Below are 72,089 nucleotides of genomic sequence, written 5' to 3' on the forward strand. Positions count from 1 at the left end.
AGCTGGATGGCCCGGACACAGTGTTTTTACTGGGAAAAACCAACTTTATGTGGTTGGTGTAGGAATTAAATAAAAAATATAAATAAAATAGCTATTGCAGTTGCTGATTCAAAAAGTACTCATTATACAGAAGATGATAAAATAAATAAGTATATTAGAAACATTGACCAAAAAAAAACAGGGAAAAGAAGAATAGGGATGGTTAGGGAACTAGAAACACTATCAACTGAAAAATGGTAGTTTAGTTTGGAGAAGAAAAGAATTATGGGGACATGAGAGCTGTCTTGAAATATGTGATGAACTTTCATGTGAAAGGGGAAGTAGATTTATTTTAATGTTCTCCCATAAAACCAAACTAAAACCTAAGGGTGGAAATTACATGGTGATAAAATCTGTCTAAAAAAAAAAAGGCTTTAAGAAAGAAAGAGAAAGATCTAATAATTAGAGTGATCCACCAATGAAAAGGGCTGCCTCTGAATTTTGTAAGCTTTTAGTCCGTTGGAATGTTCAAGCACAAGCTAAATGACTCTCTATAGTATATAAAAAATGGAAAAGGTTTCAACAATGAGCGGGACATTAAAATACATTCATGCATTTATTCAGCAAATATTGACTGACCACCTTATGTGTGCAACGCTTGCAAGGCCCCTTACAACTCTAAAAATAATAGAATCTACTATTCTATGAATGAGCAAATAAGAACACATGTCACATAAATGGACATAATTTCAGGCTGATTCTCATTGGAAAGGCCTACTAATTCTTTAACTCCAAGACTATCTGGCTGGTCTAGTGTAATCTGCAATAAGCCTTTATTTTCACAATCATTTATCACCAGTCACAGGAAGAGTTTTCCTACAAGAAAGCGTCAGTTTTTAATAGGAAAAAAAAAATCAACCAGTTTTACATTCTAAGAGGAAGGGTTTTCTTAAAAGAAGAGAAACGAATTCTACCCCACAAGCTTAGGTGTTTTTCTTTTTGGCCTATGCAAACAAATATAATAACAATCAACATCTTTTAACCAAGAGAAAGAGAAAAGATGGAACTCTCGTTATTTAATCTGGACCATGTGCCACTTTGGGCAGAGTCTGTGCTTTGCCATCGTCTCCAGCAAAGGTATTCAGAAACTTCACCCATTCCTTTGAGCTCACAAATTTATTGTGGTAGAAATCTATCAAGCCTGGTTTGTCCTAGGAATTATTAAGATGCCATCTACCTACCCCTTACCGAATCCTCCTGGCTATGGGAGATTATTTTTAGAGAATTATCTGAATTACACAGGCAATCCAAGAAAGGCTCCAACAACTGGGTGGAATGTGTCCGGTATCTACCACCCAAGCGACACATCACCACACGCTTATTACACAGCTGTTAGTATGTGTCAGAATTAACCAGATAATTGGATAGCCCTCTAATTTTGCTGTTTTTAATATTTTCTCTGCAGAAGATACAGAGCAGGGACAAGAATAACCCTACTGACTTTTAACGATCTCTTGCTATGTGATGGTTACATCATATGAACCATCCTGAGCAATCTTTTCAATATCTGGCTGGACAGGTACCACCATTACCTTCTCTAAAGAATGGAATTATTGTAAGATTAAAAAATAGATATTTAAGATAGACATTATAAGATTAAAAAATAATTAAATAAGATTAAAAACCAAGGGACATGGAGCTCCTGAGCTCCCAATGACTGACACAATTTGCCATCACAACCTTCTTAACAGAGACATATAAGTTAGAAGAAATATTGGAAAGTAATGATAAGTCTATATTTAGGAATCTTTTACAGGAAGTAAACAGTGAGCCAAAGATGGGCTTAGAACACAGTTTTCCAGATAACCCATGTTCCAAATGGTTATGATTAATTTAAATATAAAAAGCACTGCAAACCCCTGAGGGCTAGCCACATCACTGAGTTATTAAATATCATGCGAGAGCCTGTATAGGTGAGAACACTTTTTAAAATATGGTAAATTTTCTTCTCTTCCCCTTCAGAAATGCCCCCAGGCACTCGTATACATTATGGACACCACTGGCCTAAAAATTCTCAGTTGAGGGAAAAAGAAATCCAAAATCCTTGAATTATAAGAGCACTAAAAGCATCTAAAATGATAATTATTTTGCCCCTTTAACACCAAAAGATCAACTGATTTTTATTTTTTACTTGGAGTTGACCTTTATTTAACCCATGGCATGCCAAAGTAATGGCCTAAAGCGATTTTTTCAGTGAATGCCTTGACTTGGGACAAGAATAGACATTTCACTCACCCTGTCTCTAAATCATCATTTCATACCACTGCTGATGGTCAGTCTAACAAAGAAAAAATATTTCTCAGCATTTACAAAACACTAAAACTTTCTATTCAATTATTTATCTCCTCCATTTCAAATACATTCACAACTGTAAAATGTTTGCAAGTTCCAAAATAATCTGCCTTATTATTCAGAGTTACTATTAAGCTCTTCACTAAAATGTTTGTGCTCAATTATGTATTAAAAATAACCAGCTGATTGTGTCTGCATAACAAGTTTAAACAGTTTCTTTTGATCAATTGACTGCCTGCTGGAATCTTTTCCTAATGGGGAAATTAACTTTAAGGCGTTCTGGTGCCTCTTTTGCCCCCTAGATAAATCCTGCACCTATATACAATTGTTCGGGGCTATCCCATTATTTTTGAATATAATAAATGAGGTATATTTAAAGGATTTAGACATGATTAGTATAGTCTAACAGTCTTTCTCTAACAAAAACAAACTCAACAGCTGCATGTTATGAAAGATTACTATACTAAAGAGAAAAGTCCAAAAGTACAGTAGGAAGTATCTAATTTGGAGATTAAGAATTTATGGCTTTAGGGCTGTGAGGCACCTCTGTGAGTTATCCAAGGGAGAGTGCAGATTCTCTGGAGATTTTTAAAAATATAAACAGCTATATTCCTGAGCTGGCATAAATGGGACCCTTGTTACAGGTAGGCACTATAATAAAATAGAATAACTATATGTAGAAAAGGCAGAGACGGTCTGGTTCAAGGGTGTCTAGAAGATATCGTTCAACAATAACTATATTTATATGAACATAATTTAATAGTAGCACTAGTCTTCTTTTGTGTATTATTGTCACATGGTTTTATTTCCTGTGCAGCATTGATCTTTAGAAATTCATGAAAAAGGAATCAATATCACCATATATGAAACACTTGGTTAAGCACCTTATATCTGTTATCTCCTTCAACATTTTCAATAAGCCTATTTATGAATGCTCCTTATTGTTATCAAATGGAGAAACTGAAACTCAACAATCACAAGTAATTTGCCCCACACTAGGCATTTAATAAGTGGAATATTAAATCCAGATCAGTTTGACTTTCCAAATTCCTATGTTATACAGCAAAATAGTCTTATCAGTAATTGAGAAAAGTATGGATACAGCCAATGAAATAGGTCAGGAAAGAGAAGGGAGTTAAAACTAATAGAAATAATACATGATTATTATCTGTAATGATCCAAATAACTATATAGAAAACCTAAGAGGAAAAACAACAAAAAGCAATTGTAAATAACAAGACTTTAAACACAATAAATTTAACAAAATTTTTAAAATTACATGCACAAGGGGCACCTGGGTGGCTCAGTCGGTTAAGCATCTGACTTGTGATTTCAGCTCAGGTCATGACTCAGGGTCTTGAGATCAAGCCCTGTGTTGGGCTCCACGCTCAGCAGGGAGTCTGCTTGAGATTCTCTCTCTCTCTCCCTCTGCCCCTCCTGCCCTTGCTCACATATGTGCACACACTCTCTCTCTCAAATAAATAAATCTTAAAAATAAAATAAAATTGCATGCACAATCTTATGAATATATATTTAAAAAACCACTGAATTGTACACTCTAAGAGAATGAGTTTTATGATATGTAAATTGTATCTCAATAAAAAGTAAAAGAAATGATTATTCTGTCAGTTAATATGGGGGAAAAGGAGGTGAAATAAGGACTATTTGCTGACAGTATGAATATAAATTAGAACATTTTTTCTGGAGGGTAATTAAGCTTTGTTTATCAAAAGTCCAGTTATTACATTTTTAAAAATTTGTTCTAAGAAACTAATTGGAGATACACATTGGATTTATAAGCAATAATATTTATCATAGTCTTGTTTATAATAGTTCCCCCAAAAAAGAATTAAAACCAACAAAAACTACAAAACTCCAGGAACTTCTAAATATACCTTGATATATCCATGTAAAATCATGTTTCAGAATAGTTTATCTCATTGGACATGCTCACAACGTAAAATGAAAAGGGCAAGATACAAAAAAGAAAAAGAAAAAAGAAACCAAAGTTAGAAGGAAATTAGAGCTGCTGTAAGTGGTATGCGAGAAGAAGATATTTTTGCAAAAATAGATTGGACAAGATAAAGGAAGCTGATTCAAAGGTGCACTTGGATCTAAGAATGAATTCATTCGTTGGTTGTTGGGGAAGAGGCTGTAACTGGTGTAAGGGGTCAAGGAGTTCTGGCTTGTTCTGTTTGTCGAACCAACCATGTGTCAGGGAGGGACTGCTACTCTACAGTGCTTTCCCTCAGATATGCCAAGCCTACTCCCTCAATGGAGCCTTTGCAAAAGCTGCTTCCTCTCCCCGGAATTTTCTCTCCCACATTTTGACTAAGTTGGCTCTTGATGCATACTCCATATTCATGTCCCTGCTGAAAAGTCATTGAACACTAAGGCCTTCTCTGTCTGGCCCATAGCAGCATGGACATCACCTGGGAATACGTTGGAAAGACAGAATCTCACACTTCACCCAAGATCCACTGGATTCAAATCTGTAGTTCAACAATATCCCAAGATGTTCTCAAGCACCCTAAAATTTGAGAAGCACTAATTTTATAGTCTAGGATAGAAACTTCATACCAATTCCCTACATAATTGTCTTCATAGCTCTTATCCATATCTAAAATTCTCTCTCCCTTCTTACATTCTTACATCCTTACAACCCTGTTCCATGAGGGTGAAAATTTTTTGTCTTTTTGTCTGTATCCCAAGTTCCTAAAATCATTCTTGATGCACAGTTGGAATACAGTGAATGTTTACTGAATGAAAGCAGAGGATGGGGAGAGGGATGCCTCAGTGATTTTGATTGAAGACATACCATTTCATGTTTCCTTAACCCAAAATTACTCTGTCTTTGAAGTTTTACTATTGAATATGGAGACAACAATTAGTAGATCAACAGATTAATATTACAGCCCAAGACATCATGTGTAAATAATATCTGTGGTTGCAATAAAACCTAACCTTCTGAAGAATAACCAATATTGCATATATAAAAATAAAAGTATGTTCCTAAAAAAGTTAAACATATAATTACCACATGATCCAGTAATTCCACTCCTAGGTATATACTCAAGAGAACTGAAAACAGGTGTTCAAACAAAAATCTAGACATGAATATTAATAGTAGCATTGTTCATTATAGCCAATAAAGTGGAAATAGCCCAGATGGATAAACAAATGTGTTGCATAAATACAGTGGAATACTATCAGCCATAAAAAGGAATGAAGTAATGATACATATTATGACATGGATGAACCTCGAAAATATGTTAATTAGAAGAAGCCAGACACAAAAAAAGCCACATACTGCTTAATTCCATTTATGTGAAATGTCCAGAATAGGCAAATCCATACAGAGAAAAAGCAGATTAGTGGTGGTCAGGGGCTACAGGGAAGGAGGAATGGGGAATGCCTGCTTAATGGGTATGGGTTTATTTTAGGGGTGATGAAAATGTTCTGGAATTAGATAGTGGTAATGGTTGCACATTACTGTAAATGTACTGGAAGTCACTGAATTGTACACTTCAAAGTGGTTAAAATGGTGAATTTTATGCTATGTGAATTTCACCTCAAAAAGTAAATAAAAAGTAAATGACTATTTTAAAAGTAGCACCATTTAAATATATCGACTTGCTATCAAGAAATTTTGTGTTACAGATTCACTATTCCCACGTCAGAGTTCTAAATCATTAATATTACGTGGTGATTATCTCTGTCAGACAGAGATAAGGCAGGGAAATCAGGTATAAGAAATGAGTCTGGGATTTGCCTAAGCCAGGACCCAGATTTCTTTGATTCTTGGCTAAAAGCCCTGATTGGTCCAAAAGGTCAAATGGAAAGGAAAAAGCAGTCAAGACTAAATCAGTGAAATAAAAAATTCATTAAAATTTAGCTATTGGGAGGAAAGAAAATAACCTTCCTTTCTTCCACCACAGATAAAATTGACAACCTAATTTTCAGAACAGGTAACAGATGTACAGCTGTAACTAGGTGCCCAGAATTTCTTCTCTACAGGGAGATGTTGGAAATAAATTTAGGAAGAGCCTTCAGACTTACTGAAGCTGTTGAAGTTGTAATTGTTGTTACATTTGCAAGGGTTTATTAAAGACCATAGGAAACTCGGCATTAAAAAAGTGTTTGCACTTTAAGCCTTTACTGTTAATTACATGTTGCTGTGACTAAGCAAGTCACTTCAAAAGTGACTTTTATGAACTGTGCTATTATTTAATTTAATAAGAACTTCTTATAAAGTCACAGGTTAACAAAAGTTCATTAGTAAGTTAAATGTTTGGAACTCAGGAAGCATTTCCCCACAGAACAATGCTAACCATGGAGGTCGGGCTCTCTGCGATACTACCACACGAGTAGTCTAAAGAGCAAACACATAGGTAAAAAGATTTCCGTGGAAACATTCATTTCAGCATTCTGGGACCGCCCCTTCCCTCCACGGTATCACTGATGCTCATTCATTCCTTCACCATTTGATCACTCATTCAACAAATACTGGCTATGCCTGCTATATGCCAGGCCCTTGGACAAGTTCTCTCCCTTTCCCCCTGCCAGGTAGCAGGCTCTCCACAACTTGGCATAAGTACCCGGTGGTTTAGCTTATAAACTCCATCATGGCGGGGTCCCTATAGGGGCAGAAGATGGGGTTCTATGGAAAGTAAACATAATGAGGGTTGGGGACCAGTAAACAGGCGATGGCGCGGGAATTATGTGTCAGGCAAACCACCTAGCCACCTCTCCCCATTCGCCACACCATAGCCAACACTGGCTTTACCCTAGAGAACCCCTGGCAGAGGATCCTGATAAGGCCAACAAGAGAAATGATGCCTTTTCCTGCTCCCCTGTGACCAGGATTGGGAAATGCCAGGAGCAATGTTAAAACCAAACAGGTATGAGGACGGAGATCTCATATTTACTTCCTTCCCATCTCCCTTATCTTACCTGACAGCACAGACTAAAAAGAATAAAGGAGGAGGAAAAACATTTATGGATGTATATCCATAGGTGTGAATGCTATATATCAGGAATCGTACGAAACAAAAACATGGGTTTTCTTGCAATTGCTGAGCTCTTTAAAGAATAATGTTAGTGACTAACAAAGATCACCACCTAGTGGCCCCAGCAGGATAACTGCACTTGAATAAAGTGCAGTGAAATTCAAAAATACTGGGGTTTGTTACAAGAACGTAGGGAAACATTGAAGCTTCTCTTTTCGTCCCTTGGATTTCAACCTCCCATTTTCCTTTCATTCTGGCCTCAGTTCCTCCTAGTTTATAATTCAAAATTGTCTCTAAAATATTTTATTTACAGTTACCATTATTTTAATCTTTACAATGAGCTATCTACTTTGTCATATTTTGAGTTCCTCACCTTTTATTAAATGCCATAAGCCCCTATGCATCTTAACTGAAGCCAATCTCTCTAAACATCACTTTTGTCATCCCACTTCCCTATTACAAGCTTGAATGCTTAAGTGGACCCTGATGTGATCTTTCACAAGCCTGGTCTAACCTGCATAACCCCACACTCCGCCCAGCACACATATTCCCTCTGCATTAGGCTACTTTCCTCACTGTTGCTTCACCACTTCCAGATCTCAAACACCACCACCCTTTAACCCATCTCCGAGTCCTCTGAGCCAATCCAAATTCCACTACTCCTGCCAACCTCACTTCTTTTTTCTCTACTTTCTGACATTCATGGTCATTACCATGGAGTTTACTATTTTAATTGTTTTATAATTGTTTTACATGCATTATTCTGCAAAGGAAGTTTCATGGCTTCAATACCCCTCCCACAATTCTTAGCATGGTAGTAAACATAATATGAGAGTGCAAAAAATTAAATGGCTGACTTAGAAAGGGACAGTGGTCTGGCGGTGGGGGACAAGGGAAGAAGAGGGAGTGTAGAATGGGGTAAGATTGCTGGAATCATAGTCTATGAATGGAAAAAATGAATTCTATCCACCATTATCATGTAAAATAGCAGTGACAAATTAGATAGAAAAGTACCATCCCCCCCAAACGCGAAGATACATTTAAATATATTTCAAAATATGGGCGCCTGGGTGGCTCAGTTGGTTAAGCGACTGCCTTCGGCTCAGGTCATGATCCTGGAGTCCCGGGATCGAGTCCCACATCGGCCTCCCTGCTCGGCAGGGAGTCTGCTTCTCCCTCTGACCCTCCTCCCTCTCATGCTCTCTGTCTCTCATTCTCTCTCTCGCAAATAAATTAAAAAATAATAATAATAAAATAAATAAATAAATATATTTCAAAATATATAGTACAATTTAATCAGAAAAGTTTGCTGCAGAATATAGTTGGTTTGGGTGCAGACAGTAAGAGAAGCTCACTTCACAGATGAAAAGCAGGGAAACACAGGGGGAAAAGGAAGTTGTTGTGAAGCAGGTAAGGAAACGTTAACTTGCATTCTCGGGTAAGACAAAGTTTTGCTTCTCAGACAGCAGCAGCAAACCCGCTCCAGGGAGAAGAATTCCAGATACACGAGACAGTGGCACACTTGGAAATAACAGGACCAAGAGAAAGTTCTCTGCACTCAAACTCTGGCAGACAATTCAACCAACTTCGAATGGAAATATTTTACCCCCAAAATGTGAATAATAAAACAAATAAAATATTAAACAATCTACTCAAATGAAGAGGTCTGCAGAATAAGTAATGTGAACTTGAAAAATCTCATTAAGTGACACCAGAATTCTATTTCTAGTGCAACTGCAAGTAGTTTTATAACTAGGCCTCCAGTAAAATAATTAGACTATTTTAAGGGGTAGCAGCTGATTCTATCTTGAGGAGAGAAAAAAAAATGCTTCTCCTATGTAAATTCCCCCCCCCCATTCCTCAAACTGACATTTCAAAGGCATCACAGAAGGACAATTACTTATATGCTGTATATATTTGCTATTTTACCACAAAGGAGGAACACATATGCAAGGCATCATGCAAGACACGGTAGAGGGAAACAAAGAAAATGCCAGAGACCTTGTCCTCAAGTGTCTTCCTGGGATAAGAAGGCCAACATATATTCAATAGATAGTAAATAATTTCACGGTAGCTTTTAAGTATGTATACCACATATTATGCATAAAGTCTATATTTTCATGCCTCAACAGATACTAAAGGTCCACAGTTGGCAAGATGCTATGCTAGGCATTTGGGGAGTAAAAAGCAAAAGAGCTACTCAATTGACCCTCAAGAGTAGTATGTCTAATAAGAAAGGTATGGGAGGTCCAGGAAAATAAGGACAAGAGATTACTTGATAGAAGAGGTAGACTTAATGATTTGTCTTAACTCACATGTATAGTTCAAATATGCAGGGTTGGGGGATATTAAAGAAAGCATTTCAGGCAGAGGTTTTATCATGTGCAAAGGCACAGAGCTGGTAAAGCTAGGATGGATATGAGAACATTAATTTCTTTTACTGGGATATATAGAAAATGTGACATTAAACAATGAGAAATGAAATTGGAAAGCTAGATAGGAACTAGAATATGGAAGCCACTCAATTCTAGGCTGAGGAATTTGGCTTTACTCTAGCAAAAAAGAAGTCATTGAAATTTTGAGCAGCTGAATGACATAATTAATCACTGTTGTGCTTTGGGGCAATTAACCAGATGACAATGCATGTAATGGCCTTGAATGGGGAAGCATGGGGGATCCACTTAGAGGCTATACTACATTAGTTCAGGGAAAAAGTAAAGCTAGTGGTATGTACTGTAGTGACCAGGACAAAATGGGAAAAAATAACTCCAAGACATCCTACAGACACAAAATTGACTGAGATTTGGTTGAATCCATTAAATATGAAGGGTAAGTGAGGGAATGGACTCAAAGATGATGCCACTTAAAGAAACTAAGAATAAAAGAGGAGTAAGGGTGCTATCTATGGAGAGTTGATTACTTCATTAAGACATATTTTTCAGCTTGAAATGCCTTTCAAAAGGAAATATCTGGTTGTGAATTATAATATAGGACAATTGAGATCAGAGCTAAAGTTGTAGATTTGGAAACCATCTAGAGTGAGTGTATAAGAACTGAGCAAACTGAAATCTCAAAGCTTGTACAGATGGCAGCAAGGGAAACCAGTTTGATGACTTAGGACCAGTTAGCTCTCCATGTCCTCACCCTACATTTAGTCCTCTTCCAACATGTTGGAAGGTGGGAGATTTATACATTAGAGAAATTAAAACAAGCAGTACAAAAAATTTTCCCAAAAAGATCATTATAGGAAAGAAACTTAAAGAAAAATGAGACAATGAGGGGCACCTGGGCAGCTCAGTCAGTTAAGCATCTGCCTTCAGCTCAAGTCATGATCTCAGGGTTCTGGGATCAAACCCTGCATTAGGTTCCCTGCTCAGCAGGGAGTCTGCTTGTCCCTCTCCTTCTGCCCCTCGCCCCCGCCGTGCTCTCTCTTGCTATGCTCTCTCTCTCAAATAAATAAAGCTTTTTTTAAAAAAAAATGAGACAATGAGAAAAAAATGAAGCTTAAAGTTAATATTCTCAGAATGACAAAAGAATGTATCTTATGAAATAAAAATCGGGATGCACTAAAAATGGAAAAAAATCAATTTTGATTAACTAAATAAACATAAGAGACTATCCAAAGAGGCAGAAACAAAAACATGATGGAAATAGATAGGACAAAAATAGGAAATAAGTAATTAAGTAAACAACCAAGGGATCCATAAAGAAAAAAAGAGGGGGGGAATGAAATGATCAAAGAATTAATGAATTGATAAATAAAATTTCCTAGATCATTAACTTCCAGATTGAAAAGGCCATTAAGCAACTAGCCTAAGGAATGACAAAAATCACACTATCAAGAAATTTTAGTGAGAAAGGAACCTAGGATCAGAACTTGAGATGGAATTGACATCAGTAATGGGGAAGCTAGAACACAATGGAGATAAGCCTTCAAAATCTGAGGGAAAATGATTTTTGGTCTAGAATTCTTTACCAACCTAATTATTAGGCCGGTGTGAGGGTGGGGGAAAAAAAATCTCACAAACATGTGAATTCTGAAATTTCATTTCCTTTGCATATTCATTTGATCCACTACTGAATAATGTATGTTAGTCATTTGTGAAAGTAAACAAAAAAAGAAAGGGAGTGGAATTCAAAAAACTAAAAACTGGGACTCCAACAGAAAAGAAGACAAAGGACACCTAAAGGATCACTATGTCCTGGGTCTACACAGCAACCAGTCCAGAGTGGAGCAAGAGAACAAAGGACTCCTGAAAGGAGAACTCTTGAGACAGTGGGGAAGCGGGAGAGTTTCTCTGTAGAGAAATGGTAATTTTAGGAGTTTGGAACAGGTCAGATGGAAAGTTTTATCTGTTTCAAATATTGCTATGGATTTTTTTTACGTTAGGTTCCTGGCTTATTGTTCTTTGTTTTAATATCAACCTTTCTGAGAGATTTTGTTTTAGATGGAGCTCTTAAAAATGGTTCATGTCTGGAGTTTGTTTTTTTTATCCAATGTAATAATCTCTGCTTTTAGCAGGTGAGAGTAATCTTCCCAATCGATAATGTTGAGGCACAAATGTCTAAAAAAGTTTCAAGCAATTTTTCTCAATTCTTGTACTTACTGTAGATCAATAACAAGTAATTCATGCACAAGCACAGATCTGATGACCATACTTTGAGTAGTACTGGCCTATAGCTTTAGTTTAGCTTTGATTTAATAAAAATTAGAGGGGTGCCTGGGTGACACAGTCAGTTGAGCAACAGACTTTTGGTTTTGACTCAGGTTGTGATCTCAGGGTCATGAGGTGGAGCCCCACATCAGGCTCTGTGCTCAGCACAAAGTCTGCTTGAAACTCTTTCTCCCTCTCCCTTTGCCCTCCTCCCACTTACTCACTCCCTCCCTTTCTCTGTCTCTAAATAAATAAAATAAAAATAGAAATTAGTTTTTTCATACAGCCAATAGTTAAATAGATATATAACATATATATACATATATATAGATATATAGATTGACATTTTTTATCATTTCTCTGCTCATCATTGTTTCCTGTAATGGCACCAGTTTTACTCTTAGCACTAATTTTACTCTTGATGGATAGTTCTTTTCTAAAAATAATTATATTTCTGAAAATAGACTTATTTTGCCCTGACCCTAGAGTAATAGTTTAGCTAGGTATAAAATTTTAGATTATAATTATTTCCCTTCACTACTCCATTATCTTCTGGCCTCTGTTGTTGCTGATGAGAAATTTTCAATTAACTAATTCTCACCCCTTTTAAGATAATCATTCTTTTTTCTCTACTAGCTTTAAAAATTCCTGCTTCATATATGATGTTCTGTTTGATATGGATTTAAATTGGTTTATCTTTCTAGATATGAAGAAACATAAACTAGTATGCTCACAGTGTCAGTTCTATTGACTGTTTTGAATTTTGCTTCAGAGTATGTTTAGTTTTTGCTTTAGAGAAACTATATATCCTTTGGCTTACTTCTTTTTTAGTAGTTCATCTATCATTCTTTTTTGAGGAGGTTTCTGGCTTTGGTTTTAAATTTAGAAAAGCCTTATAGACCCAAAGACTATACAAATATTCAGATCAGTAAAAAAAAAAAAAAAAATACAAAGTAACCTGACAAAGTGTTATTTAAAGGCAAGTAGGTGAAGAGTAATATAGCAGCCATGTGTGAGTGTGACTGGGCTAGAGAAGGCAACGTAGATAAGCTGCAACATGATAAGGATGTATAATGTAAAGGAAGAATTGTTACTGAGAGACAAAGGGAAACACAAATTTGTATTTTCTTTTTCATATGTTGCTTTACGTTGGCACACCATATTTCAATAAGCATATGGAAAACATTAAATATCACTTGTGTAGTAAAGGTAATATGATTGATTTCTAAGACTCACCAACAAAGTGGTAAAAGAACAAGATCTAGAATAGTAACCTTTTTATACGGTGTTTCTCTTGTTATCTTTCTGGTTCCTAATATTCTTACATTTTAATAATTTCTAAAGCTAGTTCTTAGCCAAATTGTGAAGGAGAAGCTACTGTCATTCCCCCAGATGTCTTTCCCTGTGGCACTTTTTCCTCTTTGATGGTGGTTCTCTGCCAACTTCAACACCCAGTGTCCTCCTTGGCCTCACACTATAATGTTAATGACTCAATATTTTTGTCTGCATTCTTGTCTATATTACCATATTCCTGCCACCATAAATGCAAGAACACACATACATGAGCACATGCACACACACACACACACACACACTTTGCTTGGCAAACTCCTTTCTGTTCACTTACAAATCTGAAGCCCTATTCACTAGAAATCTCCTCAGACGAATCAAGTGCAGGTTAGGTGTATTGTTTTCTTCTGTTAGTTCACTACGTTTTCACTACCATTGCTCTTATCACAGAGTGCTAGCAGTTTGTTTCCTTATCCATTCATGAGCTAGACTATGAAGTCCATGAAGGCTAACTAATCTGTCTTTTTCACTGTTGCCAATCTAGGACAGCATGATAAATATGTAAGTAAATGAAGGGAATTCTATCAAATGCAGAGAGAAGGGAATGAAAGTGATAATATGGTGACCCGTAAGAAAAACTGATACTATACGTTTAAGACTTGGAGAAAGTCCAGTGAAGAGACTGACAAGGCATATGTTGTCTGAATACTGAGTTTAAAAGATACGTAAACTTCCAGGTAACTGTTCTAAATTTATCTCATATTATTATTTAATTTCCTGTCTAAGATACTAAATGATAAAAAAGAAATTAAGAAGTGGTAAATCCCCAAATATAGGAGAGTAGGACAGGAAACATTAGTTGGTAGAGCTTTTATCAAACTTGTACAAGATAGAAGCGAATAGAAGGATTGTAAAAATCTTTGCTATGAAAAGTGTGTATAGTCTATATTTTAATTCACAGAAAAACACACTAATTTAGAAGAAAGGATTGGAAAACCATGCAGAAGTAATAAGACATTTGACTCCCAGAATAGAATCATAAATTTTTATGTTATCCATCCAATATTCTGTTAGAAAGGACCTTTGTTGTCCATCTCATGATTTATACAATAAATAATTTCCCCCAAATGCTTGAAAACTGTCAGCACTGGGCAACCTTATCTAGTCTCACACAGCTCTCAGACCAATCAAGTCTCTATCACTTCACAATTCTTCATAATCATAAAACAATCACCAAGTCTTCTCTAAGTCTTCATTTCTTCATGCAAAGTGTACTGAAATTCCACTACATAAGAATTATTCAAGTGCCAGAAACGGAATATAATACTCCAGACATAAGATGACCAATCTAATTGTGGTGGAAATGGACCTCTCCTCATTCTGTGTACCACATCTATTAATATAACCACTATTAGTGTTTTGTCATTACTCTCTCTCCCTCTCTCTTTCTCTTTCTTTTTCTCGCTCTCCCCCGTCTCTCTCTTCTGTGACATGATATGATTGATTTATAATGAGTTCTATTTAGAAAAGAAAAGATCAAAGACTTGAGATTTAAAATGAATAACAAACCAGGTTTAAGTATGGACTCTACTACTTACTAGCTTAGGTTAGTTAATCTGTCTTTAAATTTCTCTTTTTTTTTTTTCCCCTCATCCTAGAATGGAAGTTTCTCGAAGGCAGGGGCTTTTGCATGTTTGTTAATTGTTACATCCCACTACTTAAAAATAGTTATTGGCAGAGGTAGGCATTAATAAATATTAGCTGCATAAATCAGAGAGTGAATGAATATTTATAAAATGAGAATGGTAACTGAGTCACAAGTTTGCTGTGAATGTCAAATGAAGTAATATATGCAATTTATAGTTTTCAAACCAGTGATAACTGTGACTCCATTAAGCCATATTTCCAAACAACTCATGGGCAGCTCCACCTATGAATTACAGACACATCAGGCTTAACCTTTGTGAAACTGTTCATTGAGAGCTAACCTCCAGTCCAGTCCTGCTGTTTCTCATTATTTCTCAAAGAGGTCCTTTCATCTTCTTTTCTTTTGCAAAGACTCTGCCTAAATTAAAATTACCCAAAGTGTAGTATAAACACTAATTTAACTATATGACATGATTATATGGTTGAATTTTCCTTTTACATTAATAAAATTTATATTAATGCGGATTAATAAAAAATTGTATCCAGGAAATTAAGAGCCACAATCTCATTTATAGCATTGCTTATGTGCAGCAAATTTTTTAAATAAGTTTATTTATAAGTAGGTTTACTTATTAAATATGCAATATCAATGGTAAATATGGCCATGCTTTTATACCATCTGAAATTGGGTCAATATGCTATCAATAAGTCTTCTGCATCCTCATGCAAATAATTAATAAATATCTTGAGCAGGATAAAAACAAAAAAAAAGCACAAAGATCAGCCAATATAGACTTCCTTCTGGGGTAACATGGACCCACTAATCAAGGCTGGTCTGCTAATCAGTTATAATTAATTAATGATATTATCATCCAGAACATAGATCTTTCCTGTGGTCACAAAAATATCATGAAAATATGTATCTAGAATAGATTCCTCACTTGCCAGTCTAGTAACTTTATACTTATTGTAAAAACAAGTGTAATTATATTATTTTATATTATTCTTACTAATTGCAGACAAAACACTGCCTCATAGAAAGAGTCTTCAAAAATAAATGGGGGGAAAAGGAAAGATTTTAATTAGCAATGATTTTTTTTTATATTTAAGCATATTTTTCTAGAGAACATGAGAGTACTTTAAAAAATTGTTTCCTTAAATATCTTGTTTCCCTCTATCTTTTATATCATTTCCACCATCCATAAAGAAAGAGTTTGCTAAAGAAGATGTGGTCCATATATACAATGGAATATTACCCAGCCATCAGAAAGGATGAATACCCAATTTTTACATCAGCATGGATGGGACTGGAGGAGATTATGCTAAGTGAAATAAATCAAGCAGAGAAAGTCAATTATCATATGGTTTCACTTATTTGTGGAACATAAGGAATAGCATGGAGGACATTAGGAGAAGGAAGGGAAAAAGGAAGGTGGGGGAATCAGAGGGGGAGATGAACCATGAGAGACTGTGGACCCTGAGAAACAAACAGGGTTTTAGAGGGGAGCGGGGTGGGGGGATGGGTTAGCCCAGTGATGGGTATTAAAGAGGGCACGTATTGAATGGAGCACTGGGTGTTATACAAAAACAATGAATTGTGGATCACTACATGAAATACTATTGAGGTAATGTATGGTGACTAACATCACATAATAAAATAAAATTTAAAAAAAAATTTAAAAACTATTTTGAAATGTTTACTGGGGGAAAAAAAAAGAGTTTGCTAAACAAGGGTAAAAATTAAGAGGAGACTCTGCTCCAGAAGGACCCACAGCAAATGATAATTTACAGTATTTAGTACCCTTGAGATGTTAACACATATTGAATGTAAAATGACTTCAGAAGAGCTTTCTTTACATAGCAATAAATGGTAGATTCCAGGTACTTCATTATTGTTGCCTGTAATCATATTGGATTATTATACTTCAGTTTATGCTCCAAAGTAGAGATTATTTGATGGAAAGATGGGAATGATTGCTTTTTTTAATCAGAAAATAGTGCTGTTCCGTCCGGATCTGGATGATGTTCCATCACCACATGAATACCAGGTGATGAGATGTACCGCAGAGCATTTGGCAGCATTGTTTGGAAAAGTTAGTGCCTACAGTTGACCTAGGAGTCCCCAAAAATGTACATAATCAAAATTGCTCATGGAAATCCCTTCAATATCCTTTAGTGTATCCTTTAGTGTTGTTCATACAACACTGTTTAAAATACCATTTCTTGATGTTTTCTTAAGGATTTGAACAAATTGCTGCTTCTTTGGTTGTGTATCAGATGAAGTGTTTGACCATTTAGGTATATGCTGAATAAAAAATACAAATGCAAAAAAGATCAAAGCTCCATATTCAGGAGATGCTTAGAATATCAGCAATTAAGTACAGCTTTTGAAAAACTGAATGTGCTTAAGGGTCAAAATTTAACAAGTTAATATTTACTGCCTGATCCAGGGTATTTTTAAGTAAAACTGGCATCTTTTGTCTCTACCCATGGGTACATGGTCGAAAAGAACACACCAAGTACCACGAGCAGCTTGGTGTCACTGTCCTGAGGCCCTGAGGCATGAAAAGGCACTAGGAATTTTACTCACCATTGTTTTTGCACCATCAGTACAAATATCAAAACTGTGAAAATGGCAAACAACATCTCACAGTTAATCTGAAAATAATTTTGACATTGCGGGCCTCCTGAAAGGGTCTTGGAGATGCCCTGGGGATTGTGGAATACTCTCTGAGAACTATAACATTTAGTCAACATTTAAACAGACCGTAGAATATCAGTAGCTGAAAAAAAGATGAGAATTCTTTTCTCAAAATGGCAAAATATCTCTAAATTTTACTGAGGATATTTATATAGTGAATATTTATATCAAAATTTAACCAATGTAATATGTGCCAATTTTAAGTCACTTTTATTTTTGCCTTTTATCTCATTCCTTATTCGTCCCTTTTCCAGAACAATGTCAACTTTATAGCTTTGCCCGGTTACTTTTTAAATTTTTCTCCACAATAGCTTTCTCCTAGATTAGGAGATAAAGAAATCCATTAACACAGTATCTTAAAGAGAAATAAATTTATGCAATAACAGCTATCATAAACTTTTAAGGACTTACAGTCTTTTTAAGTTTTTGTTGATTTTCAAAAATTATACAGTGATTTATATAGTGATTAATAGTGATTTAATTTTTGTTTACGTCACAATGTCTTATGTTTAGATTTCTGCTAACAAAAAGTGCAAACATATCTTATTTAGCAAGAAAAAAAAATCCTTCCTTTATCAGAAAATTTCCTTTGCTAAAAAATGTTTTGTGGGATATATAACATACTTTAATTACTTAAAGATTTTCATGCCATTCTTTTTGATGTCCCCAAAATTCACCTTTTTCTTTCCTGACTGAATTATATTTGAAGTAATTGGGAGAAAATTATAGATTTTTATCTATTTCTCATTTTTTTGTGTTATTTTCCAGGGCTTCGCCTAAGTTACCATAATAAATGCTCACTAAAACTTCATGAACAGCAGCTTATTAGATGCCTAATAAGATTTAAGATTTAAAAACAATGTTTATGAAGTAGAATATTGTTGAATTCATAGCGCAGATAAAGGAGAATAGGTCCGGAAAGCTAATAATGCAAAAAATAACCAAAAAAATAGATTGACACGAGCTCCTAATATGTAAATCATTGACAGGAATAGCCTACAAATCAACCAAAAGAGAGCAGGCCAGACAAACCAGACTGAGGGCTTAGGCTAAAAATAACTACCATACTAGATCTCTGTAGAAAATTCTACATGCTAAGGATGTCAACATAAATGTGTCTGGCTTATGAATAAGAACATTTGAGAACAAAGGCTGCATACATTAAAAGAAATAAAATTAATATAAAAGACTAAGTCCAGTAAATGATCTATGTAAGTTAAGAAACTTTTCGATGAAATAGTTGAAAAGCTATAAAACTAGAACGACAGTTTTATTCTTTATCATATGTAAAGCAGAGAGTCTACATTTGACTTTTGTTCTGTGCTGAAAATGAAAAAGAAAATAAGATAAAAAAGGAAGAGGGAAGGAAAAAATGCTACCTCCAAATCAATTAATTGAACACAAATTGAATCACCTCTTACAAGTTAATCAGAAACATTGCTATGTGCAGAAATGACCTGTCTTCCATCTCAACTCAAGTTCAAAACTGTTCCTGTAGGTCTGACATTATTTTCCGCATTTGACAATTAATTTTACACATCAAGAGGAAATGTGATTATTTGTGAATCCCTTATTTTGGAAGAAAAAAATATTATGAGAACACTTGGAGATTAATAAGATTGTGAGCATTACCACATAAAAGATGAGTCATCTTTTTTGGTCTCATATTTTTGATAACTATATTAAATATATGGACATAAATATTTTCTTTATCTATACACAGCTTACAAATGTGCTCATGTCCATGGGAAACAAAAGGAAGGTTGTAGCTTCATGATGGAGTGGCAAAATGCACCAACCCATACTTGAAGTATTAAATAATATTATAATACTGGTCTTTGAAACCAAAATAAATGTCTTATTTATTAAGCATCAGGAAAACCTCTTCAGCTTCTGTTCAAATTTGAATAATGCCAGTCTCTGTAGGATTGATATTGCACTATGAATATTTGACCTAGAATGTCATTAACAACTTATACATTTTAAAATCACGTTTTGAAATGCGGCAAAACTAAGATTGTAGTGAATTTAATTTCAAAGTCATACTATCCCTCCTTTTATGCTGTATGTGGTAATCCTTGATTTTTTGCACTGATGCTAAATGTTAATGAACAGAGCCACCGTGTACCATTTCACCTGGAGCAATGAAAACATTAAAATCTCTTTAGAAGCCTGAATAAAACTTTATTTTATAAATATAATCCATGTTAAAGCTCCACCGTTTCACTGTACTTTTGAAATAAGGGCACATGGAAAATATGGAAGCGTTTCCTTTGAGATGGCTAACTAAAGCTACAAAATGAGCACTGTACGGCATTTCCAAGGAACACGGTTCAAAAGTTGTACGATTACTACTAAGGTTGTTTTATTCTCTACCACATTTGGAACAGGAAGTCTGTGTTGTTCTTGAAGAATTCTGAAAAGCAATGTCACAGTCTGATGACCTCTTCTCCTCATTAAAACGTTCCCAAAGACAGCGCTCTGCATGATGTTTTGTAGCTTCAGCAGCCATGAACTAATTTGTACCTCTTATTTTGATCATGCACTGGTGAAAGCACCAAACAATATTTTTCTTTAAACACAGAGAGGTCTTTCAACAGCTCAGCATGCACTTCTACCCTCTTTTTAATCTTGGAGCACCTATTTATTTGCTCTTTTCACCACTAAATCTTCTTTGCTCCTTTCTGCCCCCTGCAAAGCGGCTAGTTAAAAATCTTCAGTGTTTTTTCTTCATAGGCTTAAACCATTAAAAGGGTATTACCATAAAAACAGAGATGAGGGCTTATAGACATAGTACAAGGAGAATTTGCATTTCTAATTTTTAATCCAATTAAACTAAAATAATATTTATTTAGTTACTACCTTCCTATAACGTGCACGATCACTACAACTAACATGAAAAAATTGCTTTAGAAAATTAGTTTTTAGGGTTCTCTGCAAGGACTGATTGGTTCCTCACAGTAAATGAAAGAGGGCTTTACTTAAAGCTTATTAGTATGTATGTGACTTGTTTGTTTATTTTGCATACCCGTACACTTTTTTTTGGTTCAGTTACACCAATTTTCTGTATGTTTCTCTATATATACCGATAAGGTGTTGCGATTACTATATGCATCGTGTAGGAAATTGGTTTTAAGCTGTGCATTTAATTTACTCAGGAAAAAAAAAGCAGGGGTGGGGGGACCAAAATCAAATGATATTGTTAACGGATATAAATTTGTAAGCAGTAATATTTTGAGGTTTATTAATGAAAGCAAGTCCAGATACCTTAATAATTCAAAGCATTGTTTTAAAAGTATATTAATTTGAGTTACATAAAACTCAAATATGGATAAATGCTAACAACTGAATAAATTATGGCAGAGTTCATCAAGCCAGTGGTTTCGCTGTAAATAGGGCGTGCTGCTAGGATTACAGATCTAGTTGAGGCAAAATCTACAGTTACATACTAATAAATGGATTCTTTTTCGTCATGAAAGATTTATTCTTTCAAAACGTAATTACTGAACACACTGGATTTCTCGTAAACATATCAAAGATAATAAAGTAAATGTTTCACCATTAATGAATCATAGCATATTTCCAAACTCAGTAGAAATTTGAATATTAATATTAAGTTATTTAAAATGTTGACTCATTGACTTTTCATGTTTTCAAATATCAATTTATTCCTGAGTACTGTTTTACATAACTATGCAATTCATCCAAATAGGTTTTCAAATTGTTTCTAAAACTAAACATTTTATGAAAATAAATGAAATATTAAAAAAGTGTTGTTTCTAATGATACAGTCAGCATTTAATTTTAGTGACATTTTAAAAATAATTTTCTCCAACTAAAATTAATCAGGTTAATGTTATCAGAATAAATTATGTGAGTTTTTAAGTCACCACATCTAATTAATTGATCCCTCTCTCTATTCCAAAAAGCTTCTTAATGAATATTTTTCAATGCATTATCCATACCAATGGCAAACTAGAATGTGTGAATTGTTAATTCCATGTACTATTTCTCCAAATTTAATCAATTTTGCTGTTTAGAATTCTTCTATACATTTGTTTTTGGCTAATTTAATCTTAAAACTTACATGTCCTATTGTATCTCTGCTGTGTCTTAAACATTTTTTCAAAAAAATATATCTCATAGTGACCAGCGATTGTCATACATTTACTTGATGATCTTCTCCCCCCAAGATAAAAGACTCACCAAGTTGTTTTAATTTGTCTTTTAAAATAATTTTTAAGAGATCTTCTGAGATATTCAATGTATAGTTGTATTTATGTTTCCGGGTTTTTATGTTTAAGAGGTCCAGTTTGAGAATTTGGGAACACCTACCCACCGGCTTCTCAATACTCAGGGGAAATAAACACACAGAGTACCAGCTTTCAGAGGTTCCCTTGGTTGGTCAAGGGATGCTCTTCAGCTTTGTGTAATAAAGTCAGAGACCTGAGTATCCACATAGGTCCTGTCACAGACCCTCTGGTGAGCTTGAGTCTTGTTTGAGTCTTAACTTTCTCAACTTTAAATTGGGTTTAATAATCCTTTTCTGCAGGGTTACTAAGATGATTAGAAATAATGTACGATATGACAACTGTAGATGCTAGCTGGTGGTTACTAGCTGTTGACAGTTAGGCTGAGTTCCCCCAAACATTAAGAAATTTACTCAAACTGCATCAACAGTGGGATCTACTAGGAGTGTGTCAGAATGAATGTCAAGGAACTTGGACTCTTTCTTCAGGTCACAAGTCCCCTCACCTTCCTGAGCATCACTGAACAAACTTTGAACTAAATAGCTAGGACACTTTTATTAAGAGTCAGTTTAGATGATAGTTGTGAAAACCCTCTCAAAAGTGTCAAAGAGTATGAAAAACAAAAATAATGCTATACAAATAGGATTTTAGATTTCCAAACCAGAAAAAAACCATTTGTTTAACCCCACACTTTATATGTGAAAGAAGAGGTTCACACAGGTTTTCCCAAGATTACACAACTAGCCAAATACAACATTCCTTTGTTCCATGTAAATCTACCTCTCCAAGGTTGGTAGTGAGATATCTCCCTCTACGTCCTGGATATATTAAATTAAAATCGGACACTGCCACAGATAACTGTACCAAGTTAAGCAAGATAGGCCATTATATTCATAATGAATTCAAAACAACAAAGTTAAAATCAGATTTAAAACGTACAGGACAATTTATTTTCAGAGAAAGTATACTGATTTTCTTACAGGAGGGAAATACCTTCCGATTTTTTTAAAGCCTCATGTTATCTCAAAGTTAGTATCCCGCCTGGATGCAGTTTTATGTTCCATTCTGACTTTTGTCCACTAGATGTCTCCAGTACGTCATACAGAAGCTCTGATCTCAGATGGGGCCTTGTTAGAATCTGCATCTACTGTTTCTTTTTGAAGTGAGCTCCTGAGATACCTGGTCAAATGATTTTTATTCCTGCATTCATTTCATCCTCAAAATTAACAAGCTACTAATCTACAGAGAAATGCAATCATTTAAAGTTTTTGGTCTGAGACAGAATATAACTTTGCCAATTTAAGAAGCAATTAAAGAACATGTATACCTTCTTTCTGAAATGCACTTAAGAAATCAAAGACCTGAAACAAGTTCAAAATCCTTAGAGAAAAAGTTCACAGCCTTGACAATGAGGATTCTTAACATAACTTTTAATTGTATTGATTTCAAAGAGTGAATAACATTTACACAAAATAGTTCAGAAAACTTTGGTAACAGCAGGAACCTTGTTTAATTTGAACTTTAATAAATTAAAGAAAAAAAGTAAAAGCCTGAACAGTCACCCAAAGCGTCCCCTCCTAACTCACACAAAAACCTCCGTAACAAAGGCTACAAGACTGAAATACAATAATAATTGCAACGTGGGGATGTTCAATTAGAACTAGGCTTGCAAAATGCTCTTTTTTCCCCCAAAAGCCCAGTGAGCCCATATTACAGGAGGCTTCTGCCTCTGACTGAAACATAACACCCTCTGGGGTTGCTGTGGCAGATTGTTGCACTAGAGGGCTGAGAATCTACTCTTCTAAAGCAATTCAATAAGGATTCCTACAAGGTGTCTCAAAATGGAAGCACTCAGGCAGCATGTTTCTGCCTCGCAGGGCAAGAGGTAAAAAGTTCAGCCTGTGAAGTAGAGCAGTTTCTGCCCCGGAGCAAGAGACAAAAAAAAGTACAAGAGCGTTCTGATGAATTATCTCTTACTCTGAGCTAACACGGGCTTCCCAGGAACAATGGCCAAGTCTAACCAGAGTTGACAGCCTCCATTCTCTGCCCAGCACTACATCCTGCACCGCGTCGGAACAATGGGCCATTCTCACTGCTTCCCAACCCGTCCCCAGCCTTTCAACAAACCTTCTCCATTCAAGAGCCACTTCTTGATCGTGATTTCTTTGATGAAAGCTCACCTTTCATCTCTTTAGTATTTTATTGTTATTATTTATGGAGTATGCCAAGAATGGAGGTAATGTCAAAAAAAGTTAAAACCATCAAGACTTGAATTTATTTAGTTTATGATCAAGGTTAGGAAAGTCAACCAAATCATAAGAAACAACTAGAAAACAACTTAGTGATAAACTATGGGATCCTGGGAAGAATTACTATGGTAGTTCACAGAAGATTATATTTGTGTCCTGGAAAAACAGTTTTATAGAGGAGTGGGAGCTTGAACTAAATCTGAAGAATTCAGGGAACTGGGAGAAAGAAGGGAAGAAAAGGAGAGACCAGAGGAGAAATCACCAAGTGAAAGAACACAGATACAAAAAAGACCATCACATAAGCAGAAGACAGAGAAGCCAGCTAGACTGGGCACCCAGAGACACTTGAACAGAAATAGACATAATGTCCAGTAGGCTGGATTGTAGAGGTTCAGGAGAGACAGGTCCACAGGTTTAAAAAGCAAAGGGGACCCATTATAGTGTCTTATGCTGGGACATGAGGCAATAGAAGGAATGTTCTAGAAATACAGTCAGCAGATTAGATTAAGACAGGAGTGAGAAAGCTTACCAAGAGAGGTGAAGGACTGTCAGGAAACACATTGAAACAATCTGGACTTTTGGTAATAAGGGCCAAGACCAAGGGATGGGTTGTTGAATATAGGAAAAAAAAAAAAGGCAAATCTGAGAAATAAAGCTTGGTGAAAAATGAGATAAATGATAGGTAGGAAGAAAACCTACTCTTTGTTTAAATCCTACAATTTAACATTCTTCACCAAAGAGCTGAGCCAATTGAATCTGTATTTTCTGTTTAGTAATGCAGAAAATGAGTAACATATTTCAATATATGTGCCTTTTTTTTAGTAATTAAAATCTCACAAGGAGACATTTTATGTCCCAAAACACTATCTCAGCATCTTTGAGAGAGGCTAGAATAAGTAGTAGATCCCCCAAAATAACCTGAATTTCTGTAGAAGACAACTTTTATAAAATTTCAAGGTATTATATCATTTAAAAAATAATAACAAAAAATATATATACAATACAAATGAAAGCAATGATATGTTGGCAGTGTTCTATGACAGCATACAACATATGAATATCAATTACTATTTTATTTTATTTTACTTTATTTTATTTTTGTCAGTTACTATTTTAAATGTATTGCCCAAAGAGATATGGGAGTCCACAGAGCCAGGCTTAGAGGCAAAATGATATTTCAGGTGAAAGCCATCTTCAATTTCTCTCTTCCCACTTGTGACCTTCACCAGACTCTCTACACTCTGGAGGCCATAGCATTACAGTCTTTTCATCTTTCAACAAATATTTATAGGACAGCCATAATGTGCTAGCACTGTACTATCCACTAGAGACATAATGTTGAATATGACACAATCTATGTCCTCAAAGTACTTGAATCTAGTGTCCTTTCTGGGCTGTCACCAAATTTCCCCCACCACCCAGGTATCAGCCACTTATTTATAAAACAATTATTCTGAATAAAGTACCAAGTCCTGTTGGACACTTGGAAAAAACAAGCAAACAAACACACACCTCCATTACATGGTCAACACCCTCTGGAAATTTATAATCAATAAATTACAGACATACCTTAAGAGAAGCATTTATATTACATGCTAATTAAGGAAGTGCTGTAGGAGTTGTTCAGGAGTTCACCGGAAGGATATGTCGGTTAGGCAGGAGGTGACCAAAAAAATAAAAATTAAAAGACTAATTAAAAGACTAATTTCCAAACTTAAATTATTTGAGTAGTTTTAAATATCTGGAACTGTAAAAAGGAGCTGGAGCAGTTCAAACTACTCTATTTTCATCCTTATGTTAATGTAATGAATAATAAATAAACTTTCGCAGGGATTTTTCCATATTTTAATAAGTTTTAAGAGCTAAGTTAAAAAAAATTAACTAATTAATTAACATTCCCTTGCAACAAGCTATTGAGCTCCTCAAGTTATAACAAGTATCTTTTCATCATCTTCTAGATGAACCAGTTCACTAGCCTAAAAACACGCTCAGTACAACTGGACAAAAGATACAAGGGACAAAGTCTCTGTGTGTATGCACATGTGTATTTAGAGTGTTTTGTTTTGTCGATTTTGCTTTGTTTTTCTTTCAGTCCGATCCCTCAGAGAAGTACCATCATCCAAGGACTATAGATGCACCACGGAAGTCAAACAAAGTTGGGTTGATTACTTGCCACAGCCAGGGAGACCATATCCCATGAGGAACTACGGAGCACCTCAGTTCAAGGGTGCTGCAGGGAGCTGGATATAGGAGTTGGGCTTCTATTAGGTAAATTTTAGGGAGGGTACAAAGAACCAGCCCAGCACTAGATTGGATAATATCAGAAAATACAGGTAATTCAGTAGTTGGGTATCAATTTTCTCGGCATCAGGAAAAACACAATGAGTCTAAAGCTGTAACTGGTAAACAGGCAGCAGTCACTCAAGTTAGCCAGGAGAGGAAGGTGCTGAGTCGTTTGTGTGGTTTGTGCAGGGTTTTGTCCTTGTCTTTCTATTGTGATCAGAGGTGACCTCATGAGATGCTGGTGCTATTTAGGAAAAGCAGAACACCATGCCTTGTCGGTGTCTGGCCAGCTACCAGCTGACAGCTGTCCGAGTTGCTGTTTCTCTCTCTCAAGTACAATCTTCTGTGATGAAGATTGTCCATACTGTAGGAAAAACGTAAATCTTCAGAAGGAATTCTTCACAATTCAAAATCAATGAGAATCTGCTATGAATTCTGTTGGTCTCTAGGAATGTTTGCTCTAGCAGTAAACTGGAAAAGCTGGACACAAAAGGTCAGGATCATATCTGAAGTGGTGGATTTCTAAGAATACTGAGAAGGTTGGAGGTAGTGACACCTTGTAGGGAACCCTTCCCATTTTTCTGAATGCACTCCTACACATTGTTGGGCCCTACAAGCTATAATTATACTACCTGGCCCTGTGCCACAAGTAAGTGGACAAAAGTAGACACTTGATCCTAGCTGGACCAATCAGATTTCCCCACCCAGGAACTTGGAATTGGGATTCAGAGAAGCCAAGCAAATTCTGCATGCAGCTTGAGTTCTCTCAGGTTAGCTCAGGAGCTCTATAGATGTTGTTTTTCTTAGGTGGCCTGGATCGCAGAAAGCCAGGCAATGGAGAGAGAATGAATCAGAACTGCAGAGAGAAGCAGAGATGCAAACAGAAGGAGGGTCCTCATAATTTTCAGTTCCTGTTTCTAGTCTCTTCCTGAGGTCCAGCTGCATTCCCACCCTCAAGTTCCCTGTGTCTTTATAATGCATTCTCTATTTTCATTAAAGTCAGTTCAGAGATGTCTATTATTTATATTAACAAAAACAAAAACCCCTCTTAACTAAGAATAGCAAACAATTTAATGCCAAGTGTAAGTGTAGCACAGACCACTGATTGTCATCCAGTGTTTATTCTTCTCCTCTTTTTTCTTTTATAAAACCCTTTGGGTTTTAGCTGGGTACATGGCTATCAAGCTAAAGACTAAATTTCCCAGCTTCCTTTGCAGCTAGCTGTAGCCATAGGACTGAGTTCAGCCAAACAGGAGATGAGTGAATGTGACGCATGCCACTTTATGGCTCTCTCTTTTAGATAAGCAGCCTGCACTGAACTGGCTTCTTTTCTCACTGGTTGGAATATGGTGACCACTGGAACAACTGCCTTGGACCAGAAACAGAAATAAATTTCTGATGACAAAGCCAACCTACCAACCAAGGTACCTCGTTGAACTTTAGGAGGAAACATTCTACCATTATCTTCTGACCACCTGTCTAACTAACTTTGGACTATTAACATGTCAGAGAAATAAACTTCTATCTCATTTATACCTCTGTCTCATAAGCTGTTTTTGCTACAGAAGACCAGATGAATACAGAGAGTTTGCCATAACAGACCTTCAGAGAAAATGCAGAACTAGCTGAGCAGAAGATATATGGGGTAGTAATTCTCATTTCAGAATGAAAAGCTGACTGTCCATGTTATGTGGTACTGAAGCCGTTGTTGGTTACATTCCTACCTGTAGGCTCTGGGAATTCAAATGACATTCTCACCAAAGGTGATGATCTTTTAGGAGAATTCTTTGTTGAGTGTGAGAATTTCAAAACCCAAAGGCTACTCTTTATGATAATCAATGAAGTACAACATGAAAAAGAAAAACATCAGTCTAGAGTTTGCCAGTTGGAAGCAGACACAGAAAACATGTTTAATGAACTGAAATCACTGAAGTCTAAATCAAGAAATGATTTGATGTCTTGCCAAATTGAATCATGTATATCACCCCTTGCTGTGTATGTTATTGACGTTTCTGTTAGGGAATTGTGCAATCTTGACCATTGAAATGAGATCTGGGAGTAGTCAGAGGAGTGGGGAAACCCACCTTCCACATTCTTCCAACATATTATCTCTGTCTCTACCTTTTCTACAAACATATCACAATGCCTCTAATTATAAACTTTAGCACAGGATTATGGAGAAGGAAGAGGCCCAGAGAAAACTGGAGATGAAGGACTCTGAGACACTCTTCCCTAGCCTGGGTATTTTGCAAACATTTCCTGATTCACTAATAAAGTCACCACCTCAGCACAAAAACTCCACGAAGATCACTCATGTGGGTATCTGGATTACTAAATTTGGGTATACAAAAGGCATGATGCAAAAGTTATGAGGCATTAGCAAATGTAATCATGTTAAATGAAATTGGCAGGCAGTCCACTAAAATTTTATAGGATTATGTGATGATTAATTTTTGTGTCAAGTTGGCTAGGCCATGCTGCTCAGTCATTTGGTCAAACACTAGTCTAGATGTTGCTACAAAGGTATATTTTAGATGTGATTAGTATTTAAATCAGTAGACTTTGAGTAAAGCAGATTGCCTTCATAATGTAGGTGGGCCTTGTCTAGTCAGTAAAAGCCCTAAAGAGAAAAGATAGGCTTCCCTAAAGAAGATTCAATTCTGTCTTAAAATTACAACATAGGAACCCTGCCTGAGTTTCCCATCTGCTGGCGTACTCTGCAGAATTTAGACTCAGGACTGCAACATCAACTCTTAACTTAATGTCCAGCCTGCTAGCACACCCTACTGATTTCAGACTTGCCCGCCACCACAGTCATGTAAGCCAATTGTTTAAAAATCAATCTCCTCTCTCTTTCTCTGGAGAAATCTGACTAATAGGGATTGTATGCAATCCTGGCTAACTGTAGCAAAAAAGTAAAAATAAATACAAATAAAACTATATTCTAATAATAATCACCCCGGGGGCGCCTGGGTGGCTCAGTCAGTTAAGCATCCAACTCTTGGTTTCGGCTCCGGTCATGATCTCAGGGTCATGAGATTTTGCCCCACATCAGACTCCACCCCTCAGCGGGGACTCTGCTTGGGATTCTTCCTCTCTCCCTCTCTTTCGGCCCTCCCCTCACTTGTGCTCACTTTCTCTCTTTCAAATAATTATATAAATCTTAAAAATAATAATAATCACCCCAACTTTTTTCCCCTGATCTTAGGAAAGTCTTGATGCTTATTCTTTCACAACAGTAAATTGTCCAAATAACTTCAGACTGATTCCTCTTCTTTCCTTGGAAATTTATCAGTCCTAAATGTCTTCTCTCTAGGCTCTTAACCTTCCAAAATGACATTCATCTTCTCTTATAATCAAATCTATACTAAGGAGAAAGCAGTCGGAGAAGTAGGGTATCTATTAAGTCCCACTCTTCCCCTGAGCTATCTGAAGACTGACTCCTGCTTTTGCTGTCTGATTATGAAATGGCTAAAACAGTCATCTCTGAGCCACAGCTAAAGAGAGGAGGAAATCATTTGGTCAAAAGGGGCTTGGGAGCACCCATCAAATCACACCACAGAGGCCACTTCCTTTTCTGCACCCATGTAGAGGATCAGAATTACTAGACTTATATCCAGCAAATGCCCTGAGCTCAAGGAAATACAGGCAATTCTTAGAAACCAAAATATTTCCAATCAGAGTACCAAGATTCAGAATCCAAAAATGAATTTTTTATTTGTTAAAGGACCCAGGAGCTCAAATTAAGTATCATATAGTTTCAGTTCCAGAAACACTCTCAGGAAACAAAGTTACTTTGGATTAATTTAGATCTGGATGATAGGTTGAATCCATACCCAAATAATGAAGGATAGTCAGAAAAAAAGGCAGGCAGCCACAAGCCCCCTTCCCCTTTCCCCCTCCCCCCCCACTCTAAAAGGAAATTACCCTTAAAAGGATTTTTAACCACCCTGGAAGGAACCTTCCACCCTTTCCCACCTGAACAACTACCTGATAGGTAGATGAGCACGTACAAAAACCTGATTGGATGATAGGCTCATGGAGGGTTAATCAGATTAAAACAGCCGGCCAAGAGTCTCAAAAAAACCTCTAGACTTAGAAACTCCTGCAGCATGTCCACAATAGCCAAACTGTGGAAAGAGGGTTCTAGAGGGGAGGGGGGTAGGAGGATGGGTTAGCCTGGTGGTGGGTATTGAGGAGGGCACATTCTGCATGGAGCACTGGGTGTTATGCACAAACAATGAATCATGGAACACTTCATCTAAAACTCATGATGTAATGTATGGGGATTAACATAAGAATAAAAAAAAATTAAAAAAAAAAAAAAAGAAACTCCTGCAGCAACCCTCACTGGTCTCCTCCCTCTTCGTGAGCTTTATACTATTGCTCAATAAACTTAACTATCATTCAATAAACTTTGCTTTGCTGCCCACTACTCTTCATCTGGTCTACCTCTTCATTCTTCAAAGCAGCATGACCAACAACTGTGGGCACATTAGGAAAAGAAATCCTGAAACACAAATAGACCTGAATTCCTTATTCACATTGTCTCAGAAATACCCACAACAACTTACTAAAACAAGGTAATACTAGAGCAGGCAAAATTTCTCAGGTCATTTAAAAATTAAAATGTAGATTAAAGTGATCCAAAGTTGGTAGTAAACATATGTTTCTGACAAAAGTGAGACAAATTCATCTTAACATATTCCTCAAAAAAGTATCAGTTAATGCTTCAAAACTGACTCACAGTGAAAAATCATCAAACACTGAAGGATCAAGCAACTAGAGATGAGAATCAAGATATAAATCAGGAAACTGCCAAGTAACATTATCAGATGGTCACTCTTTTAATAATTACAAGAAGCCTGCAAAATGAGTTTCCTTGATAGATTTAAATAACTGAAAAAGGCTATTGTGAAGTATAATGGTGGAAAAAGAGATTATGGAAAATGACCAGAGAGATTTGAAAAAGAAAAAATTAAAAATTTTTAAAATGAAGGAATATAGTAACTAGAATTAAGGATGCAAAGTTTGGATTAAACAACAGATAAGACAAAAGTGAAGAGAAATTTGTGAATTCTGAGACATATATGGATAAATTACTCAAAATGGAGCTCAGAGAATCAAGAGTGAAAATCATTAGTTAAGAGACATGAAAATAGAGAGTCTAACATATGTCTATTAATTGGAGTTCCAGAAATGAATGAGAGAAAGGATGTAGAAGAAATATTTGATGTGACAATGGTTGTGCTCTTTCCTGATATGATGAGACACAGAGCTTCGAATTGAGGAACATCAATAAGTCTCAATCAGAATTAATGAAAAAAATCCATACTCAGACATATCATAATGAAACTGTAAAACATCAGAGAGAAAAAGAGGTTCTTAAAACATCCAGAGGAAAAAGACAGATTTGCTAAAAGGAACAATCTGCCTGGTGGCTAATTTCTTAATGACAATAATGGAAGCCAAAAGATTGGTAAATGGTAACTCCAAAGTACTAAGAAAAAATAGCTGTCAATGTAGAATTCTATACCCCATGAAATTATGTCCTATTCAATCATTCATTCAACAAAAATGTGCATACACTGTGTTAGAGAGTGATTAGAATCAATCAGTGAATAAAAGGGACAAAAAAAAAAAATCCTACTTTCCTGGAATTTATATTCCAATGGAGAGAAACAGTCAAAAAATAATAACCATAATAAATAAGAAAAGTATGCTGTGAAAACAGTGGACCAGGGTAAGGTGATTGGGACTGAAAAGGCAGAGGTTTATAAATTCAAATGGGCGGTCAGAATAGAATTCATTAAAAAGGTGAGATTTAAGCAGACTTGAAGGAGGTAAGGGATTTGGGGCAGGAGAGAGTTTCAGAGAAAGAGAAACAGACTGTATAAAACCCTATGCTAGGAGAATTCCAGAAATAGGAAGCCAATGTGGTTGGAACCCAGTGAGTGAGGGACACCTTAAGAACTTTGATTTTCTGGGAATGCAAGCTGGTGCAGCCATTTTGGAAAACAGTATGGAAGTTCCTCAAAAAGTTGAAAATAGAGCTACCCTACAACCCAGCAATTGCACTACTGGGCATTAACCACAAAGATACAAATGTAGTGATCCAAAGGGGCACCTGCACCCCAATGTTTATAGCAGCAATGTCTACAACAGCCAAACTATGGAAAGAGCTCAGATGTGCATCAACAGATGAATGGATAAAGGAGATGTGGTATATATATACGATGGAATATTATGCAGTCATCAGAAAAATGAAATCTTGCCATTTGCAAAGATGTGGATGGAACTACAGGGTATTACAGTAAGTGAAATAAATCAATCAGAGAAGTCTTTCTCTGATTATCATATGATCTCACTGATATGTGAAATTAAAGAAAAAAGGCAGAAGATCATAGGGGAAGAGAGGAAAAAATGAAACAAGATGAAACCAGAGAGGGAGACAAATCATAAGAGACTATTAATCTTAGGAAACAAACTGAGGGTTGCTGGAGAGGAGAGGGGTGGGGGGATAGAGTAACTGGGTGATGGGCAATGGGGAGGGTATGTGTTGTAATGAGCACTGGGTATAATATAAGACTGATGAGTCACAAACCTGTACCCCTGAAATAAATAATACATTATATGTTAATTTAAAAAAAGAACTTTGATTTTTACTCAGTGAAATAGGGAATGGAGGTCAAGGAATGTGTGAAGAGTGGCACGCTGGATTTTTTTAACAGGATCACACTGACTACTGACTACTATGTGAGAATGTACTGTGGTGGGAGGTGGGGATAGGGGTGGGGGTGGTGGCAAAGGAGAAAATCAGTTAGGAGACTTTGAAGTAATCCAGGCTCAAGATAAAGATGATTCAGACTAGAGTAAGAGCAGGTGAGTGGTAAGAAGTGGCTAGACTCTGGATTTATTGTGACTATAGAATCAACAGAATTTCCTGTTGGATTGGGTAAGAGGAATCAAGATGACTAAAACATTCTATCTGAGCTACTAAAAAAAAAGGGGGTCATGAACCTGCATTGTGACTCTGGTTGAGATAGCTTGACAGAAAGAGGGAGGATATTGGAAATTAGGTTTGGACATGTTGAGTTCAAAACACCTATTAATATCAATGTGGAGCTGTTGAATAGGAAGTTAGATAATTTCATCCAGAGTTCAGGAGAAAGGTCTTCACTAGAGATGCAAACTTGGGAGTCATTGGCATATGCATGGCAATTAAAGGCAAAACACTGGACGAGATGACCAAGACATGGAGTGTGAATATAAAAAAGAAATGGACTAAGGGCTGACCAGGGAAATTTCAACTGGTTAGGGAAATGAAGGAAAATGGGCACAAAATACTGAAAAAGGGTAATCCGATCCATGTGAGAAGGAAAACCAAAAGAGGTATTGTATGCTCAGGTCAAGAAAATATATTAAAGGAGTGACTGTGGCCAATGCTGCTGATAGTGGAGTGTGATGGAAACTGAGAATTCAGTGTTGGATTTAGCCACTGAACCTTGAAAAAAGTGATTTGGTGGATTGGTGGTACACAAACCTAATTTGATAGTTGAGTAGAATAATTGAGAGAAGTGGAAATGGGCTTTAAATAATAATTATTTCAAGGAGGTTTGCTGCAAATGGAAGCAGAGAAATACTGTGGTAGCTGACCATGCAAATAAGGACAAAAACTTTTTAGAAATACATGTGAGAAAAAAGAAGATGCTGTATGCTGATGAGAATGTCCACTAAAAGAGAAACAGTGATCGTGCAGAAGAGAGAGGAGAGAATTGCTGGAGGAGATGACAAAAGGTATGGGGACCAGCACATACTGGAAAACTTGATTTCAGGTGGGACATGGAGAGTTCATCTCAAGTTTCAGTCAGGACAGCAGAGTGTAGATGCAGAGGGTGCTGGGAGTCTCTGCATGTTCTCTTCTAATGACTTCAATTTTTTCATTGGAATAGAAAGCAAGATCATCAGCTGAGAGTTAAACTGGAAAAAAGAGTGTAGGAGGTTGGAAAAGAGAGTGTAGGAGGTTGGAAAAGAGAAGGCCAAAAAAATGCTTTCAAGAATTTTTCCAGAATGAGGATGAAATAAACACATTTTTCAGACAAACACATAAAATTGAAAGTTTGCTATCAACATACTCTCACTAAAGGGATTAGGAAGAAAATGATCTGAGAAGCAAGGTCTGAAGGGCTAAAAATGAATGGTGAGCACAGAAGTAGTTAACAAGCAGTTAAATCTAAACAAGCATCTAAAGAAATCAAAAACAATAGTTCTAACTTGGGGGATTACAAATAATGTCTAATTATAATCCTGTGTAAGATTAGCATACAAGGGAGGAATGGGCATGTGTGTGTGTGTGTGTGTGTGTGTTAAAAGTTTGAGCATCATTTCTCAAATTGCAGTGGTCAACATAGACTTTTAGAATTATTCCTAAATAATATTTCATTTGATATATTTGGTGATACCTTCAAATTTCAACAGAAAAAATGCACTTTTTTCTCTAATGATCCCAATCCTTGCATTCTATATACCACTAAATGAAATAATAATTCAGACAACTTTTCAGCCTGTAGACAATAGAGAACTCCAAGAAACATTACCGAATTTGCAATTCATCATGACCTCCTCCAGCATTTTACCTTGCCTCTAGGTAATGGGCATCCAGGCTGTAATCTCCTTTACAACAGCCCATGTGCAACCAAACAGAAATCAGACCAAACTGAAAAACTTCCTCCTCCCTATCTTGATTCCCCATCAGGTAAATTAATTCTGGAAAGTAGAAGTCTGTTTCTGTTGGCTTTTAAAGTCTAAATTATTACACATTTCAACACACCAAAACATTTTTCATGCTTAATCTACAATTTCTTTTTTGTTATACTTTGTTTACTTTTATAGTTTTACTACTGGTCTTATGTCTGTTACTTAAAATTGCTTAATATTTTTAATCAGAAGACCTCACTTTTGGGGGTGCCTGGGTGGCTCAGTTAAGCGGCTGCCTTCGGCTCAGGTCATGATCCCAGAGTCCTGGGATCAAGCCCCACATTGGGCTCCTTGCTCAGCAGGGAGCCTGCTTCTCCCCTGTCTGCCATTCCCCCTGCTTGTGCTTGCTCTCTCCCTCTCTCTCTCTCTGTGTCAAATAAGTTTTAAAAATCTTAAAAAAAAAAAAAAAAGACCTTACTTCTGTTAAAGCTCCTCTTCCTTATCGAGGAACCATGACTAGCCATTCTCAATTTCACTCTGTTTTCAAGATTTTCAATAATAGGCATGAATTATTTTTATAAAAAAAAGTATTAAATCTGTTTTAAATTAAAAGTCAAGGAATAAATTGTATTATACCTTCTGGGATGTCTAATATAATATTGAATACATGTAATGATTCCGGGCCTGCTTGTCTTTCAACTTTATTTAGGAGTGACCAGAATTCGATTCAGTGGCCTTAAAGCAAAAAAAGAAAAAAAAAAAATCCACAGCCCATTTTCTTGCTCAACAACGAAACCAGCACAATCACATAGTAATATATGACATGGTTAAGAATATTGAATAAAACCACTACAACCACAACAACAACAACTCTGGCATCTATATGTTTATAGAATATGTTTGCATTTCTATTGTAATAGTGCTTCCTTGTAGAGTGTATAGTTAGGGGAATACTATTTTAATACTTTGTTAAGTGGAAGTGAAACCAACATTTAAAAATTCATGAGAAGAGTTTTTGTGTTCTTATATTAGCATTCAGAGCTAAGGTAAGGGTGATTGGAAGACATGTGAGTGTGACTCAAACTCAAATTATATTTGTTCATACAGAAATAAAGCCCTTGTGATATATGGCTTTATTTTGACTCAAAACTTAATTTGTTAAACCTTCATTTTGATATGCATCACTTTTAGATGAGTATAATTAACGATACAAAATCAAAATTTGAGGTTTTAAAATTATAAATTCTAAATATAATTTTATTCATACTGTAATATTTTCATTAATTGCCTTTGAAAATAGTGCAGTGGACTGCATTATCTGAGCAAGTTGCAGGTAGCATTTCATAATATTCCATCAGTAGCATATGAAAATGAATATATGTGGGAGAAAGTCTGAATTTCTTTGAAAGGTTGTTTGATCAGTCTTAGTTAAATTCAAAATAGATTTCTCTAACATTAATCTGAAGAGAGAATATTCTCCTTTGGTATTAGCTTTTGAAATTTTTATTCTCCAGCTAAATTTTTCTTATCTTAATAGTGTTTTTTTTTTTCCTGAGATGAAAACTTGTTACAATGGCATTTTCTTGAATTCAGCAGGACAAATATACTTATCTCTAATATCATTATATAACTTTTCATAATTGGAAGATTTGCCTTTTTAATGGATGAAATAGTGAATGAACACCTCTAGTGTGAGAGACTATGAAATGGCCAATTTAATTGGTTCATAAGATAATAAAATCTGAATTGATTTGTTTCACTGGATTTTAAAATTTTGTTCACTGAGACATCCATGCTAATTTGGTAAGCACCTTGGACTTAAAGATTAAATTCCTGAAATTTTTTTCACTCTTTCCCAATGTAGGAAGTAGAATAATTCAAACGTAAATAGAGCTCTCTCTATGGTCATATTCTGAAAAACATTTATTAAAACCTTTCTAAATGATGGTGCAGAGTAATAGTCAGATCTCCAAGTGTACCTAGATTAAATTTTGAATTTAAAAGATGACATTTAGGGACCGCCTGGGTGGGCCAGTTGGTTGAGCATCCAACTCGTGGTTTCGGCTCGGGTCATGATCTCAGGATCATGAGATTGAGCCCCACAACAGGCTCCCTGCTCAGTGGGAAGTCTGCTTGAGATTCTCTCCCTCTCCTTGTCCCTCTGCCCTCCCCCTGCTGCTTGTGTGCATGCTCTCTCTCTAAGATAAATAAATAAATCTTTTTTTAAAAAGGCATTTAGGAACAATGTGTGCAGGAGCTTTAGTTTGGTAAAAAACGTCAGGAAATTCCATCGCCAGCCAAGATAGAGGACCAAGAACCAGATTTACACTCATACCTTAGCTAAAAATTCAAACAAAATATTTTCAAACATTGAACAACCAGCAGCAGAGAGCAATCCTTCCTGAGAGAAGGGAGATAAACAAGGTAAGTTCTATGATTGCTTCAGTTTACTACCTGAGAAGAATTTCCAAACTTTAGTCACAGGGAGAGGGAAGTCAAACAGAACCCAGAGTTCTCTCTGAATTGAAGAGACAGAGATGAGGATTTGGGGAGGCCAAGGCAGTTGGAATTTGCAGGACAGAGTATCAGAGCAGAGAAAGCCATAAAGAGAGGGAGCTCCTAAAATCTGCAGAGGGTTCCCCCAGAGTCCTCAACTGAATGCTCATTGGAGCATGAGTATAAGCAAACTACCTTTTGGCTGAGCAATGAACTACTGGAAAGGAGTAGGAGGAACAATTTCCAGCAATCTCACAAAGTTGGGAACGTTCACATTTCTAAGAACCTAAGATGAGAAACATCATAATGCATAGGAGATGCATCAAGTATAGTACTCAGAGGGTATTGTCTGACTTACAGGGACACAGTAGCCTTAGACTCAAGACTACTCTAATTCCACTTGGCAGAGATTAAAGCTAGGTTTTTTTTTATTCAAATGAATAAAAAATTCTTTAACAAAAAAAAACAGCTGCTATAACCATACACTGCATGTTCAAGGTAGAGGAAAGCATAAACCTATTAAGGAGAGACATGAAAGATATTTTAAAAGACCTAAATCTAAATTCTAGAAAAGGAAAATATAATGTCTAAAATGAAAGTTTCACTGGATAATATAAATCTTTGCCGGGGAACTGCAGAAGCTTTCAAACCAGTAAACACCAACAGGTTGGATAAATAGCGTGGATATTCCTTATCATTCAAGTAAACAACGATGATGATCTGATTATTTTCTTTCTTTGATGTCACAGTTGTGGTTACTCGTTTTGTGTTTTGCATTCTTACTCTGATCATTTGCTTTGCCAGTAGTGATTAGTAATAATTGGGCATAGAAAAAACCAAAGCCCTCTGTTTCTTTACTGTTTCAGCAAACCAAATAAAATTTATAATGAAGGGGGAAAAAATGCACTAGATAGGATTAACAGCAGAATTAACACTACATAAGAAATCATTAGTGAATTTAAAGACACAACAGTAGAAAAGATTCAAAATTAAACTAATGAAAAAAGTATAAAAAAATTAGGAGAACACCAATGAGCTGTGAGACAACTTCAAGTGAATTAATATATATATGTAATTGGAGTCACAGAAGGAAAGGGGAAACAGGTTGTAAAATCTTGGATTGGTGGTCCATTCCTTGAAGCAGAGAATTAGATGAAACCATAAGGAGAGAAGAATGATCCTACCCTAACATAATGGTAAAGAACACAGTGCCTACTAAGCCTTGCCTTGAAACAGACATTAGAAAGATTGCCCTTTATTCTTAGTTATGAGTATTGACCTACAGTGGCCATTTTTCATATAATGCCTGTATTCCCACTTCTGAAAAAATCTTCCCAAGTTAATATATATACTAGAGTGTCCTATGAGGTATAAGGGCTAGATGGATAAAGCAGTCAAGACTCAGGCAGAACAAAATTTTCTAAGGTCTGAAACCATCATAACACACTTCCTTTCCTTCCTCTCTCCCATCTCTATCCCCCACTTTTTTTAGATAGAGGCCTTATTTCTTTTGGTAAATCATGGAGTTGCTATTCACACTATTACTGGAAGGAGCACATAACTGACTCTTGGTGGAAATCATGACTCTTGAAAGTATAATGGAAATGACAATATTGATTCATATATTTTTTTCATTCATTCAAAATCTTCAATGGGCCAGGCACTATGAAATGTGCTGGGAATATATTAGTTAATAAGGCGGCCACAACCCTGACACACAGAAGTTACACTGCCTAGAAAGATTAGCATTACCCTGATAACAGCATTCATTAATATGTAATTATTTAGTATATTAACATTGTTTGCCTGAGTTCCATGCCTTTTTTCTATATTCTTTGCTGTCTCATAGGGGTCCAGGGACCTCTACAAACTATATTACCCAGAATCCCTTGTCAGTTGACCTCCAGTTAGGTTTGGCCAATGAGAAGCATTAATGCAATACTGAAAGGTGGTAGGAGAGGAGAAGTCATGGCTCTTCCTCTCTCTTGGATATTTGTTCCTCTCTCTTTGCCTTGTGGTGGTGTCTCTCAAAGTGGCTGTGACCCTTCAGGGGTCCCATCTTTGGCCCTGATTTCCCCACGTCAGCTATATTAGACCATGCCACATTGTCCTCTTCGGCAGTTCCGGCACCCTGCTAGGCACTCTGAGGACTCACAAACACACTCCCCGTCTGGGTTACCTCACCCTGCTTTTACATTTCCAGAGGGTCGCTCACAAATCTGACATCTCCAGTATCAATGTTAATAGGCCCTTGTTCAATAGAAAAAGACATCGGGGTGTGGTATCAACCCTCTCACCATTTGTATGACTAATTTCTTCTATTAAATTCACTCCTTTTGAAAGACCTAGTATGATTTCTCTTTGACTGATATGCTTATCATTTTGATTAATGCTAAATATGTGGTCGAATGAACATATATAATTGGAGATCTAATCTATACTGAATCAGACAGTTTCCTTGAGGAATTAATATTTAAATTAAGAACTGGAGTATGAGTAGAAGTTAACCAAGTGAAGGGAAGCGGCCATAGCCATATGGTCAAACATCACATTATTTAAGGTATCGAAGAAGGACTATATTCTACAAAATGCAATCTCTCGCTCTATGGCTGACATATTTCCATGTGGTACTTCTTACTATGTCACTGAACCTACAGCAAGCCTGCCAGGGTCTACCTCACAGGACTAGTTCAAAGATTTGCTTTATTTTGTTCTTTATTGTGATTCTATAAACTCAGCAATATTTTTGCTTTTTACCAACTCTAATGTCTTCACAGGATTGGAAAAACTTTTCTGATGAGAAATGTCCAGCTTTTGAAAACTTCTCATCTGCCATTCCCAGCATCTCCCAAGCATGTTCCCCACCTCGCCACCCTCAGGCCACACATTTAATCGGGAGTCTTAACATGTCAAAAAGATTAGGTTGGCTGACTGAATAAATGCTTCTGTCTTTCCACCCTTTTTATAACATTCCTTGTGACGTGGCTGCCTAATTAAAATGTAGCTTACCAGTAAAATAAAACTCCCTGTTCTCCCCAACTCTTAGATCAGTATTATTGGGTTTTTTTCTTTTGCCTCAGGCTCCAATATGGCCTGGCACCATGCCGTTACTGATTCTGTCATATTTTGTTCATTATGCAGTTTTTTGGTGTTAAAAGATTTCAGTTTTAAAAAAATATTGCATTAAAATATTGTTTGTCTTGATTGCTGAAATGTTTGGTGCCCCCTTAAATTTTGCACCTGAGGCAAGTCCTCCATCTCCTCACCTAGTCCAGACCCTATAGCTCTTGTTGCTCCCTGAAGGAATTTCAGCCAATGCTGGAGGCAGAGTGGGACAGCTCTGTCTACACGGCCCCAGAAGCTCCCCTTCAGTGGAATGACAAGAACTGCCAAGAGAAGAGGAGAATTAATTCTCTTATAGCACAACCACAGGCCATTGCCCACATTTGCATTAACAGGTTTGAATATGAGATACTATCATTTCTGAAATTCATTATTTATTTATAAAAACTGCTAACTGGGGCACCTGGGTGGCTCAGTCAATTAAGCATCCAACTCTTGATTTTGGCTTAGGTCATGATCTCAGGATCATGAGATCGAGTTCTGCGTTGGGCTCCGGGCTGGGGGTGGAGCCTGCTTAAGATTCTCGCTCTCTCTCTTTCTCTCTCTCTCTTCCTCTCCTTCTGCCCCTCCCCATTCTCTCTCTTTCTAAAATAAATAAATCTTTTTTAAAAATGAGTATCTACATTTCAAGAGGAAGAATCTGTTTTAAAAATTACTTCAATTTTTTATCAGTCCTAAGATTGCAATTCTAAGATTACAATCAACTCACAATTAGCCAAAGACATTTAAAAGATAGAAAATGAGATATTACAAGCCAGAGAAATATTTAATTTCACGTGTGCTCCCCCACAACTGCACCAACCCTCAGCTTTGAATCTTCGAAATAGTTTGGCCCACATAGAAATGGGTCACATGTTTTTGTAGCTCTCACTTTACTGTAATTCTCTAGAATTTCTGCCTGACTTCTCAAGTGCTTAGTTTTATGTCTCCTGAGTGTAGTCCACAAATCTGACATATTCTGTATCTATGTTAATAGGCTTCAGTTTACTAGGAAAGGAATCCAAGATGTAGAATCTAGTCAGGTCTCCTAACAGCTCCTTGTTTGTGCTTGGAAAAGGCATTTGGTCTCCATTTCCTCACCTCCAAAATGAAGGTTTGAGACTAAAAGGTCATTAACACATTTTGCCATTTTCACATTCTGTGATCAAGTAATTCTCCCCTATATACACATGTTAGACAATATGGAAACCCTGGCTTCCGTTGGCCTTAGTGGCCTTCTCTTTTCATCTCCACATTTGTGTGTAATACCAAATTTTATTCTGAAATATCTTGAACCAATATAGCTCACTTAGAAAATAATTTGGGGATTTCCAATTAAAGAATGAATTTTGATTTCATATATTAGGCCTCCACCATGTCTCTGATGACTTTTCCTATACTTTCTCATGTCCTATTTTTAAATCGTATTCTTCTTTTGTCATATTCCCTAAATTTTCCTATCTCAGAATGCTTTCCTTTCACATGCACAAGATTCACAAGCAGGTGGAAAGAGCTACCATCGAGCTGCCCACATTTGTTAACTAACATTCCTTTTTCTCTCTACTCTATTTATTTCTATTTTCTCCTTTTTTCTTCCTTAGCTCACTTTCCCCATTGTCTCCTCTTTCTTCTCTCATTAATTTCCCTAATGACAGTTGAGAAGATCCTAGATGTTCAGAAGAAGAAACAAGGAAATACAAGTAAGATTACATATTGAATTTTGTTCAATAGTACACATATATACTTACTATAATCAGTGCATATGGAATAGCACAGTAGGGAAAACATATTCCATAACTCAGATGGGTTAGTGACAATATGTAGTGATAAAATATGTTTAGTAGGGATTGGCCAGTGGGTTTTGTTTTGTTTTGTTTTGTTTTGTTTGGTGGGGGGAGAGGAAATCAGGGTACATCAGGATACAGAGGGAAAACAAGAAATAAGATGGTAAGTGTGGGGCTGGGAGTGACTAGGAGATGACAAATGCAAGAATACTCAAAATACCTCTCCCCGCCTCTCCCCTCTTTTTGAAAGTTTGGCTCCTCCCAACTGTCAAGACTGTTGCTTCTTCTTAGAAACCTTACCTGAGCACCCCATATTGAATTGTCCATTCCCTCCTGTGTTCTCACTTAGATTCTAATATAATTTCACAGTAACTTCGATCACACTGAAAGGTATTAATTCATTTGCAGATCTGTTGTCCCCCTTCCCACTAAATACCAGTCTCCTTGAGGACATGTCTGTATTATCAAACTCTGAATTCTTTGGCACATATCAGGGTCCTAGTTTTAAATTCTATGTCCCCTGTTTGTTCACGTAAACACATACAAGTTTTTAAAAAATTTTTCCTGAGCCACAATCTCCTCATTTATAAAATTAGGAAAATACTACCTCAGGATTAAAATGAAATAGCTAAGGTTGAACTTTCTTTAAGCACTGGGAAGTTAACAAAAGTTTTGTTTTTAAAGCCTCAAGTTTTGACAGTTATTAAAGTGGATTCTGTAAGAAGGAAAAGCCTCTGCATGTTGATGAAAAAGCAAATGGCCTGATCCCTGGCAGCTGGATTCTTGAGGTTTGGTGAGACAAGAGGGCAGCAAGTTGTACCGTGTGAGAGACTGAATCTCAGAGGTGGCAGGCCTCCCACAGGGACCGGAAACAGCTGAGCACTGAGAGCAACTTCCTTCAAATGGACCACTGTAGACTAACAAAGTCCCCACAATGTTGTCCCCAAACTGTGCAAATCCAAAAACAGCCCAAGGAATGATGAAGGAACCACAAAACAACTGATACTAGATTTGGTGAGTGGGGATCTAAATTTAGTTTCGTTTTTCCCCTGCAGAGAAATAAGACAGCTCTTGTGTTCCCTGCATTTTCAAGCAATTCATATGGCCTCACACAATCTCATCATTACCTGGGGCTTCCGGGCAGTGTGAGCTGCCACACCGCAGGACAGACAGCAGGGGGCTGGTTGGGGGAAGCCGCGCAGGAGGGGCTTTTTCCGAAGAGCAGCCCGTTCGCACTGGAAAAATAGCTCTGTGATTTCTATTCTGAGCTGGGGAAGAATACACTAATCTCACCAGAAGACTGTCTGGGGAGGATTTTAGTCAACAGCTAACATTTTGGAAATTATTTCCAAAGCTTTTTAAAACGTATTCTCTAGAAGTAGCACAGTCTGTGTTAAACTACCCATGGCAGATCTCAGAAAACCTTTAACATTCAGATACTTAAGTGGTTTCAGTATATTCCCTTTTCCTATGTTTTTCCACACATTTAAAATCCTTCTCCGTTTTCCACATTCATATTTATCTTTCTAATAATGAGTGTGGCTCACACTCATTATCATTTCCCCCCGTATGTGTTATAACATTCTTATAAGAAATAACAACAGTGCCATTGGAATTTCGGGGTTTGACTATAAATACAAAAAAGAAAATTCTATGAAGTTTATGAATGGGTAAAGGTCATAAACAAATCAACAGAAAAATATTTCTCAAATTCAATCCCATATCTGTCACCTGAACTTCTCCAATATAATGCTATGAAAAGATATTTCTGGGGGTGCCTGGGTGGCTCAGTAGGTTAAGCGTCTGACCTTGGCTCAGGTCATGAACTCAGGGTCCTCAGTGGGGAGTCTGCTCATTCCTCTTCCTCTGCCCCTCCTCCCACTCCTGTGCATGCTCTCTCTCTCATAAATAAATAAATAAAATTTTAAAAAGAAAAAGACCCATTTCACAACCTATAGAGTATTTTTTGAACGATTATTTCTTTACTTTGTTCCGTATTTTCAACAAGAAATATCAGCTAAAACTCTGTAGCTTTATATGAGCATTATGGATAAGAAAAGAAATAATCTAAAGTGAGTAAGTCAAATTATTTAGTTGTATGAAAAATTATGCAAACCTCCGAAGTATGTAGCTATTCTTCTTGTTGGTCTCATGTAATTTAAGCAACTAAGTATATCTCTAGCTGAGTGTAACAAATTCACATCCTAATAATGCTCTCTAAGCAATCTATTTTCTGTTTTTTCAAATTCTGACACAATTCCCCCCAAAAGTGAAAGGTATGTTAAAGGAAATTTTAATGATATCCAAAGGGAAAAAATTTTAAGTTCTGAGCTATAAAAATATTTTGTGAAGTTCTGTGCTGTCTTTGTTTAAAATAGGCAATAATGGATAAGCAGTTATATTTTTTCCTTCTTTTGTGATAGCATAAACCTATAAAAATATAATATTAATGTCATACTATAACAACATAAATTCTATTTTATAGTGTTTCACAAATCCCTATTAATATTATGTGAGTTGAAGAAGGTCTTTGCTTAATTGTACTTGGTTTTATTTTTGATATTTGCTCATATTAAAAATATGAAGTAGCAAAAACTTATAATCAAATATTCTTTCATTTTTGCTCTTAAAACATTATAAAATGTTGTGCTAATTTATTTTATTATCATGCCTTAACAAAAATGAAAGTCAACCTTACAAATATGATTTTGAATAATCTGTATATAACATCATTCATATCTAAATCAGTGATTTATTTATTTTAACAGTTTCCATTTTTAAACAACTCATTTCTCTCCATGTAAGGGATACCTGAATGCTATTCAAAGTGATAAGTGAAATGAGCACTAAATTGCAAGTATATTTACTGCAGTGGATAATGAGAAATAAATGCCTCACATCAAATTATAAAATTCAAATCTATGCCTCACTTTAAGGAAATATAATTTTCAAAAATTCAAATTTATAATGCATACATTTTTATCAAAAATATATCAATAAAATAACTTCCTTATCTGTGCTTTTTAAAAAATTAGATGATTGATAGATGATAGATACATTTCTTACATTATATATATATAACAATCATGTCTTCAACCAATACTTTGTAACACATATATATTATAAAATGAGAAAACATATTCATGCCAGTTCTCTATGAATTTTGGCAAAATTTGAAACCATTTCTGCACAATCAAAAAACAATAATGTTTAGAAGTCACATATCAGTTCTTCAATTCCCCATTTCCTTTTTCTTCTATCAAATTCATACTGAATGAAGCCTTATAATAAAATGTGACCAATAATTTCAAAAACAGCATTAAAAATTTTATTTCTAACTTATAGAACAAAATGTAAGTTAAAGTTTAAATGTTTATAATACTTAAACATGTAAAATTAAATTGAAATTTATAGTTATGTGCTTTCAAGCCCTGGATATAAGTAATTTTATATTTTATTATTCTAATTAAATAATGTAGAGAAAAAAATTACCTTTGGTAATGGCTCGGGAACATAATCTGTAAGAGTCAATCTCTCCATTTGCTTTTTATGTACTATAAGCATTACTGTTCTGTGTACTCCAACTTCTCTACATGTTCTCCTTCTAAGTGAGGCCGAACTACATAAACCATGATTTAGTTCCTCTTTTTGGCATTACATTCATTTCTCATATTCCTAACTATAATGTTAAAGAGAATGAGTAATATTTAACAGATCACGATTTGAACAATTTGCAGTTACAAAAAAACAGTCCAATTCCCTTTCTATCAAATACTTTATTATTTTATCAACAACTATCTGTATAGAAATAAAAGTTAGAAGTGATCAGTTTAAAAAGTGAGAAGCAAGCACAAATTTCAATGTGTAATAAGAGGATGAAATTGCTACTGATGGGTGAAGGCTAAATGGTAGAAGATAAGATAAATGGTTTCTCTGTCATCATTGTCTGGGTTCAGTTTCCCTGGATTTTACAAGCCCCTTCCAGAGAAGTCAACAAGTAAACACAAGTAGGAAACACCAGTCTCACCACAAAGATTTGGGAGGACAAGTGAGTCATTTTTCCATTAAAAAAAAAGTAACATACCAAGCCTCTGTGTGGTCTGTGTCTGTGTGTGTATTTGTCAGTGGGTGGGTGTGATAATCATTACCAACATTCACCATTTTTGCCCATATTCCATTCTCCTACACTTCTGGCTCACCTGAAGTTCAGAGTGGCCATGGGACTACTTCTGGTCAGCAAAATGGGAGGATTTGAAATATCTACTTACTGGTGCCCAGCTCTACAGCCCTCCTTTCCATCTGCCTTCGTGATCATGGAAGCAAGTGTCCAAACAGAGCTTCCGTCAACCCAGGGTCCCAAGTGACTTTAATGAACAAAGCCCTTCTTTAACCTATGTTGCGCTTATAGCATAAATGAAAAATAAACAATTTTAGTAACTACTTAGATCTGGAAGTTATGTGTTTAACCTAGCCAGTGCTTACTGGCTCAGGGGATGAAATTATAGTTGTTCTATTTTCAAAAGTGTACCATTAACTCTCCATATCTAGAAGAATAAACCTCTCCTCACTCCTGTGAGCCATCTGGCCTCTATAATGGATGTGCAGAAGAGCAGTGTGGTAGAGTGGAAAGAAGACAAGGCTTGCTTGGAACTCTGAACAGTTGTCCAAGTAATGCAAACTAGTTAGTAGCAAAGCTTGGACCTCTCACTAACTTGTATTACTTCAGGCAAGTCACTTAAGCACTCTACATTTAAGTTAACCTCTTTGTAAAATGGGGACAATAATAGCTTATCTGTCTCTATAACAAGGCTGAGTTTCAAAGAAAATAATACACAAGTTTTATGTATTGCCCTTCCTAGAGGACAGAAATATATTCTATTCTACTTTAAATCCCCAATCACTTAGTAAAGTATCTTATGTCACAATGGGTACTAAACAAATGTTTAGTAATTGAAGGCAAATTCTTTTCCAACAATTATTTAACCCTTTAATTAATGTCTAACTCTGGTTTGTCGACAAAGTAAGAACATGTCTTTCAGGAAATACTTTGCTAGCCTTCAATTATTTTTAATGTGTTAAATATCTATTAATTATTAACCACATGTCAGGTACTGGTCTAGGCACTAGAAGAGTAGATAATTGAGCAAATTAGATAAATTCTCTGCTGTAAGGGAGAGAAACAGTGACAAGCAAAGGCTGTGTGTGGGAGGAGAAGGAAAGAAGGGGGACTTCGATAAGTGGTCAGTAAAGGCCTCCTTATATAGGCTTCCTCGTTAAGACATTTAAGGAGGGGCACCTGGATGGCTCAGTCGATTAAGCCTCCGACTCTTTCTTGGTTTCAGCTCAGGTTATGATCTCAGTGTTATGAGATCGAGCCCCATGTCGGGCTCCATGCTCAGCATGGAGTCAGCTTGAGATTCTCTCCCTCTCACCCCTCCTCTGCTCCCTCCCCTACCCCCGCATGTACGCATTTATATGCGTGCTTTCTCTCTCTCTCTCTCTCAAATAAAAAGTTAAATAAAATCTTCAAAGAAAAGAAGTTTTAAAAAAAAGACATTTAAGCAGAGAATTCAGTGAAGGAATATAAACCATGTAGATTATTGAAGGACTAGCATTCCAGGCAGTGAGCACAGCATGTGTAAGGAGGGCCCTCAAGCAGGAGTGTTCTTAGTGTGTTTGAAGAATAATAGGAAAGCTGGTTAGAAGCAACAGTAGAAACTGGCAACTACTGAGTATTTTGCAAAATGACATGTTACAGGAATCCCACCATGTTTCAGTTTGTTTTCCACCTGTTGGTTATAAGTCTTACGGAGGATTTGACTGATTTACAAGCTCATCTTAAACTTCTAGGCTGATGCATTGCTCTTCCGGGCTTAGAAGGTTTTGAGCAGAGGAGAAACATGATGTAACTTACATTTCCAAAAGATTACCCAGGCTACTCTGTGGAGAATAGACTGTAGGAGTGCCAACTGTAGACGCAGGAAGATAAATTGGAAGGTTACTGAAATAGTCCAGGTGAGACAATTGGTTCCAAGTAGTTTCATATATATATCTATATTATTTTTATATTTACATAATTATGTATATTTATCTCATTTGCATATATAATTGCAGATATATCTAGATAGATAGATAGATAGATAGATAGATAGATAGATAGATAGATATATCAGAGTTTCTTTCTGTATCCATTCTCAGAGATACCATGACAAGAGTCAAACTGGAGAGCCAGGGAATTTTTTCTTAATTCCAGTAAAGTTAACATACAGCATATTAGTTTCAGGTGTACAATATAGTGATTCAGCAACTCCAGGCATCACTCAGTGCTCATCACATCAAGTGAAGACAGGGAATTTGTTGTATATGCAGGTTATATGCCAGGACCAAAGCCTGGAAGGGTAGAAAGGAGGAATTCTTCCCCTGGAGGGAAGAAAGGAGGAATTTGCCTTAAGAGATGCACAAGAACATCTGTAGAAAAAGAAGAAAAAGAAGAAGGTCAAGGAGGAGGAAAGATTTCACTTGCTAAAGGTTGATTATTTTCAAAAAGCTATCTTTGAGGAGAAGTTTGGGAATCAAGACAATCTAGATAGAAAACAATGGGTCATGGAGGCAACCTGAATGACTAAAAACAAACAAATACACACACAAAAAACCCCCTGCAGACCTATTTCTGGAGAGATCAGAAGAGCTATTTGGAAAGAACAGCCAGGAAGAGCAATGCAGGTATTTGAAGTACAACAAGCACATCGGCCCAGAAGTGTTAAGATGAGCTTGTAAATCAATCAAATCCTCCGTAAGACTTAAAAATAACTAGAAAACAAACTGAAACATGGTGGGATTCCTGTGACATGTCATTTTGCAAAATACTCAATAGTTGCCGGTTTCTACTGTTGCAAGAAAATTTCCCTTTGGTGCACATGATCAGCAGGACTACTACCAGGATCCGGGTTTACAAATCTCAAACTTTCTACAGAAGGCATTTCCCTAAATTTCAGTGAAATTTGAGCTGATCAGAAAGTGACCCCCTTAAATATAGCCTAATATTTAATGCCAGAGAAAACAGACAAGGACCTGCACTCCCAGGCAGTTCCCAAGGACAATTACAAAGCCAGCAGTTCAAGTCGCTTGGGGGATCATGCACCAGGTAAACAGGAAGAGGGCGGAGATGGGCGGCCCATGCCAAAGCCACAGGGCAAAGTCCAGGACTAAAGAAGAGAGACGTTAATACCGCTGCCAGTCTACATCTTTTTTTTTTTTTTAAGATTTTATTTATTTATTGGACAGAGAGAGACACAGCGAGAGAGGGAACACAAGCAGAGGGAATGGGAGAGGGAGAAGCAGGCTTCCCGCCGAGCAGGGAGCCCTATGCGGGGCTCGATCCCAGGACCCTGGGAACATGCCCTGAGCCAAAGGCAGACACTTAACCATCCGAGCCACCCAGGTGGCCCTCAGTCTACATCTTGAAGTCACAGCAACGGGCAGCCGCAGTTGCTCCAGTAGCTGCTGAGACCCGAGACAGTTACGGTTGGCACGGCTCAGACCTAGAAACTGCTGCTCAGTAAAAACTTCTGGACTGTTTAGAGAGCTCTCTGACCTTTCGGACTGCCACCACTGGCTGTCAGGAGTGGTCAAGACCCGACAACAATGTTTCTCTAGAAACTGCCTACTTTTTCTCTGGGCTAGTGCTGTGTTCCTCTGATGGGTTGAATGAGGAAGGCATAGGCTAAGCTTCTACAACAGAGACCTAAAATACGGTGGCTTAAATGAGGGTGTTTATCTTGTGCTGCTAGAGTTGTGCAGAGGGAAGAGGCCTCAGAACTGGTGTGAGCCATCTGCCACTTTCAAAAGAGGGCTTCCACCTCTGGGCCAATGTACCCGTCCCCGTCCCAGTTCAGTCAGATTCGGGTGGCACACATCACTTTCTCTCCCATCCTTTTGTTCAGAATGAAGTCTGATAAGGTACCTGGGAAACATGGCTGGCCGGGCAACCATGCACCCTGCTGAAACTCAGGAGTCCCTTTTTTTTTTTTTTAAGATTTTATTTATGTATTTGACAGAGAGAGACAGCGAGAGAGGGAACACAAGAAGGGGGAACAGGAGAGGGAGAAGCAGGCTTCCCGCGGAGCAGGGAGCCCGATACGGGGCTGGATCCCAGGACCCTGAATCATGACCCGGGCCGAAGGCAGACGCTTAACAACTGAGCCACCCAGATGCCCCACTCAGGAGTCCTTTTAATAAAAGAGGAAAGAATTGATCTTGGTGACATCCAGGAGACTCTGCTACAGGGAACTTCACAAAGTATTACAAACGTGGAACCTGAGAGGAAGAGATTTATGCTCCCCCCATTTTATAGATGAAGAAACTAATATAGCTTTATGACATCTTCTAACTTATCCAGAAAAATCTGGAAAATCAGTGAGTGACTTTCCTTGCTATCATTCACTATAATGATTCTATATTCATACACTTGTTTCCCTTAAGTATTTACACTCTTTGTATTTACACCAAATATCGCTGGATATAGTTTTATTCTTCCACATAGTACTTTAAAAATGATCAGTGGTCCAGGAGTTAGAAGACTAAGAATTACAGAATATGCCATGTAAAATGTAGCTATAATTGAGCCCTTCTTTTCTTCTTCTCCTTTAACACATTTTAATAAACAGCTGCAGACCATATCCTCAAAGGAAAACCCCTTTGACTGAGAAAGATTGAGAAAGAGGTATGTTGTCTATTTCACCCTAAATGATCATCTCCATTAACAAACAAATGCATATAATTCCCCAGCCAGAAGTTAGTTTTAAATCCTAATTCTAACTTATTTTATTTTTTTAAGATGTTATTTATTTATTTATTTGTCAGAGAGAGAGAGAGAGAGAGAAAGAGCACAAGCAGGGGGAGTGGGAGAGGGAGAAGCAGGCTTCCCGCCGAGCAGGGAGCCTGATGCAGGGCTCGATCCCAGGACCCTGGGATCATGACCTGAGCCAAAGGCACATGCTTAATCGACTAAACCACCTAGGCATCCCCCTAATTCTTATTTAAAAGTAAATATGTGAGAAAAGAGTTACACAAAGTCATTATGAATTTCAATGCAATATGTAATATTTTCATACTGCACTGTAATTGTCTGCAGTAGCAATAGGCATTTTACACGCATTACCACTAATTGTTACAGCACTTTAACGAAGATAATATGACCCCCATTTTAAATTTTAGAAAATAGAGGCTTAAAGAATTTGAGCATCTTACCCAAGATCACATAGCCAGTAAGTGACAGAGTCATAAGGCCAATCAGGTCTTTCAGTATTTAAGATTTGTATAGGACATGTTAAAGAAGCATTTTATGTTGGTGCCACTGTTCAATCAAAGATTAAATTGTGCTCCATGGACTAGATTAAGTCCAGCAATGAACTTCTGGGAAGTTCTAGCCCTTCAAATAAACCTCACTTTTATTTTAAGTTCCCTTTCCCTGAGTTTATTTTGATTTTTACTCCATTGCTAGCCATTTCCTTTCATATTTGTTTAGGAATCTGGAGAAAAAGATCTAAGAAATGTTCCATACAAAATTAGAAATTTCTCTTTTTTAAGATATTAATATCAGGTGAAGATACTAGTTGATAGATTATAAGAAACAGAACCCATACTGTGAATTTAGAAATGACCCATACCTAAATTCATTATCAGTATTTGTGCCTTGCCCATTCAATGCACCTAAACTGAGAAAGAACATCAGCCAGAATGTCCATCATTAGATTGTGTATGCCAACATCTTCAATCTATCAGTATAATTAATTCTCTTACTTTTTCTGTTTTCAATGCAACTCCCATTGGAAGGTTGGTACAGTTCTGGCAATTAGGGAGTTCATTTGACTTACAGAGATAAAACAAAAAAAGCAAGAAAATACCCTGAAAACAGAACTTTCTTCAGGAAGTAGAGCTATTTTCACAGAGTAAATTCTACAGTGGAGTTTACTCCTTTTTTTTTTTTTTTTTAACTACCAAGACATGGGCAATTGGTATTCTTCACTTCTCTATTCTTATTCATGTAGTTCCTTTTTATTCTACTTGGGTAATAATACAACTAATAACAGTCCTAGTTCTTGTTAGAAAGTCCCTTGGTAGTGTTGGGGCAGATATTGGAATTGAACTGCTGACACACTGTCATATGACTACACTGTAAAGTCCTAGAACTGAAGGGGTCTAGAAGGAAAATTCTGTGTCAAATTCACTACATAGTCACAAGAAAAAAAAGAAAATTTAGAACTGAATAGACCATGGTTAGATGGGATTTCCATTGGCAACAAAATAAGCCTGAACTCCTCATTATAAAGTCTAAGGTTCAGTGGCACCTTCTCTGGATCATTGAGTGGACAACTTACTACAGGTCATCCGAGGGGAGGACTGGAGAGAAAGATGTCGTTAAAATCTACACTGCTGTCAAAGGCAAAAGAATAGTATGGAGTGGGTAGGCACCGATCCCAACAGCATTACCACACATTTGCCTAAATGCAGGAAGAGGGAAAAATGGGTGAAGCCCAAGCTCTGTGAGGGCATGGCAAAAGTCCATTTCACGGGGCTCTTGACCCTCTCTCGTGCTATCCTCCTGAACAAAATGATCAAATATTAGCTATTGAAGAAGACTGATACTACCCTGAAGTACAAGCGCTGGTGGAATGCCAGCAGATTCCGAACAAGTCAAACTTTTAACCAGCTATTTGGAGGAACTTATAAGGCACATTGTTCTGATTCTTGCCCATTTGCCCCACCCCACCCAAGGTCATTCTCTGGCCTGCTTTGCCCTTCTCTGTGCCCAGGAGCAGAGACTGGTTTACTTGGAAGCTAATGAAGTTTCAGCTTCAGGGACACTCAGCAGTTGCCCCTTTAAAGCCTTGTGCCTAAGTCAATTTTGAATTATTTTTCCTACAGAGGGCCTCCTACCTGTATAAGCTTTATCTCCCCATAATCTGGATCCAACCCTGCCCGGGAGGCTGAATCCTACTGACTGTCCACTGATTTGATAGACAAAAGAATGGCCCCTCCCAATGATGTCCACATCCTAACTCCTGGATCCAGTGAGTATGTTACCTTAGGTAGCAAAAGAGGTCAGAGTGATGCTCTGTGAGCACTCAGTCTGTCATTGCAGGCTTTGAAGTTGGAGGAAGGGAGCTATGAACAAAGGAATGTAAATGGCATCTAGAAGCTGGAAAAGGCCAGGGAGTGGATTCTCCCCTAGAGCCTCCAGGAAGAAATAATCCCTGCTGACACCCTGATTTTAACCCAGTGAGCCATCTGTAGAACTTCTGACCTATAGAACTGTAAGATAGTAAGTTTGAATTGTTTTAAGCCACCAAGTTTGTGTCATTTTTACAGCAATAATAGGAAACTAATACATCTGGCTTCTGGTTGGATGTGGCTAATGGGAATCATTTAAAGGAGACTGGAGACTGAAAGAAGTAAGTGGTTAGAGTGTTTCCTTACTGCCCTCTACCTGTTCTGAGCCCAGAGTCCTAACAGGGGCTGCATCCCTCTACAGCTAGAATTCCCACAATGGTCCCCTTCTTCACTGTTGCTGTTCACTGAGGTCCTGGGACACAATTTTCTCTTCTTGTCCCTTTAAGCATAGGACTGGTAAGGACTTCTCACTCTTGCTTCTTTCCTTATTCCACACACAATTTTGTAAGTGGTACCGGTAATGGGTCAAATAGTGTTGCCTAAAAATTCATGTTCACCCAGCACCTCAGAATGTGACCTTATTTGGAAATAGGATCTTTGCAGATGTAATTAATTAAAGATCTGGCAATGAAATCATCCTGGATTTAGGGTGAGCCTTGAGCCCAATTACTGATGTCCTTATAAGAAGAGGAAAGGACACAGAAAAATACACAAAAATTGTGTGAAGATGCCTTTATAAACCAGTGAGTGCCAAGAACTGCTGGCAAACACAGAAGCTAGGAGAGAAGCATGGACAGTTTTTCCCTGCAGAGCCTCTAGAAGGAACCAACTCTTGATTTTGGACTTCTGGCATCCTTAACTGGGAAAGAATAAATTTCTTTTGTTTTAAGCCACTGAGTTTGTGGTAATTTGCTATAGTAGCCCTGGAAAACCAATACAACACCTTTGTTAAAGTCTTTTGAACCATCTGAGTTGGCTTCTGTTTTTTGCCAGGACCCTGGCTGACAGAGGGCCTATGCTTTATACTATTGTAAATGATAGGAAAATGGGAGGGATAGTTAAAACTGGATCGCAGAATCAAAATTAAAATTATCCTATATTCTCATGTAAAGGAACATACTTGGAAAATATGGTATTTAACAGCTTTACACATAGGTTCAAAAGTTCAGTTGCCATTATTGCCCACGTGTCTTAAGCAAATCACTTAGTATCCCTGACTCCAAGTTTCATCATGTGTCAGAATTAATAGACCTTGCTCTTCCTACCTCACAGTATTCTAAGAGTAAGAGGAAATAATAGAATACAAGGAAATGAGTAGAGATTTAGGAACCATAAGATCTGGGTCTAGACCTGACTTTATCACCAAAAAGCTATGTAGTCTTATTTAAATAAATTAATCTCTGTGATTTCGAGTTCCCTCATCTCTAAAATGAGGAGCTTGGGCTAATCTACAGGCTAACTTTCCACAGTTCAGTTGATTAGGACAGAGAAGACATGTAAAAACAGCCATCCTCATGAAAAAGACCAAGGGGATTTTTGGCAGTTGATCACAAGCTCAAAAGTAAAACCAAATTATATCATGTGACTGCTAAAAATTATTTAATTAAAAAGAAAGAAAAAAACAATATAGAGTTAGTCTATATTAGAAATATCTATTTAAAGAGAAATGAGAGTTCTGTTGAGCTGTGTTATGTGGTTATAAATATTAAATTCATAAAGGAACAGTAACATTGAAGAATATTGTCAAAGCAGGTTGTCAGGATGATTTGGCCTCTGGAAAATGTCATATGTATATTGACTTAATGAGCGAAGAATACATATCCTGAAGAAGAAAAGATTTAAGTTGATAGTAAACAAGGAGAACTAGGACAGTGAGTTAAAGTGGAGCAAAAGCAATTTCAGAAGCAAGATCAGGAAAAGAATTACAAAAATTAGAACTGTCAAATAGTGGAATGGTAATGTTGGACACTAAAAATATTCAAAGCTAAGGCTAGGTAACATTTTAGGGTTGCGATCAACCTACCGATGGTTTGTTAAACTGACTTGTACCAGCTCACAAGACATAATTGTTAGCATCACTTCCAAACTCTGTGTTTGCTGACACCATTTCAGTAGGTTGAAACTGGCCATCATGGGAGTATTTCCACCATAAAAATCAGCAAACACTGAAAACAAGGGCCTTTGTTGTCCACTGAGAACTGGTGGTTAAATATTTACCATTACACCACTGGGTGTTATAGAATTCCAGCACCGAATAGTTCTACATTTGCCATTTTACTCCCAATTCTAAGATTCTATTTGACTTTTTTTTTTGTTATGTTAGTTACCATACAGTACATCATTAGTTTTTGATGTAGTGTTCCATGATTCATTGTTTGCGTATAAACACCCAGTGCTCCATGCAGTACGTGCCCTCCTTAAGGATTGACTTGTTCTAATGGAGGGAAAAGTCATGAGAAATAATTCTAAGTGCAGTTATAATACCTTCAAAGTAGAACTTCTGGACTCAGCTTCCTGGTTCTGCACCCTCCTGTTATTCTTCCTCTTTTGATGATGATTCTTTCACCCATATTGGATATCCCCTCCCTACTAGATTTCTTTACTTCCTTTCTTTCTTTTCAAAACTAAGATAGATATGGCAACCGGAGAAGATGGAGACACATAATAAGAACCTTCAAATAGGTAAAGGATTGTCATGTAGAAAAGAGATAAGGCTATTATTATGATTATTAACTATATCATTTATTAGAATTATTATGGGATGATTTAAACAATAAGAGCAACAACTGCATATGGATTAAAACCATTCATGAGCTGACACTGATTAGTAACACATGTGAGAAAGGCACTTAATTCCCCCTGGATTCTGTTTCTCATCTGTGAAATAGGACTTATCATTCCGAACTCAAAAGGTTTTGAAGCTTCTGTATGACATCATGAAATGAAAATATTTTGTCAACTACTATACAAAGAAAACTTGTTATTGTTAATATATTATCACTAAATTTTATTTATATTTTGATTCAAAATTGTGTTTATGATTATAACAGAAACTGTATATAAAATATACAGATATGATATAAAAAGAATTAGCTATACATCCATATTCTTATATCCCCCCATCCATATCTTCTATCTGAATGTGATTCAAAAACAAAACAGTGCAATCCAGGCCTTGCCATGCTCCATGTAACAGCAGTAGCAACCACTACAAACAGATTCTTTTTCTGTGAGTTTTGCCCATCTCTTCAGCATATTACCAGCGACCTATTATATCAAGGGCTCCCCAAAGCCTTGATAATGTGGAACATATCTTTCCTCAATATGGTTTCTTCTGTGCCCCCAGAAATACATAAATAAAAGTTTGAAAATGAAAACATTTTTAAATACCTCACTTCATATTTCTCCCTTGTATTAATCTATTTTTCTCCTTTCTTGAAAGACCATTCTTTCCACCACTAAGGCTAAGGCATAAGGTTCAATGTCCTAAAAAAGAGAGTGGTAAGAGCTTAGAAGAAAGAGGTCATTGTTTCTTTCTAAAGCTCGAAGTTTAAATTTTTGAGTCCACAGCAAGAAAATACCCTTGTAAGTCAGGTTTTGTTGCAAGAGTAAAGAATGTTCTAAAATCTAAAGTCTGCCTATGCGTATCCATCTCAGAGGTCTGAATATGAAAATTTCCTATAAGACACAGGCAGAGAAGTATTAGTTTATCACATAATATCCTGAAGCTATATGGACCTATTGGTTTTGAATAGATGATTGGGAAGGAGAGTGTTGGGGATGGGGGTGGGGAGGTAAGATGGGAGATGGAGGGGGAAAAAAAAGAGAAATTTAGGTAAGACAAGTCCAAGATAAGAAAGCTGTAGGTACCTGAAAAGGCCTCAATCCAGTAGATTGATAAGAATTATGAAACTCCAAATAAGTTGAGAAAAACTAAGTACTCTGTTTCACAATTGGGGGAACAGTAGAGCATCAAAGGCAGAGAAAAGGATCTAGATATGTGGGACAGGGTGTTTCCACATCTCCCTTTTGTTTCCTGATTAACAGAGAAGAATCCAGTGTTTCCCGTGTGTGGTAGAAAGTACATGAAGTGAGCTTACCGGAGGGGTTTGGATGAGTAGGAAATTAACTTATAGCACAGAGCTTTGAGGTCAATGTCCCATGTTAAGAGATGAATTGGAGTCATAGCTGGACCTTAGGGGATACATATAGCCAGAAAGAGTCAAGACAGGACCTGGCCAGATGGAAGAGATGACCAAGTTTACAAGGAGCAATCTCCATACCATGTCAATACCAAGAGATCAAAACACAAGTTACCCCACCTGAGGACACATTAGAAGTGGCAGCAGTGGACATGGAGTCCTCAAGAAAGGCCCTAGTGAACTGCAAGTTACGTGTCATCAAAAGACTAATGTGGTTAAAGTTATGAGAGTGGAGTTTGATGTTTAAAGAACCCAACCCAAGGTCCATGGGAACCACAGATGAAGGGAAAGTGCAAAGCTGATGTTCCTGCTTCACCCTAAGGTAAGTTTTGTAAAAGGAAGAAGAGAATATATGAAAGACTGAGATTAAATGTAGGAGATGCTAAATTTAACCCAAAGAGACCATTTTAAGACAGAAGAGTATGAGCTACTTATAAATGATGTTTATGCCCATCCCTCAAATTTCCCTGTACAAAAATAGTAGGCATGTAGAAATATATCAAAATAAAGAAAATTTTCTTGCACTGCTGAATGGTAAAGCCTATATTTTAACCCCCCATAACCACTCCTAACTATTTGCTTTAGCAAAAGATACTTTGGATAATAACCCCACTAATAAAGAGGCCAGCAGACCCACAGTTCTTGCTGTGAAAAGATTAAAAAGGAAAGTCTAATAGATGGACCTGTACTCATTGTCTCTTATGAGACTGAGCAGTAATGAATGTCAATGTCCATTAGACTGAGGCCCAGGGTATCAGATTCAGGTGGATCCAGGCACTGAGAGCCCTTTCCTGTGGGAAGTGGTAGAGTTTTCCCAAGAGAATATAGTAGAGTTTCGAATGGAAAGTGTTGAGGAAAGGAGTGCAGAGTGGGAGAGGAGACATGACTGGCCAGGTACCTTTAGAAGGCCCATCCCAGGGAAGCCCTAAGTATTTAGGTTCTGCAACATGTGGGATTCAAGAGAAATGTGAAGTAAACTAGAACTTAATTTTGGTCCTTTGACCTTGTAATTCCTTTGCAAAATTGCCCTCAACCTAAAGCAAAGAAGTCACATACCTGAAACTAATACAATGTTCTATGTCCATTACATCTCAATAAAAAAAAAAAGTCTTACTTGTTATATGGAAATCAGAATTTTCAAAATAGGTAATGCTCATACATATTTGTGACATTCTTAGTTTTGCACCAATATCTAAAGCTAATGTATTTTTGACATAAAAATGTAAATCCTGAGACATACCCCACGCTTTCCTCCTTTTAGTTTAATTTGAAACAAATAAAGGAAAGGATGCATTTTTTTTTAAAGTGTGAATTTCCAGGGACAGTGGCAGACTGAAAACTAAAAACTAAGGTAACCTTCCTAATCAATGTCTTTCAGGAATCATACAACCTCAGCATCTGTCTCTTCAAAATGAGAAGGAAAGGTATTTTTTCAAAGTCACGTATTTTTTGAAAATCGGGTATGATGGCTTTGTGGAAGATAAAGGAATAGGGTGGCCAGGAGGTTCTATGGGTCCCCTGGGAAAAGGGTGCTGATATATTGGGCAACTATATTCCAGAGAGTGGATAGAAATACTAGAGCCCAAAGGGAAACTGGGAACGGGAGAAAATCCTTAGGATTTGAGGAATATTCCAGAATGATATGTAGATGAGATATTCTGCAACTAAACCTTTGCAACTCTCATAGGTTAAGGTTGTGGTGATTTGTTTTTCTTTCCTCTATTTTCTAGAATTTATGTAATCACATAAATATATTTCATCCAACAAACATTTATTAACATTTAGAATGCACCAGGCATTCAGCAGTGAACTAAAGGGGCAAAAAGCAATTCCTGCATGTATTTTAAATAAGTACAATGTAAAAGTAGATTATAAGAAAAAAAAGCAACTTTGAATATTTTTAGCTCACTGGGTAAATCTATCTATTGATCTATCTATCTATCTATCCATATATATGTTTTTTCCTGTTTATTTCCCTAACATCCTTTCATATTATGGATAATAATTCTTTTCATTCATAGGATTATCCAAATCGCCTAAATTCATTGAGCATAAAAACTCAGTATTCACAACCCATCTATTATATCCTTAAACCTTTGGCAAATTTCACATAAACAAAATTTTAGAAAATGAATCATGGGGGCACCTGGGTGGCTCAGATGGTTAAGAGTCTGCCTTCGGCTCAGGTCATGATCCCAGGGTCCTGGGATCTAGCCCACATCAGGCTCCTTGCTCAGTGGGGAGCCTGCTTCTCCCTCTCCCTCTGTCACTCCCCCTGCCTGTGCTCTCCTGCTCTCTCTCTCTCAAATAAATACACAAAATCTTTAAAAAAAAAAAAAAGGAAAGAAAGAAAATGAATCATGATGCTTAGATTAAAACTTAAACTAATTTTATATTCTATCATACCCCCTGCATTACCACCACAACACATTAACCAGCACGCACACTCCAATAACATTAAAATCAATAGAAATGAAAAAAAAACATTTCCAACTGAAGTATATTTGATAAAATAATGAATATAGCTTTATATGAATATTCAACGAGGTAAAAAGAAAATTGTCCATTGCAGAATAATGAAAAATATGATACCTTTCCATTAGGTGGCAGCAAAACTCTTTCATACTGTTAAGGTTACAGTCTTTGTCTTTAGTAGCTTCATGCCAGGTTTGACAGGTTATACTACACATACAGAATTAAACTGTCCAATTGTTACCGCTCAGAGAAAGGGGCTCCATAAACATCAAGATACATGGTGTATCGAATTTAAAGGTTTACTTGTTAGAGTAAATTATCTTTGACTTTAAACAAAGCAAACAATTATTTTATTTTATCCTTCAAAGAATTAGTGTCAAATATATGTGCCAATAAAACTCTAGTTTTCTTTTTCTTTCTATGAAGTTGGCTCCAATGAATAGAGCTCAAGATGGAATCAATAAACACCAGCAACATCAAAAACATCATGTAACCTTCACCCCCTCCTTCACTGGTCTCCTGCCACCTGGGTAAAAGCTCCCCCTTTCAAAAAAGTTACTTCTTGGGGTCCCTGGGCTGCTCAGTCAGTTAAGCATCTGACTCTTGATTTCAGCTCGGGTCATGATCTGAGGGTGGTGAGATTGAGTCCCACCTCAGGCTCTATGCTGGGCTGAGCATAGAGCCTCCTTAAGATTTTCTCTCTCTCCCTCTACTTCTACCCCTCCTTCCCTAACCCCTCTCTCTCTCTAAAAAAAAAAAAAAAATTACTTCTTGACTAGAAATTCACACATCATCAAAATTACCCTAGTTGTCGGGGCGCCTGGGTAGCTCAGTTGTTAAGCATCTGCCTTTGGCTCAGGTCATGATCCCAGGGTCCTGGGAATGAGCCCTGCATCGGGCTCCCTGTTAGGTGAGGGGCCAGCTTGAGGGGCCAGCTTCTCCCTCTCCCCCTGCTTGTGTTCCCTCTCTCACTGTCTCTCTCTGTGTCAAATAAATAAATAAAATCGTTTAAAAAAATTACCCTAGTTGTCTAAAATTTCCTAAATAAAACAAGAATACTGACTTCCTTAATCCCCAAATTCAGCTGTTCTAGAGGTCCCACACCCATCCCCGAAGTTCAGCTTGCCCCTACCTTCATCAGTATCCTGGACTGTAGCAGCGAAAGGTCCAAACAGGGGCAGAATTATACCAAGTGCAAGGATTCAAAGTACCTACGGAGTGATTGTTGCCTATGTAGTGGGAGAGATCCTCAAACACAGGCAGTGTGATGAGCTCCCACCCACAGTGGCTGGACTCAATGTATAAAGCAGATAAGAACTGTTGACCAGAGGAACAGGCTGCCCCATTCTGCACTGACTGAGGTGGGTCATGAACAAAGATAGCTCCTAGCCTCTTAAATGGTGTCCTTCCCAAATGCTCTGTCAGTTCAATAGCAAGAACCATGGAGGATGCTCAGGCATCTAAATTCTGTATCCAAGCCCTTCCTCCTCACCACCCCACTCCTACCCTGATTCTCTCTCTTGGCTTTAAAATACCAAAACAAACAAAAACCAACCCTGATGTTTGCACACAGTAAATGGAATAACTAGTATATAAAGTGAAACTCAGATGTTTCCCACCTAACCCTGCTTCCCAAATCCCACTCATCAGAGGTAGCATGTTTTAGTATCTCTGAGTTTTATTTTTCCTGATAAGTGTCACCATAATAATGCATTGTGTGCTTATTTTCCTTTTGATTTATTTTATCAAAGTTACTGAAATATAATTTTCATCTAATAAAATGCACTGATTTTAAGTGTACAGCTTGATGAATTTTTGACAAATGTGTACATCATTGTATCCACTATCTTATTCAAGATATAAGACATTCCATCTCCTGAAGTTTTCTCATGCTATACCCAGTCAAACCTCTACCTCCCAGCCAACCACTGATATGATTTCTACCATCACAGAGACCACATTTAGTGCAAAGCGATTAGAACAGGTAATGCATTTGTCCTTGGAGAGAGAAGTTTTGTTATCATGAAACATAAGGCAAAAATGGATTAAACATTCCTGTGGAATTGTCTGATGAAATGTAGCTTCCCGAGATTGAAGAAAATTTGCCTAAAGCCTATCTCAAGTGTTTCTTTGATTCATTTGTTTGTTTTCTTAATAATTTACTGAAGTGAAATTCATGTAACATAAAATTAACTGTTTGAAGGGACAACTTTGGTGCTATTTAGTTCATTCACATTGTTGAGCAACCACCACTTCATCAAGTTCCAAACATTTCCATCACTTCAAAGTAAAATACCCATTAAGTAATTTCTCCCTGTTTCCCCCTCTCACCAGCCTCTGGAAATCTGCATTTTGTCTCTATAGATTTGTCCATTCTGGATATTTCATATAAATGGAATCACACAATATGTAACTTTTGGTATCTAGCTTCTTTCACTTAGCATAATGTTATCAAGTTTCATCACTCTGTAGCATGTATCAGTATTTCCTTCCTTTTTATGGTTGAACAACATTCCAGTGTGTGAGTGTTGGGGGGGGTGTAATTTGTTTATCCATTTATCTGCTGATGGACATTTGTATTGTTTCCACCTTTTGGCTATTTACAAATAATACTGCTGTGAACATGTGTGTGCAAGTGTTTCTTTGACTACTTCTTTTCTGTTTTGAGGGCCTCTTCTGGACTCTTAATTAATTAGTTCTTTTTTAAAGACAGTGCAGTGGGGCGCCTGGGTGGCTCAGTTGGTTAAGCAACTGCCTTCGGCTCAGGTCATGATCCTGGAGTCCCGGGATCGAGTCCCGCATCGGGCTCCCTGCTCAGCGAGGAGCCTGCTTCTCCCTCTGACCCTCCCCCCTCTCATGTACTCTCTCTCATTCTCACTCTCTCAAATAAATAAATAAATCTTTAAAAAAAAAAAATAAAGACAGTGCAGAAAGATCTGCAACCCTAAAAGAGAAATATTAGGGGTGCCTGGGTGGCTCAGTCGTTAAGCGTCTGCTTTCAGCTCAGGTCATGATCCTGGGGTCCTGGGATCGAGCCCCGCATCAGGCTCCCTGCTCCACAGGAAGTCTGCTTCTGCCTCTCCCACTCCCCCTGCTTGTGTTCCCTCTCTCGCTGTGTCTCTCTTTGTCAAATAAATAAATAAAATCTTTTAAAAAAATAAAAATAAGAGAGAAATATTAGTCAAAAGGATTAATTTGGATTTTTTTTCAATAAAGTCCCATTTATTTTCTACTTTGATGGTGAGGATCTCTTTGTTTCAGTTATGAAAAGTGAAAAGCACCCCACCTCCCTTACCACTGACCTTAGGAGAGGCAGATGGAGAGACAGAGTTTCATCCATTATATCAGAGGGGCAACCATTAATCATTTCTACCACATAGAACATGATTCAAAGATCGGATAAGACATCCCTTAATTTTGTTTCCATCTGCTATTGGAGCTTAGATAAATTATTTTTGGTGACTCGAATTGTCCATGTATTGCAGATCTATATTTTAGGAAAACTATTGATACCGGGATTTTTTTTTTCTTTCTGGGAGTACCTGAACCCCCTGGAATGTGTGTAGGTATGGGTCATTTTTTCTTACATCCTCTTTTGAACTCTACGTATTCTTTCCATCTTAATTCTTGTGTCTCTTCTTCTAATTTAAGATGTTTTCTTCTATTATGTCTGATAGTTTTCTTCCTGACATAACATTTGGTTTTTTTAGAACTTCTGTCCTGCTGTATTTACCCTTTCTATCTCATTTTTTTTCCTCTGATTTTTTACATAAATATCTAAAGAGTCCACCCCATGTCTCTTCAATAATAGGTAGCACTCTTTCCCCTGCACATTTCTCTAAGGCCCTGGGAAGTCTCATTGTCAGCTGTCCCGTGGACACTCTCTGGTACTCCCTCGTGCCTACTGGGATCCTGGAGTCTTTGTCCCAGTAGGCTGACACTCTTTCTACCTTGGATCCTAAGAGAGCATTCCCTTCATCTTCCATAAAAATTCACACACTCCAGCCAAACATCAATGTCTTTCTTTACTGATAGATCAGAGCAGTCTCACAAACAAATTAGGTTTAATTAACCTAATTAATTAATTAAGTTAAATTATAACAGCTTCCCTTGAATGCCACGAAGGAAGGAATTCAAAGAAATAGGTCTTTATAAGGAAGGGGTTCCTGTGGGTACCCCAACTCCAACCCCTAACCAAGGTTACCTACCTTTCTGTTGGATTTGTTGGGGGTGGAGGAAATGCATCAGAAAACACACTCCAAAAAACAGACAGTTCTGCGTTATGATGATAGAAAAATGAGAGATTTTGTTTACTTTTTCCTATTTTCCAGTATTTAAGTAATGTATTCATTAATTTTAAAATAAATAAAAAATTCAAAGTAAATTTTAAAATAAAATTTTAAAGAATACTAATATTCATGGCTTGACAGCCAAATATTCAAGACTTTGGATGTCCTTGTTTTTTAATGGATCAACTTCTCTGTCTTTCTGTGGCATATTCCCTATTTTAAATGGGAATCATCATTGCAAAGCACCCCAAACATGTAGGATATTAATGTTTTATGGCATTCCTCAGCTCCTGTGGCTTTCCAGCTCTTGATCCAGGATGCTTATGAAGCCCAACAGCACCTTTTTACCTAGGGGCCCATGATATTTATTCCCTATAATCTCTATCAATTTCTCATGTTTAGAGCAAACTAGCTTCTAGGTTTCAGTTGTTTGGAATAAAAAAGTTCCCTGAGACAGACATAGAAAAAAAAAAAATCTCTAGTGGTTACAAACCATCAAATTGCTAATATGAAGTCTTTAAAGACATAGCAGAGACTTGCCATGTCCTAAAGGAGTAGTAAAGGGGCAGCTTGCCAAAAAGCCACTGCACTGCCCTTGATTTGAGTTATAGGAAGAGAAATCACTTTGCAGTAATTTTAGTTATGAAGACAGCTAACTCTGGAAGTCTGTTACCAAGAACTTCACACCCCTTTCCCCCATAAATACCACTTTCCTTTAAAGGAAAACACATGCCTTCAGGTCAGAGTGGTAAGTAGTACTCTTCAAGTACAGCAGTTAGTCAAAAACAGTTCAGGCCTCGAATACTTGTATTTTTCAAATAGGCATTTTCAAAGTATTTTTCGGGCGCCTGGGTGGCTCAGTCGTTAAGGGTCTGCCTTCGGCTCAGGTCATGATCCCAGGGTCCTGGGATCGAGTCCCACATCGGGCTCCCTGCCCGGCAGGAAGCCTGCTTCTCCCTCTCCCACTCCCCCTGCTTGTGTTCCTGCTCTCGCTATCTCTCTCTCTCTGTCAAATAAATAAATAAAAATCTTTAAAAAAAAAAAAGTATTTTTCAAATACTCTTATTTTACAGGTGAGGAAACTGAAGCTCAGAGAGTTATCTATTTTGCTTGAGATCTCAAACCTAATAATTGTGCAATAAGTTACCAATAAAACCCTAATAAGCTAGCAATAAAATCCTTGGCTTTTGATTCTAAGTCTAGTGGTTTTCCCATCCTTCCAGAACCACCATTTTTAAGATAAGACTATACAGCACATTGATCTCAGTGGAGACCAGCCTTGGGAACACAAGCAGCTAAAGAATGTATTGAAAAACTAAGCAAAATCCCCTTTTCCAAAACATTTTCCCCACTACCTAACATATTTCCTCATCCTTGTACTCAGGTTGGAGGGATTTAACTGAGATGAAAGGAATAACATCTTCTGCCTTCATCAGTTATCAGGGGATATCAAAGTCATATTGGAAGCTTTTTCACTGTACTTATGCCCAGATCATTCCATCCCCCTTCTCCCAAATCCAGACTTGGTGTTGGGAGGAACTAGCACATGTACGTATTAGAAAAGTTCCCCAGGGGATTCTGAGGTACTGCTCTAATTCAAAAACAGCTGTCTCATCAGGATTTGTTGATCGATGGCTAAGAGCAAATTGTATTTTTCCCCCAAAATACATTTATTGTCAATTATGTATCAGGCACTCTGTCAGCCACTGCCTTCATGGAACTTACACCTTATTTTACTATAGCATAACAATTGTGTTCTATCCATGGGAAAGTAAAGAATTAAAAGGTAATAGGGAGATTGTAGATAGAACAACAAAAATAAATTGCCACCCATGCCTTAGCTATCAGGAAAATTAATCTTAATTAAAAAGAAGCAAAATAAATACTAAGACTTGGGAAGTAGAGATACTAACTTTAAAAAGTAATAATATTCCAGCTAAATCCAGTGTTTACAAGCACCAACACAACAGACTTGCTATAACAAATTCCAGATATTTTTTTAAAGATTTGTCTATTTATTTTAGAGAGAGAGCACGTGTGTGCATGAGTGGAGGGAAGTGGGGAGAGAGAGAGAGAATCTCAAGTGGACTCTGCACTGAGCATGGAGCCCGATGCAGGGTTCAATCTCATGACCCTGAGATCACTATCTGAACCGAAACCAAGTCAGACGCTTAACTGAGTTACCCAGTCACCCCCAAATTCCAGATATTGTTAAAACATAAACCCTGGAGAGAATAAATCATTGAATTTTGGAATGAAGGAGTGGAGGAAAGATTATTGACATAAAATTCAGTAAAGAAATATTTAGATTGTTCTGGGGGGATAAAAATCTTGTGAGAGAAAAGGATCAATGTAGTTCTTAAAAATATTTCTGTCTAGTGGACATCATGAAATAATAGTTATTAACATGGAAAACTGGATTAGACGAAGCCCTAAGAGTTGTACACCAATGATTAACTTTGATTTGAGGGAGCTAACTACAATATGAGATCTCTTTCAATGCTACTTCCCTTAATTCCATAATGTCTTCACCCCAATTTCCACTATTTAATTGGGCTTGAGATCTCAAACCTAATAATTGTGCAATAAGTTACCAATAAAACCCTAATAACCCAGCTTCTCATAAGCTGGCCTCTTTCTGTCTCTCTAGCCTCATTCCTCAAAATTCCTCATGTCTCTTCCCCACAGCATGCCCAGTAATCTGGTCCTACTGAACTACTTACAGTTTCCCAACTAAGCTATGATCTTTCATTGTTAGTTGTTTTGCACATTTTCTTCCCTCTACTTAGAAAGGTCTTAGCTTTATCCTGAAAAAGAAATCAGAATATATGTTTGCTAGAGCTGCCGTAAGGACGTACTACAGATTGGGTAGATTAAACAACATCAATTTATGGCCTTACAGTTCTGGAGGCTGGAAATCCACGATCCAGGTACTGACAGGGTTGATGGCTTGTAGAGAGAGCGCTGTCTTCTTCCCGTGTCTTCACGTCACCTCCCCTCTGTATCCATCTGTGTCCAAATTTCCACTTCTTACAAGGACACTAGTCATATTGGATTAGGGCTGACCCAAATGACCACATCTTAACTTAATTAGGCTTTTAAAGACCATCTCCAAATACAGTCTCATTCTGAAGTACTGGTTGGACTTCGACTTATGCATGTTGGTGGCGACACAATTCAACTCATAACACAGACAAATTCTTAGTGCTTATAATACATAGCTTGATAGTAATTTCTTCTATAAATTCTTCATCTTGAATCTTTCCCACTCAGGCTGGGTTACATCTCCCTCCTCAAAACTCCCAAAGCAGAATATACATTCCTCTGTCACATTGAAGGGCTTGTTTTGGGGGCGCCTGGGTGGTTCAGTCTGTTAAGCGTCTGCCTTCCACTCAGGGTCCTGAGATCAAGCCCCGCGTGGAACCCCGCACGTGGAGCCTCGGAGGTGGAGCAGTTTCCTCCCTGCTCAGCGGGGAGTCTGCTTCTCCCTCTCCTTCTGCTCCTCCCCCCACTCGTCCTCTCTCTCAAATAAAATCTTTAAAAAAAATAAAGGGTCTGTTTTCCTCGCTCTACTCTAAGATGTGTCTTTATTTTCCTTATGCCAGCACCTATCTCACCTTTGGCTTGGCTGTATTGTGACATCACTTCCTAAGATAAGAAATACAGGATTAACCGATTTTGACAATAATTCTTTTCACAGGTTGAGTTTAAGAGCAATCTAAATGGAAATAGCTAGCAGGGAGTTAGAAATATGAGCATGGGCTCCATAGAGAAAACCATGTTAAAAGTATGATTTGGTGAATGGATGTGGTTATTTAGGGAGAACATGTAAATGAAAAGGTAGCATGGAAAAACCTTTAAGGAATGACAATGTTTTTAAAGAACAGGAAAAAGAAAAATGAAGTGGAAAGGTCAGAGAAATAAAGGGATTCAGAGAGGATGGCTTTAGTTTCTTTTTGGTTGTTGTTGCTAAGTTATATTCCAGTTAGTGAACATACTATATTAGTTTCAGGTGTATAATATCGTGATTCAGCACAAGGGCCCGCCTTAATCCCCATCACCTGTTTCATCATCCCCCCACCCACCTCCTCTCTGGTAACCATTAGTTTGTTCTCTATAGCTAAGAGTCTGTTTCTTGATTTGTCTCTCCCCTGCCCCTCTCTCTCTCTTTTTTCCCTTTGCTTGTGTGTTTTGTTTCTTAAATTCCACATATGAATGAAATCATATGGTATTTGTCTTTCCCTGACTTATTTCGTTTAGCATTATACTCTCTAGTTCCATCCGCGTTGTTGCAAATGGCAAGATTTCATTCTTTTTTATGGTTGTTTCCATTTACTCTGTTTTACACACTAGAAGACTGGAATTTTGCGGTGAGCTGTTTTTCCTTTATGTTGCCACCAGGGGTCTCCAGTATCTTCTGCAATGTCTGTCAAGGCAGTGCCTTCAACAAGTATCTTTTAGCTGCCATTGCAAGAGTTTTTCCAGCAGTGATATCCACTGAGCAAGAAGACCAGGTGCCTCGTGACAGCAGGCATGCTGTCATTATTGGATTGATGCGTGACATTGATTGAGTTGAAGTTCAGACTGGTCCTTCAAATAACTCTGGTCTGTGGTTTATTGACCTCTGTGTAGTCTCTTGTATTGGCAACTTTGTCACAGGATACGTGAATGACACATATTCCATATTTCAAGAATTAGAACTGGGAATCTGCCTAGGACACACTAGAGCCCTATATATAGATCGTATAAGGTTTACTAAGCCCCTCAAACAGACTGGAAAGAGCTGAATATTCTTTCTTTTTCTAAAGATTTTTATTTATTTATTTGAGAGAGAGAGCGAGAGAACAAGCACAAGCAGGGGGAGCAGTAGAGGGAGAGGGAGAAGCAGGCTGCCCGCGGAGCAGGGAACCGGGTGCGGGGCTCGATCCCAGGACCCTGGGATCATGACCTGAGCCTAAGACAGAAGTTTAACCGACTGAGCCACCCAGGCTCCTGAAGAACTGAATATTCTTTAAAAAAATTCCATCATGTTATTCTGACTCTAGAAACTATCTTTCTTCTAAAAAAAAAAAAAAAAAAAAGAGAGAGAGAGAGAAAAAATAAATCTGTCCCCTAGAATGAGAAAAGATGGAACTAAATAAAGCTGAAAGTCTATTTCTTAAACTTTTGCCTTTTTCTAATTATTTCTGCAGATATTCTTTCTGTAATGACTTCATTATCTCCAACATGTTCTATTGCAATTAAGTTATCTGTATATATAATTTTATATTGGATTTTTAAATCTTCACTAACATGAAAATGTTCATAATACAGAAAAGGAGAGATAGTACAATATCATCCACAGACCCCCTACATAATTAACATTTTGCCATATTTGTTTCTTCAATATGTTTTCCCTGAGCCATTATAAAATAAATAGTAAACATTATTTGCTTCAACCCAGCTACTTTAGCCTGCATTTCCAGAAAATAAGAGCATCTCCCATTGACAGTACTCCCATTGATAGTATTGTCAATACATCCAACAAATTTAGAAAACTTCTTAATGTCATCTATTTCCCAATCTATATTTAAATATTGTTACTTGTCTCCAAAACGTATCTTATGGTGATATATATATATATATATATTTAAGATTTTATTTATTCATTTGTGAGAGAGAGAAAGCATAAGCAGGGGGATTGGCAGGCAGAGGGAGAAGCAGGCTCCCCATTGAGCAAGGAGCCCGATGCGGGGCTCGATCCCAGGACCCTAGGAGCCAAAGGCAGAAGCTTAACCCACTGAGCCACCCAGGCACTCCTGTTTTTATATTTTCAAACCAAGATCTGATCGAGGACTATGCCTTGTTTTTGGTCATCATGTCTCCCTTAATCTGAAGCAATTCCCACTCTCTCTTCCTGTTTCCTCTATGATATAGATGTTGTCAAAGAGACAACGCCAATCAAGTGAAGTTAGAAAATAACAAAAACAGAAGGAAAGTTGGGAAATTCATAAATATGTAGAAATTAAACAGCACCCTCCCTAAGTAATCAAAAATATACCTGGCTGGGCAGCTGCAATGGGCCGTGTAAGTCCTGGAGCTGATTGTTAGTGATGAGTCTCAAGGCTAGAGTCAATGTTTGGCAGGGCCTAAAAAGTTCTATGTTCAACTGTCAAATATTTCTTGGATCTGTCTTTGTAAACCAACAAACACACATTTGATGGCTTCTCAGATAAACTCCCAATCCCATTATAATCAAACTTTATGAATCTATTGGTCTATTCCTCATCAAGGCCCAATCCCACTGCCCAGCTAGGTAGATCCCTCAAAGTCTTGTGTGACCTCTCACTCTCTGTGCCTTGGCTCTGCTATTTTCCTCATTTTGGATGCCTGCTCTCATCTCTCTCTGCCTATCCAGATTCAGTATGACATCATGTATAGGCAACATTCTGTAAGCTATAAAACAATATGTCAGTGAGAACTACGTGTACTGGAATCCACACCCTCAAGAATCAGTTTAAATCCCCCTCCTTCCAGGAAGGCCTCCTGAATTCCTGTAGACTTCATTGATTTCTTTTTTCTTTTTCTTTTTTGTATTTTTGCCTGCTTGCTTCCCTCCCTCCCAACCTCCCACCCCTCCTTTCTTCCTTCCTTCTAAAGTTCCATCTACCTTGCTCTATACCTTCATTCCCCACTCCCAATACCTGGTAATAACTATTCTGAATTTTGTATTAATCATTTCCTGGTTTGTTTCACAGTATTTATCACCATGTATATAACCTAAAATAATAACTATTATATTTTGTCTTTTTCTAAACTTCGCATAAAAGCAATCACACTGTATTTGTTCTTCTGTACTTTATTCCTTCTATTTTCATGGGTCTGTTAGTTAATTTGAGTAGGTATTATGTACATGGTTCCAAAATCAAAACAATACAACAGTATAATACAATATACTGAAAAATCTTACTTCTTCCCCTATTGTAACCACTCCGTGCCCCCTGTACCTTCTTCCCATGGGTAATCACTCATTAGTTTCTTTTGGATCTTTCCAATATAAGCAAACACAACTGTATTATGTATTCTTATTCCCTCACCCCTTTTCATTCAAAAAATACCTAATATCACATATAGATCTTTCTGTATCTGTACAGAGAGCACATTCTCATTCTTTTTGAAAACTGCATTTAACATTCCATGGTGTACATCTACCATAGTTTCTATAACCAGTCCTCTATTAATGGACAATGGGTTATTCTCTAATCTTTTACAAATATAATGTTGCAGACAATAACATGTCATTTTTCTGTCTGCATATATTCCTGCAGGATAAATTCCTATGAGTGGGACCTCTGGGTTAAAGGGGAAATATGATTGTAATTTTGATGGGCATTACCAAACTGCCCTTCAGAAATGATGCACTATTTTATATTCATACCAATGATATATAAATTCCTGTTGCCCTGTCTCATTAAACT

This window comes from Mirounga leonina, unplaced genomic scaffold (assembly GCF_011800145.1).
Source record: "Mirounga leonina isolate KUSES-001 unplaced genomic scaffold, KU_Mleo_1.0 Mir_174, whole genome shotgun sequence".
NCBI lineage: Eukaryota > Metazoa > Chordata > Mammalia > Carnivora > Phocidae > Mirounga > Mirounga leonina.